This window comes from Barbus barbus (assembly GCF_936440315.1).
Source record: "Barbus barbus genome assembly, chromosome: 7".
NCBI classification, from domain to species: Eukaryota; Metazoa; Chordata; class Actinopteri; order Cypriniformes; family Cyprinidae; genus Barbus; species Barbus barbus.
The window spans coordinates 10,150,036-10,211,616 of record NC_136735.1 but is presented as its reverse complement, the minus strand read 5'-3'; the positions used below and the strand labels follow the sequence as shown (position 1 = coordinate 10,211,616).

General features: G+C 37.3%; 2 protein-coding genes across 6 annotated transcripts; both read left to right on the top strand.

The window, feature by feature from the left end:
- Positions 1-1,117: 1,117 nt before the first annotated feature.
- On the top strand, positions 1,118-19,010 carry LOC306872503 (eukaryotic translation initiation factor 5B-like). Its single transcript, XM_079421091.1, has 24 exons — positions 1,118-1,301; positions 6,744-6,857; positions 7,179-7,254; positions 7,392-8,040; positions 8,948-9,150; positions 9,232-9,382; positions 9,465-9,557; positions 9,649-9,735; positions 9,959-10,027; positions 10,137-10,426; positions 10,510-10,617; positions 10,710-10,820; positions 10,916-10,983; positions 11,301-11,442; positions 11,521-11,652; positions 11,734-11,916; positions 12,066-12,227; positions 12,333-12,464; positions 12,622-12,753; positions 16,296-16,372; positions 16,448-16,612; positions 17,242-17,380; positions 17,505-17,666; positions 17,812-19,010. The coding sequence occupies exons 1-24, from the start codon at positions 1,267-1,269 to the stop codon at positions 17,917-17,919; spliced, it is 3,588 nt and encodes a 1,195-aa protein (XP_079277217.1). The 5' UTR covers positions 1,118-1,266; the 3' UTR covers positions 17,920-19,010.
- A 588-nt stretch (positions 19,011-19,598) lies between these two features.
- Positions 19,599-46,490, top strand: LOC306873276 (rho guanine nucleotide exchange factor 7-like). Of its 5 annotated transcripts, XM_079422456.1 has the most exons (22): positions 19,619-19,983; positions 21,514-21,594; positions 27,068-27,152; positions 30,646-30,779; positions 31,022-31,223; positions 33,670-33,758; positions 37,197-37,291; positions 37,367-37,462; positions 37,670-37,792; positions 37,923-38,061; positions 38,622-38,681; positions 38,842-38,988; positions 39,268-39,354; positions 41,487-41,565; positions 41,670-41,803; positions 42,241-42,462; positions 42,640-42,733; positions 42,930-43,019; positions 44,085-44,255; positions 44,743-44,842; positions 45,108-45,162; positions 45,273-46,490. In XM_079422456.1, exons 1-22 carry the CDS (start codon positions 19,819-19,821, stop codon positions 45,393-45,395), a joined length of 2,571 nt encoding a protein of 856 aa, XP_079278582.1. In that variant the 5' UTR covers positions 19,619-19,818; the 3' UTR covers positions 45,396-46,490. The 5 variants fall into 5 exon arrangements, 4 of the variants coding, with proteins under 4 accessions (XP_079278579.1, XP_079278582.1, XP_079278581.1 ...); XM_079422453.1 differs by lacking the exon at positions 44,085-44,255 and having other exon boundaries at positions 19,599-19,983; XR_013784482.1 differs by lacking the exon at positions 44,085-44,255 and having other exon boundaries at positions 44,969-45,162; positions 45,273-46,429.
- Positions 46,491-61,581: the final 15,091 nt, after the last annotated feature.

Here is a 61,581-nt window from a genome sequence, read left to right as displayed (position 1 = left end):
TCTCTTTATATGTAACTGTATAGACTAACGTTATCCATGATGAATGGGAAGAAAGTGAGAAAGGATACATTGCAAGTCAATACATAAAAAGCTAATTTTACAGTTAGATATTTATACAGATGGAGCCAAAGATGAAGAAAATAGGTAGGTATAGGACTATCTATACCAACATTGAATGTAAGTATTGGGAAAAGATTACCTGATCAGTTATCAGTTTATACGGCAGAGATGATGGTGATTATTATAGTGTTGCAGTGGGTGGAGGAAGTAAAACCAGAGTGGCATGTTGTGTTGACTCTGTAGCAGCCCTATACAGTATGAAATCCAATAGAGAAGATTTAATGCTAGAAATCCATCAAAATTTATTTAGATGGCGAAGGCTTCAGATAGATGTGAGATTCTCCTGGGTACCTGCTCATGTAAATATAAAAGGGAATGAGAAAGCAGACAAAATAGCAAAGAAATCAACTAGGGTGAGTGAAATAATAAATATTCCCTTTGGTAAAGGAGAAGCTAAGGCAATAATTTAAAAAAATGATGAAGAAATGGCAGGACAGGTGGGACATGGATAATAGTGGAAGAAAATATTATAGTATGCAGAAATGTATTAATACACAGGGTGTGAATGGAAAGAATAGAAAGGAGGAGACAGTTTTAACCAGGCTGAGGTTTCACCATACAGGGCTAAATAAAACATGGTGTTTGTTAGGTAAAAGTAAATCAGATGAATGTATGGAATGTAAAATCACACAAAATGTAGAACATATACTGCTGCATTGTAGGAAGTATAGAGAAGAGAGGATTAGATTAAAGCAAAAGATAAACCAGACAGGAAGAAAATGGAACCTTGAGGGTGTTTTGGGAACAACAGGAGAAGGGGTAAAAGATGCACAGGATGCTGTTGTGGAATATCTGAAGGATCCAGGGGTATGTTATAGGATTTAGATAACATTGAAAATATTATTTAAAAAAAATATATATATATATTTATATTTGAGTGGAATCATTGAGATATAGGCTAATCCATGCTGCATACTCCGGTACAGTAGGTGGCGGTATGCACCTGATAAATCATGATTGCAATCCGCCATAAAACCAATAATAATAAGAAGAAGAAGAAGAACGTTATCCATGTGCGCTAAAGATCTGCGCTGAGGCCGCGGTGCGCTATTATTCATTGTCAAGTGCGCATGCGCAATGCGAGCACGACTAACTTGAAGTGCTAACACTGCACCACAACGAGGAGGTTACAGCCATACAGACATAATGGGAAAGAAACAGAAAAATAAGGGAGAAGACGGGTAAGTTAGGACACTGGCGAATGCGTAACACGGACTCTGTTAACAGCAGAAAGACCGTGCTGTTTATAATCTTGACAGGTTAATGTGAGAAGAGACACACTGTTAGCCACCTGGCTAGCTTCTGATGGACATGAGTTCATGTGCCGCCTTGCTTAGGCCTGTCTTACTCATTACGATACTGAGCAATATCATCAGCTGATCACTGACATTTACGTCTAGACTGGGTAATTTATTGTGAGCATTGCGTATTTTTCACGTTGGTGGCTTTAAAATGAGAAACGAGCAGATCTTGCTAGCCCCCTTGAGTCTAGATCCAGCAGCTGTTAGTGTTAGATTAGATCTGCTGTCCGAGCGCAGAAGACCCTAGTTTTTAAGGGCAGTGTCTTCTGTGTATTGCACACAGTGTTTGATTTCTCGCCTGGCAGTGCAACCTCATCCGTTTCTATTGTGCTGCTCGGCGCTTTGTCTTCAGGAAAACGCTCTTCTGTGGGATGCCGTCGACCTTTGGTCATGTAGAAACAGTGAGAGGCAGAAATCTCGGCTTGTGAAAATGTTCAAATTCTTCCAGGACTGTGGCAGTCTGGCACCAGCTGAGTTGGGCAGGATGAACTGTCCCACTGAGATCAAGGGGATGTAATTGTTAAATGTTAAATTGCACCTGTCAAACTGACAATATTGAGGATTTCTGATTATTGATAATTCAATCCAGGTTGTATTTATAATTTTCAGCTGTAGTGTGAGTGTGTGTATTCTGTCAGGGTTGCTGGAATTGCTAAAATGTACTTGTCTGTGAGATACTACATGTATTTTGTAAATTGATATAGTATATTTGGCTGGAATTAGGGAAGTTATTAACGTTTCATTGATGACACAGGCTAACAAATGGGTCTCTCTCTTTGTATGTATGAAGAGTTCAGATGCAAAAGCCTTTGTGCCATCTGAAATTCAGTTATTTCACTTTAATGACAATGAACAGAACTTATTAATTGATAAAACACAAGTTAAATAACTGAACCCACACACGAGAGCCTGAGAAAATGCTCATTTTGGAAGAAAATTTCAGATGGCACTAGGGCTGTCGCATTTCGTCGACTAGTCAATTTTTAAAAATCGTCGACTGACCGGCAAAATACCGGAAGTGGCGCATTTCACGGACGAGAATCCATAAAACACATTTTTAGACTATTTTCCTAGCCTGCATGATATATTAAACCCATTTAAAAATCACATTTAATTTATTTAAGATTTAATTAAATAATTATATGCGATGCAGTTCTCACAGTATATGCTCTTTAATTATTTACATGCGTCTCACAGCGGATCTGTTCACAGAAACTGTTATCATTTACATGTGGAGCATCTCAAACTCATCTCTGCATGTTGTTGTGAGTTTGTGTTTATTATAAGTTCATCTGGGAACGCAACGTGCGCCATTTCATCAGATTTGTAAGGTAATTTATTTCAAAATAAAAGCTCAATCCCTCACTCTGAGTTTACACGGTTTAATGTCCACATATTCATTTAATTACAGCGGCTGTAGCATTTCTGTCCTAAAGAAATGGACAAATATTAAAGATTAAGTGTACGTTTGAATTAAATGGTGCTTGGTCAATATTAAACAGTAATGTGTAAAAATAATCATCCGGCCGTCGGCTTATGCATAATCTACATTAGCTCTGTTGTTTAATAATTATGTATTTTAACAGTTTTGCTCAATAAAACCATATGATTTCTTGCTTTTACTATATTTGAACTAATTATTATTGCATCATTGCTATTATATGTATTTTAAGTCATTTTAAAAGCTATTGTTCACTTAAATAATTTTTTATTACCACAAAAAATATTATAGTAATAATAATAATTATAGGGCCCTATGAAATCCGTTTTATTTCCAAATTCAGTTTTTTAAATTTTATTAACCAAAAGGCCTGTCTAATTGAGTTTTACAGTTTTATCTGTACCAAATTCTGTTTTCCATTATTTTCTGGATTCCATTTTAATTGTTCCATTAAATTTTAATAATAAAAAGCATCTCCAATTAATTGATTTTATATTTTAAAAAGTATTTTTCAGAAATACTGCACATTTACATTTTCACCTAAATAAATTCTGGTAAATTGTTTTCAAAAAAGTGTTTTTTGATTATAATTGTATTATTATTAGACTAGAACACGTGGATATGTTGTCATTCTCACACTATAATACTGAACTGGGATTTCAGTGATTTGGACTATGAGATGGACACTTGCTTCTTGCACTCTGTTGCACTTCACTTTTGCTTTAAAAAAGGATTTCTTAGACATTTGGATTTTATTTGGTTTAATAAAATATTTAGTAAAACTGTTAATTTTTTTTTCTTGCGGGAAATTAATCGTTTAGATTAAACGATTAATCTAAAAATTTGTCAATAGATTAATCAAAATAGTCATTAGTGGCAGCCCTAGATGGCTTTTGCATCTGAACTCTTATACAGGTGCTGGTCATAAAATTAGAATATCATGAAAAAGTTGATTTATTTCAGTAATACCATTCAAAAAGTGAAACTTGTATATTAGATTCATTCATTACACACAGACTGATATATTTCAAATGTTTATTTCCTTTCATTTTGATGATTATAACTGACAACTAATGAAAGTCCCAAATTCAGTATCTCAGAAAATTTGAATATCAATTAAGATTTTTAGAAATGTTGGCCAACTGAAAAGTATGAACATGAAAAGTATGAGCATGTACAGCACTCAATATTTAGTTGGGGCTCCTTTGGCCTGGATTACTGCAGCAATGCGGCGTGGCATGGAGTCGATCAGTCTGTGGCACTGCTCAGGTGTTATGAGAGCCCATGTTGCTCTGATAGTGGCCTTCAGCTCTTCTGAATTGTTGGGTCTGGCGTATTGCATCTTCCTCTTCACAATACCCCATAGGTTTTCTATGGGGTTAAGGTCAGGCGAGTTTGCTGGCCAATCAAGAACAGGGATACCATGGTCCATAAACCAGGTACTGGTAGCTTTGGCAGTGTGTGCAGGTGCCAAGTCCTGTTGGAAAATGAAATCTGCATCTCCATAAAGTTGGTCAGCAGCAGGAAGCATGAAGTGCTCTAAAACGTCCTGGTAGATGGCTGCGTTGACCTTGGACCTCAGAAAACACAATGAACCAACACCAGCAGATGACATGGCACCCCAAACCATCAATGACTGTGGAAACTTTACACTGGACCTCAAGCAACATGGATTATGTGCCTCTCCTCCCTTCCTCCAGACTCTGGGACCTTGATTTCCAAAGGAAATGCAAAATTTACTTTCATCAGAGAACATAACTTTGGACCACTCAGCAGCAATCCAGTCCTTTTTGTCTTTAGCCCAGTCAAGACGCTTCTGACGCTGTCTCTTGTTCAAGAGTGGCTTGACACAAGGAATGCGACAGCTGAAACCCATGTCTTGCATACGTCTGTTCGTGGTGGTTCTTGAAGCACTGACTCCAGCTGCAGTCCACTCTTTGTGAATCTCCCCCACATTTTTGAATGGGTTTTGTTTCACAATCCTCTCCAGGGTGCGGTTATCCCTATTGCTTTTACACTTTTTTCTACCACATCTTGTCCTTCCCTTCGCCTCTCTATTAATATGCTTGGACACAGAGCTCTGTGAACAGCCAGCCTCTTTAGCAATGACCTTTTGTGTCTTGCCCTCCTTGCGCAAGGTGTCAATGGTAGTCTTTTGGACAACTGTCAAGTCAGCAGTCTTCCCAATGATTGTGTAGCCTACAGAACTAGACTGAGAGACCATTTAAAGGCTTTTGCAGGTGTTTTGAGTTAATTAGCTGATTAGAGTGTGGCACCAGGGGTCTTCAATATTGAACATTTTCACAATATTCTAATTTTCTGAGATACTGAATTTGGGACTTTCATTAGTTGTCAGTTATAATCATCAAAATGAAAGGAAATAAACATTTGAAATATATCAGTCTGTGTGTAATGAATTAATCTAATATGCAAGTTTCACTTTTTGAATGGTATTACTGAAATAAATCAACTTTTTCATGATATTCTAATTTTATGACCAGCACCTGTATATACATTCTCTCACACACACACACACACACATTTTATATATATATTGTATGTGTGACTGTGTACATATGTATAATATCCATGTATAAATACTTTTTTGGCAGGAGTACTTGGCATAATGATTTTGCCGAATTTTACCGAAAAACAATTTACCTTGTTTTTTATCTGGTTCAGATTGGATTAAGTTATTCAGTACCTAATTGTAATGATTATATAAAAATCTGTACATTGAAAGTGATTGATTGTCTGCTTTTATGTTCCACTTGTTTAAAGAAATTTTCTTTTTGCTTTGTTTTTAATGTATTAGGTTGAATTTAATATGTAGATTTTAGGTTTTGCTCTAATACTGGCCAATGTGGGACAGCAGTTTCACCTGGTTTGACCTGAATTTTCTTTTCGCTCTCTGAACTCAGTTGCTTGAATGGCTAAATTTGTCTGGGTCTGATGCTGAGCAGATTCTTGGTTTTTTGGCCTTGTGGGAGGTGGTTAAGTTGATTATCGCCCTAATGAGGGTGTTAACCTATGCTAACCCTTAAGTGCTGGTTGCCATGTCATTTCCTTTTCCAGTAATCTCAAAAGATGTCATGCAATCCAGCCATGAATTATCGAGAGTAGCATCAAAACAAGATTACCTGTTACTTAAAGACCATTGCTGCCCTTTGGTAAAAAGGCTTTGCATTGCGTCAAAGAACTGTGGTCTGCTAAAACATATTTGAACTTTTATTAAGCATTCCTCCATCTCTTCTCCATTCATTCAAGTCATTTGTCCATCTTTGGACTAACTGTTGTTTCATTACCTGCTCTGTGTTTGCTGAGGGCAGCAGGTTTATGTGTGTGAGGGATTTGCCCCGTGATGACTGTAATTTTCCCTTTCTGATGCAACAAGCATGCAAGGAGGGCTTTAGGCTCCACTATATAAGCAGCACAAGTTCACTTCCTCATCATTGCTGTGTTTGACTTGATTGGTAAGGTATTTGAGTTTAGGTGTTTAATATTATCAGTTTTTGTGTATATATATTGCTTTGTGCTTTCATTGGTTATCTAGAGTGGTGTTTAGGGATGTAATATGCATCTGTGCTGCTGGTGTAATGCGTTTTTTGATTCAAGAAAAATTGGTGATGCAAGATGTGTCCTCATTGCTATAGTGTATAGGCAAACTGTAATTTTGATGTTTGTAATTCAAATTTAGTCAACTTTTGGAAGTACACTAACATGTAGATGACCTCAAATCTAAAAGGCATGGAAAAAAGGATTTTAAGTTTCTCATTCATGTGCTGTAAAAAAACTAACTAATAGCCCAGTTTATGAGTATAGCTCAATATAGTGGTTGTAATATGGCAAAAATGTAAAATATTATTTTCTGCTTTTCATAGTGCCAAAGACGACGTTGACATCGACGCGCTTGCAGCTGAAATTGAAGGTGCGGGAGCAGGCAAGGAGCAGAACAAAAAGAGCAAGAAAAAGAAAATCAAGAAAGATGACTTTGAGTAGGTCTTCACTCCTTTCCTCCAACACTAACACAGTTCCAAAAGCCTTTTTATAGAATTTTTATAACATTATAAATGTATTCACTGTCACTTCTAAATAGTTTAATTAGTGCTGTCAAACGATTAATCAAGTTTTTGTTTGCATAGTATATGTGTGTACTGTGTATATTTATGTGTATATAAACAAAGACTTTTAGCACGGAGTTCACTACATCCTTGTGGGATAAAACTATTAATTAATTGAATTAATCTTATGCACCCTAAACTTTTGAACATGAATGTAAGTGTTTGGGAATTAATGATGGTCTCTTTTACTTGCAGTGAGGATGAGATCCAGAAAGAACTGGAGGCACTGTCAATAGAAAACCAAGGAGTAAAGTCTAAAGAAGCAGAAAAGGTATTCTTCATTAACATAAACTGATAATCACGTTCAGCATGCATTGTCTTTGTTTTGCTCTCTCTTCTGATAGTGCCAATTTTACAAGCTGAGTCATGTGCCATCGACAGCAATTTCTCCTTGCTTTTCTGTCTTAGAAATCTGATTCAGTAGTGGACGCTGAACCCGAGGCCGCTCTGAGTAAAGCGGACAAGAAGAAGGCCAAGAAGGGTAAAAAGGCAAATCTAGAGGATGAGGAAGGAGATGAAGATCAGGGTCAGAACGACATGGAAAACGAGCACAGGGCGAAAGACACCGAGACGGTGGCGGCTCCCGCTCCTGCTGGTGCTGCTTCAGACTCTGAGGACGAGGGTTCACGGTCATGGCCGAAACCTAAGCTTAATAAGAAAGGTGGACAAAAGGGTGCATCTGACTCAGAGGACGATGAAGATGGAGGTGCGAAGAAGGGTGAAAGAGCGGGTGACAATGATGAATCAGACGATGATTCTCAAGCCGCACGCAAGAAGAAAATTAAAGTCAAAACTAAACCAGACAGTGAGGAAGACGAAGGAGAAGAATCGGCCTTCAAGGTGAAGACAGCTGCGCAGAAGAAAGCAGAGAAAAAAGAGAGGGAGAGGAAGAAGAAAGAGGAGGAGAAAGCCAAGCAGAGAGCTAAGAAAGAGAAAGAAGAGGAGACCTTTAAGAAGGAGACCGGGAAACCTGCTACCACACCTTCCACAGAAGAGAGCAAGAAAATTGAGGCTGAGGCTTCAGTGGAGCAGGATGGAGCTGATGTCCAGGGAGAAGGTCAGATTGTCCTCTCAAGAGTGTTTATGTATGTGTATATGAACACTACCATTTAAAGGGCAGTGGCAGTTTGGGATTTTTTTATTATTATTACTATTCTGCAAGAATGCATTAAAATGATCAAAACAGACAGCAATGGCTATCTCTATAAGATTTCTATTGCAAATAAATGCTGTTTGTCTGAATTTTTCTATTCATTGAAGAATCCTGAAAAAATGAATCACTGTTTTCACTACAATATGATCAGTACAACTGTTTTCAACATTTTTTATAATAAGCAATGTTTCTTGAGCAGTAAATCAGTATATTAGAATGATTTCTGAAGGATCATGTGACACTGAAGACTGGAGTAATGATGCTGAAAATTCAGCTTTGCATCATAGGAATAAGTTGCATTTTAAAATATATTGCAGTAGAAAATAGATATTTCAAGTAGTTACAATTTTTTTTATAATATTATTATTACTTTTTTTTATCAAATAAATGCAGCCTGAGCACAAGAAACTGGTTTAAAAACATTAAAGATCCCTACTGACCCCAAACGTTTGAATGCTAGTGTGTGTGTCTTTTGATATTTATGTATTCATGTATTTTCTAAAATGAAGGAAAAGATTTATTCAAACCCACAGACACTATTTTGTGTATATTTATTCCTCTTTCTTTTTAGCACTTGGAAAAAATAATTTGGCATGGTTGTTTGAATCACAGAATTTTGAATGAGCTGTTTCATGGAAATTATTCAAACTTGCCAGTTGTAATGCCATTTATGTTACTGAAGTCTTAAAGCTCTAAAACGTGCAAGTCATGAGGCAAGGGGTGATAAAAACAAAAACAAAGTCAAACACAGTATAAGAAACTAAGTTGATTAAAGCAGCATGATTGTGAATATTGCTCTGTTTTTGCACAGAGGAGGCTGAGGGGGACAAAAAGAAAAAGGACAAGAAGAAGAAAGGTATGAAGGAGGAGAAAAAAAAGGGTCCCAGCAAAGCAACAGTCAAAGCAATGCAAGAGGCCCTAGCCAAAATGAAGGAGGAGGAGGAACGAGCCAAAAGAGAAGAGGAGGAGAGACAGCGACAGCTGGAGGAGCTGGAGGCTCAGAGACAGGAGCAGGTCAGTGGAAAGACTCAGTCATTCAAGCTCATGCTGTCAAAATCGTTATCGTTCCTTCATCTCTGAAACCTTCATCCACAGGAGCGTCTAGAGGCCGAGAGGAAAGAGAAGAAGAAACAAAAGGACAAGGAGAGAAAAGAAAGGCTAAAGAAGGAGGGAAAGCTCCTTACCAAGGCCCAGAAAGAGGCTCGAGCCAGAGCAGAAGCCACGCTGCGAGCGCTGCAGGCTCAGGGTGAGAACATGACTGACAGCAGCTTTCATGAAAGAAATGGTAAATATTTTTGGAGCTAATGGTGTCATTGGCTTCCTCTCAGGTGTTGAAGTGCCATCCAAAGATGCAATGCCAAAGAAGAAGCCTGTTTACTCTGATAAGAGAAAAAAGAAGCCAACAGCACAAACTCATGAAGGTTAGATCTCGACCTGTTTCTTTCTGTGTATTTACCTGTAGTAGTCAAGAATGGTTAAAGACATCCTAACATTTTTCATTGCTTATATTAGAAACTTCAGAAGTGGTATCACCCACATCAGAGACTCCTCAGCCAATCACAACAGAGATGGCAGTGGACAAACCTGAAGCAGAGCAAGGTAATTACTTTAATTTCTCAAATTTAGGTCCCTTTGAAATGTTTTATTACATGGTAACATTGTAATTACAATTGAGCCATTAAGAAATTTTTGCCATTATATTGTCATTTACAATGCTGCACAACAAAACTTGACTTTATAAAAACTCGAGTGTAAAATGTGTATATTACAAAATGTCTAAAATATCGCTTATTTGTATTGCTATTATGATTACTATTAACAGTTAAGGAGCCAAAAGTGGAGGGTGCTGATCTGGACGATTGGGAGGCCATGGTCAGCGATGAGGAGAAAGGTGGGTGTAAAGCATGCTTTGCCGCGGATACATGTCTTTTAAAACCATAAAGTAATTTGGTGGTGGTTTGTTGTGAGTGCTGATTAATTTGACATTTGTGCGTTCACAGAGATGAAGAAGGTTCACATCGAGGTGAAGGAAACACAGAAACCTGCTGAAGACCAAGAGAACGCTAGTGAGGAAGAGGACGATGAAGAGGAGGATGAAGAAGAGGAAGAAGAGGAGGATGAAGGAGAGGAGGAGAGCGAGGATGAGGTGGACAACAAAGACAGCAGCAACAAGATGACCACAAATAAAGCAAGAAAAGAGCAGAGCTCCGAGTCGAGCAGTGAGAGCGATTCGGACGATGACCGAAGCAAAGAAGAGAAACTTTATGACAAGGCCAAGAGACGCATAGAAGTACGCATACTGTCTTTTGCACATATATACACACACATTTTAGTAAACGAGGTGGAATCAACCGTGTTTTTTTTTGTGTTCAGAAACGAAGGCAGGAAAACCTGAAGAACATTAATTTGGACAAGCTCCGAGCTCCTGTGGTTTGTGTGCTGGGTCATGTAGACACGGGGAAGACCAAAATCCTGGATAAGGTGCGTTTCAAAGTGCCTGATGTGGACTTCAGCACCTGTGTTTTAAAAAAAAAAAAAATTTAAATAGTGTTTTCTTCTTCTCTGTTTGTCAGCTGAGACACACACATGTTCAGGATGGTGAGGCTGGTGGGATCACACAGCAAATCGGAGCCACTAATGTGCCCCTGGAAACCATATTAGAACAAATCAAGATGGTGAAAAATGTATGTGTCTTTCTGTAATACATATTTTCTCATTCTGTTTTTTCCCATGGGATTCTTCAAGGTTATTAAGGCATGTGTTTGTGAATTTGTATTAGTTTGACAAGGAGAACGTGAAGATTCCTGGCATGCTCATTATTGACACACCTGGACACGAGTCCTTCAGGTACACACCGTGCTATTTATTTTATTTTTATTTTTGCTATTTATTTAAAAAATATTACTGTTTTACTGTATTTTTGATCAAGTAAATGCAGCCTTGTTAAGCTTAAGAGACTTCTTGAACAAATCTTACCAATTCCAAAAATTGTTATTAATGGTTATTTATGTTTTTATATGAAAATTTGTATTAAATGTTAACTTGCCTGTTATAAAGTTTATAAAATATGTAGATACTGTAGAAAACCCATATCAGTCACCATGGGTTTTTAAACAATTTTTATAGTGTTTGTATGTTTAATGGCACTCTTCTCCACCCTTCAGTAATCTGAGGAACAGGGGTAGTTCTCTGTGTGACATTGCCATCCTGGTGGTGGATATCATGCACGGTTTAGAGCCACAGACAATCGAATCCATCAACCTGCTGAAGGAGAAGAAATGCCCCTTCATAGTAGCACTTAACAAGGTACCAGATACTGACTACCGAACACTGATACTGATGATTGCAGCAAGTATTTAAATACTAATGTGTTTTTTTTCTCAGATTGACCGTCTGTACGACTGGAAGAAGAGTCCAGACACAGACGTGGTGGCCACACTGAAGAAGCAGAAGAAAAACACCAAGGATGAGTTTGATGAGAGGGCTAAAGCTGTCATCGTGGAGTTTGCGCAGCAGGTCTGTTGTCATAGTCTTGTACAGTACAGTCACATTTACTGTTGAGTTTTATATACAAGTGCTGTCTCGTTCAACCTTCAGGGACTTAATGCTGCCCTGTTCTACGAGAACAAAGACCCTCGTACATTTGTGTCCCTGGTTCCCACCTCAGCCCACTCGGGTGATGGGATGGGGAACCTCATTGGCCTCCTGGTTGAGCTCACTCAGACCATGCTGGCTCGCCGACTGGCTCATTGTGATGAACTTCGGGCGCAGGTCATGGAGGTAAGAGAACAAGCTTAAATGAGTTCCTGCTAACAAGTCGTGACAGTCTGGTTTGGTATGTTTAATCACAATAGGTTTTTTTTTTTTTTTTTCCTTCCCATGGAGCCCAGCTATAATATAACCTCTGCTGTCCATCTTCTATATCTTAGGTAAAAGCTCTACCTGGAATGGGTACGACGGTAGACGTCATCCTGATCAATGGTTGTCTACGGGAAGGCGAGACTATTATCGTCCCCGGTGTGGACGGACCAATCGTCACTCAGATCAGAGGGTTGCTCCTCCCACCACCCCTGAAAGAGCTCCGAGTGAAGGTCTTATGCACAGTTATATGTTTAGTTTGCTGTATCCGCTATGTTGCGATTTAAAACTCTGAGCTTGTTTGTAACTCGTTATGTTTTTCTGCTCTCTGGGTACAGAATCAGTATGAGAAGCATAAAGAAGTATCTACGGCTCAGGGAGTCAAGATCCTGGGAAAAGATCTGGAGAAGACGCTGGCAGGTCTGCCCCTCCTCGTCGCTCATAAAGAGGATGAAATTCCAGTGCTGAAGGTAACTGTGTTACTTTACAAACCAATCAGTCATGTCCCTCTCTCTTTAAGAACATTCTGCTTTTCTTTGTCTTTAATCAGTCAAAAGTCAGAATTAACAGTTAATCTTATTGCTACATTGGTGACCATTCCTGCATGCTGATGTTGGTTGTTTATAGGACGAGTTGATCCGGGAGCTGAAACAGACTCTGAATGCCATAAAGCTAGAGGAGAAGGGTGTGTATGTGCAGGCCTCCACACTTGGCTCTCTGGAAGCTCTGCTGGAGTTCTTGCGTACATCCAAAGTGCCTGTAAGCTTTCAAACACTCACACATACTCTCATAAAACCCCTTTTATAATCTTTTATTGACGTATAGATATATCAGCCACTATTTTTAAGTTTATAAGCAATGTTTCCTCTAATCTGCGCGCACGCACATGCAAAAATGAGTTGGGAAAGCCATTTCATTGTATTCTAGTAAAAACTAAAGAATTGCAATGCTCGGGTAAACCGTTACAGAGTTAGAACCGGTGAATGCGGTAAAGGTTTCGTAGAAAGAGAATGATGTGTGCCGAATGAGTCGCTATAGAAACCGAATACTTCAATGGTTGCGGAAGAAATGGCTCAAATCGAGAGCCAACACAATGGCGTGACATAAAACGTCCTCATGTATTAAAGAAGAGTGGCTTGATTAAGTGCTGGAAATAGCAGATGATGGGCACAAAACTGAGACATTTACATTAACACACAGGTGTATTGTGCAAACTGTATTTCATAGGGATGTTTAGACAGCTATATAAGAATTCACGTTTTTTGAAAATATTTAAATTGCAGATCTCAGTTTAAATGCTTCAGTTTGTTTTGATGTTATATTATATAATGTTAGGCCTATATTATAAACCTAATAAATAATTGACCTTGTTTTAATGGGAGTCTCATATGCTCATTAACGCTGTATTTATTCAATCAAAAATACAGAAAAACAAACCAATAATATTGTGAAATATTATTGCTATTTCTAATATTGGTTTCCTATTTTAATATGCTTTAAATATAATTTATTCCTGTGAAGCAAAGCTAAATTTTCAGCATTACTACTCCTGTCTTCAGTGTCACATGATCCTTCAGAAATCATTCTAGTATGTTGATTTATTATGAGTGTTGAAACTGTTTGTGCTGCTTCATATTATTTTTGGAACATGTGATACTTTTTTCTTTGATTAATGCAAAGTTGAAAAGAGCAACATTAATTCAAAATATAAATATTTTCTAACAATTTATGTCTTTACACTCACTTTTTATCCATTTAACACATCCTTGCTGAATAAAAGTATTAATTTCTTAAAAAAAAAAAAATGTACGGACCCCAAACTTATGAATAGTAGTGTGTATTGTAACACAAAATTTCAGTTTTAATAAACAGTTATTTTTAACTTTTTAATTATCAAAGAATCCTGAAAAAATATGACAGGTCCCAAAAAATATTAAGCAGCACAAATGTTTCCAATATTGATTATAAATCAGCATATTAGAATGATTTCTGAAGGATCATGTGACACTGAAGACAGGAGTAATGATGCTGAAAATTCAGCTTTGCTTCACAGGAATAAATTATATTTTAAAGTATATTAAAATGGAAAATCAAATAGATCAGGGGTGGGGAACATGGATCCTGGAGTGCTGAAGTCCTGCAGAGTTAGCCTCCAACCCTGAAAAAAAATACCTAACTGCGGCTGTGTCCAAATTCAGGGTCTGCATCCTTCGGAGTACTCATTTGAAGGATGTTACGTCACAGCGCCGCGACGAAGGCTGTCCAAATTCGTAGGATCCTTCAAATGCGGCCCACAAATACGTCCTCCTTTTCCCCGAATTGGAAGGATGGGTGTGGTGGATCCTTTCCCGTCCTACCTATCCCATAATTCTTTTCGGCAGAGCGTAATGGCGGACGAAGCGAGCGGTAGCGGAGTGGTAGAGGAGTTTCTCTGACAAAACAAGCTAAAGTTTATGCTTCGGCTCAATGAATTTGTAGGAGAAATTAGTAGAATACTTAAAAACAAATAAAAATAGGCTATAATGGCTTACCTGGATGTGACTGTCTTGTAGTCTGATATAAAAAACTCTCCGACAACGAGCAAAGAAAGTATTTAATTTATTTAATTGCTTTATTTCTTCCAAAATAATTAAAATGAGGAGAATAACTCTTTGTTTGTCCATTTTCCCACTTCTTGCTTGGCGCTGTCACAGTTGCTAGGCGACAGGATATGAGCAACGGGTAAGGGAGGGAACTGAAAGAAGGGTAGGCTGTCCAAATTCACAAACACCGACTTCCGGGTTTTGCGGACGTCGGAGGATCCCTCCTCCTTCAACCGGGTAGGAAGGATCCTAAGGAGGATGCAGACCCTGAATTTGGACACAGCCTGCATCTTGAAGACCTTGATTAGCTGGTTCAGGTGTGTTTGATTAGGGTTGGAGCTAATGCTGCCTTCACATGCTATCGGAAACTTCCTATTTCCCACTTATGAAGTTGTGATTACGAGCTTATCGTATTCAAGTGACAATCATATAAACATTCACCGCACTATACATGCAGTTTACTGACAATTCTGGAATTTCGTTGAAATACATGTTTATTTCACTTCTTATAAAACACACAATATGCTTCGAATGATCGTTCATATCTAGCCTATAAATACACTAGTGACAAGACAAAGGGATGTAGTTGTTGTGAGAACAGCATTGACAGCAGCAATGGTTGTCCCCTCCACCATGTTAAAGTTTATGACTCGGAAACTTGGGTATCAAAATTATTTCCCAGTAGTAAATACGACTTGAGAGGCCGCTCACGTCTAATTTCTGATCAGGAAACGTGTATTTACGATAATTCCGATAGCACGTGAAGGCAGCATAAACTCTGCAGGGACACCGGGCCCTCCAGGATCAACGTTAGATACAGCCTTGATGAGCATAAGAAACTTCTTCCAAAAACTTTACTTATCCCAAACCTTTGAAGGGCAGTGTATTATAGTTAAAAAATGTTTCCTTGGGTAACCTAAAATGTACATCATTTAGTTACATCAAGGGTCAAATCAAATATAAATAGCACATTTTTTTGTGCGTGCGCTGTACAGGTCTGGTATAAAGAATGTTTTTGCTCAGGTGGCCGAAATGTCCGCCCAATAGAGAAAAGTTTTGCTCGGCAAGAAAATAATTAGAGGGAACATTGTTTATGAGCACTGGTTAATTGAGTTTTTCTGTTTGGCTGATGTGTTAGAAGTGGGACTTTTATTTTGACAGCACTGAAAAAGCCAGTGTCTGAGCGCAGGACCTCCCATTCTCCATTAGTTTACTCATTAGTCTTAGTTTAACAGTTCTGTTTAATAAAATATTACAGTGCTTATACCATTTGTATGAATTTTATTTTATTTTTTTCAGAAAAATACTATAATAGGAAGTTGCCATTTAAAGTTTACTTATTTTTTTTTATCCAGTTCAGATTATTTTTTTAATAATTCTACTGTTATGTCTCAGTCATTAAAAAATCTATATCGGTCAACTGCAACTCAAGAAATTACATTTGAGCTACTCTAAAAGAGACACCATAAATTGACGGCATCTCTGTACGAAGCACAAATAGCTCTCCTCACATGTAGCACAGATTCACTATTGATTCCAGTCAAGTTTAATGGTAGCATTTTGCATAAAAATACATAGTCCACAAATATTGGTCAGTTTTTAATTAGATTGTATTTTGAAGAATAAAATGAAATGCAAATATATTTATAATCAGCATTTCATTAATCAGCTGTTCAGGTGTTTGTATCCCCACTTAAATTCTCTGTCTGTCTCTCTAAGTATGCTGGCATCAACATTGGTCCTGTCCACAAGAAAGACGTCATGAAAGCTTCCGCTATGTTGGAGCATGATCCACAGTATGTAGTCTGATTGATACATAATATATCTCTTGTGAGATTGTTATCCTAATCTTTCGCTCTCTCATTCTATAGGTATGCAGTGATCCTGGCTTTTGATGTGAAAATAGAGCGAGATTCTCAGGAGCTGGCCGACAGCCTCGGTGTGCGCATTTTCAGTGCTGAGATCATCTACCATCTGTTTGACGCCTTCACCAAATACAGAGAAGACTACAAGAAACAGAAACAGGATGAGTTCAAGTGCGTTATCTACTGCCCTCATCCACCTCTTCTTTTTTCATCATTGACATACACTACCATTCAAAAATTGAAACTTTTTAGTTAAGACTAAAAATGAATGTTTATTCAACACAGAACTATTCAAAAGTGACCAGTAAAGACATTTAAATGTTATGTTTTCAGAATCCGGAAAAATGTCAGTTTCGATCAAAAATATTAAGCAGCAATTGTTTTTAACATTGATAATCTTGAGCAGAAAATAAGGATCATGTGACACTGGAGTAATGGCACTGCATATTCAGCTCTGCATCACAGGAATAAATTTCATTTTAAAACATATTCAAATAGAAAACAAGTTGTAATGTTTTACAATATTGTTTTGGTACATTTTGGATCAAATAAATGCAGCCTTGGTGAGCATTAGAGAATTCTTTCAAAAACATAAAAAAAAATCTAAGAAACCAACCCCAAACTTTTGAATGGTAGTGTACAATTCATCATTAACTCAACATTTTTGGCAATTGAATCATTTTACGTCACAAACAAGACTAAATTCTTTAAGGCTTTGGTTACAGTGGTTTGTTTGAGGAACGGGTAATTTCTCCTGAACGTTTGCAGTCTGAATATCTGAAAGTTTCCCTCTTTTTCAGACACATAGCTGTGTTCCCCTGTAAGCTGCGTATATTGCCCCAGTTCATCTTCAACTCCAGAGATCCCATAGTCATGGGTGTCACTGTGGAGGCTGGAGTACTGAGGACGGGCACTCCTCTGTGTGTGCCCAGCAAAGGGGTGAGACATGTAGAGAGTGTACACTTTAAGCTCAACAATGAAAGAAGCAGAACAACTCAGGTTTTGGGAAAAACCTTTATATTGTTTGCATTAATTTGTTCCACCTTTTCTCTCCTTCTCTTAGTTTGTAGATATTGGCATTGTGACCAGTATTGAAATGAATCACAAGTCTGTAGATAGCGCTAAGAAAGGACAGGAGATCTGTGTGAAAATAGAGCCAATTCCTGGAGAATCACCCAAGATGTACGGCCGACACTTTGAATCTGTAGACTTCCTTGTTAGCAAGGTATACTCTCTCCCTGCATACTGAAATAAAGCCACTGGAGCTCACAGGATGCCTAGTTTTTTGTTTTTGTTGAAATTTGTTGGAGAAAAACCTAATACACATGTCATTTAAATGAGACTCAAATGCCTTCCTTTATCTCTTCTAGATCACCCGTCAGTCAATTGATGCTCTGAAGAACTGGTTCAGAGACGAGATGCAGAAATCAGACTGGCAATTAATCATGGAACTGAAGAAAACCTTTGAAATCATCTGAACACACCAGTGATTGTGACTGACTGACGTAGATCTCAAACGCCCCCCGTGCACACATACAAACGCTATACGTTGTACACTCCTAAAGGTCACGTGTGATTCTGGAGTCATCAGTGTTGCTCATACATTTAAGGACATTTGTACCCCGACACAGACTTGCACAGTCCTGTGTCGAGGACTAGTTTCTCCTGTGCATGGGCGAAAACTCACAACACTCCTCTTTTCCTCTCCAACTCTTTTTTTGGGTGGTGGGGAGTGTTGGTGACAAAATAAAAAGCAAGGAAAAAAGTTTTTCTGTGAGAAACTGAAACTATTACCACTGTTTTAAACAGTGAGAAATGTTAGACAACCTTTACAGTTATTCCAGACGTGCCTGTTCTCTCCTGATCAATCCGGTTTTCTCCACAAAGTTCACTGTATGGCTGGATTAAATTTGAGCTGCTTATTTAGGCCTGAGGTCTGACCTTAGATTTACATCAAAAGTGAAGTCAGTGTGGCTTTCGTGAATGACCGCTGGAGATTTCACCAGGATTTTAGATATCAAAAAACATTTACCTTATCAGTATTTTCATTTGCCCTGCTTTTTTCCTTCCTTTCTGGAGTGCAGTTCTTAAATTGTCCTTTTTAAAACCATCATCCCAGCCAGAAACAGACTCTCTCTCCCTCTCTCGGGTTTCCTCACACCTTCACCCGGAGTGTGTGAACTTGGATGAAAGGCCCTTCCCTTCCTGATTTTGAATATGAAATATCAAAGAAATTGACATGTGAAAATCAACAATAAAAAGATGGCCTATTTATAGATGTTGTTCTTTCTCAAGGTTTGGTTTTGGTGATAAATACACAGGTTCATATTACAAAAGAAGAAATAGACATTATATTTTGTGTAAAGAAAAGGAGACCGTTTTTGAGCACCACAAAGATTTGTGACATTATTTTTGCTCAAATGTCAAGAGTCCGTTATAATGTGGGAAAACTCATCCCTATTATTGTGATGTGGAATTTATTTATTTTTTTTACTAAAATTAAGTATAAAACATAGTTGTAGGCGATTAAATTTATGCTGGTTTTAATCATTAAAAATTGTATTGACAGAATGGTTTTCAGTACTTCATTGCCGCACATAGAATGTATATTAATATTATATTGATTCGTTTATTTATTGCTATATTACATTAGAATTTCAGAGAAAATCTACTTGATTATGAAAATGTTTGAAAATCCTAAAGATCCTTAAATGTTTTTCCTTTATGTGAAATGCAATGAATTCTAGTCAGTGACCAAACGTTGTCCTGCGGGGGAAAAAAAAGTGTATTTATTTATCAAAGAGTTTAATTTACTTCTTAATTCATCTGTGGGGTTTTATGAGCGGCAGGTGGCGCTAGGGGTACATATGGATTTCACTGGAATAGTATTTGGCATTTTTTAGTTTGTTTTTAAATAAATTGAGATGCATTGCTCACTCTTATAACAAAGTGTAGACCTTCATGGATGCGTGTAGTCTGTAGATCATACAAGCGGACTTTTACTCCTGTGGACGTGATGTTAAATATATTAGATTCACTAATTACATTCGACCTAATATTGTCTTTCATATCCACTCCACATGTTTGTTCTGACCCGAGCTTCATGAATTGGGTGTCATGTAGCGGAAAACAATTGCAGGCTGTTGATTTTGGTTTAACACTAGCTGACATCCTGCCAGATGAAAGAAGAGGAGAGAGAAACCGGACCTGCCGGATAACCCTAAACAAATCGTCATCCCTAACATCCAGGGAAAAGGAGGGATCAGAGCCCTCGCTCCAAACATCCTCTGCTGCTGTGCACTGCATAGGATATCTGTCACAAAACCCTGCATATTCATTTGTTTATGGATTATTGAGCTTTAGACGCATATGAGGACATGAATTCGGCTGAACAGACCATCACATGGTTAATAACGCTGGGTGTCCTGGAATCACCCAAAAAGACGCTATCGGACCCTGAAGGCTTTTTACAGGCATCTCTCAGAGATGGAGTGGTTTTGTGTAAATTGCTGGAGCGGCTGCGACCCGGTTCGGTTCACACGGTAAGCTGCTGGTCAATAAGCTCATGCAGTTATATAATAGAGCACATAAATGACACAAAAGCACTGGACCTTTGTGTTTGTCTCCGCGCGCGCGCTACGATTAACAGTGCACGTTTGTACATTAACATACTGTTTTTCTTTAACTCTAGTTTTAGTTTAATTTCATTTAACCGTGAATGAAAGGAAAGTAAGCAGAAACGTGTAGAGGAAATCTCGTATGATCTGTGGTGATGGGGTAAGAGTGGTATTTTAATCATAATGGAAAAATTATCAGAATGTGGGAGAATAAATAAATATATTAACGGAAATTAACCGTGGAAAATTAATTCGATTACGTGAGTCGACCGCCATTGACTGGTAGATAGAGAGAGGAAACGACGATGTCCGGTTTGTGAACGAATTGTTTTTGAGTTGGATCTTTTTAGTGAATCAGTTGAGCACCTGTCTGAATGATTCATTCGCGAATCGGACTCTTTGAACCGAATTGTGTCATTCGGACGCGTCCGAGTTAACGAGCCAAAAACTGATGAATGAACAAATACTACCAATTCTTCTTAAATTCCGTTTTATGAGGCGAATCGTAGCTGCACTGATTGAATTGGGACACTTTAAATTCCAGTAAATAATCAAATAAATATCCCTCATCATGTGACGTCATGGTCCGTTTTATTTAACCGGTTCATTTGAACGAACTGTTCGAAATAACCAATTCGCGGAAATGAATCGAACCTCTCATCACTAGAAATATGTCTACTAACAGTGTTACTCGTGACATTACTTTTTATAATTAATTAGTACTATTTAATAATTATAATTAAAAATGAGCTTTTTAATTATAAATAGAAATCTGCTAATAAAGTAGAATGATTGAATTTGAGCTCATTTCAACACAACATTGAATTGTTTATTTATTTAGTCTTTGCAGGTAGGGTGTTTATTTGAAACTGTATAGAATGTAGTATTATTTTTGTTAAATTTATTATAAACACATACACTTTGATATAAACGATAATATGGGTTTTTAATTAATAATTCATAAACATTTGATCAACCACAGTCTCGACAGACAGTGTCATATTACTCATATATGAGTGTATTCTAATATATAGACCAGTCATTCTAATTTAGAAGCAATGCAATATAGTCTGAAATCATCGATGCTGATTTGATGGCAGTAATCGTTTGATTTCATAACATGTCTGATGCTAAACAGACTGTGATCCAGTGCACCGTTTCATTGACAGCTTCTACTGTATAAACAGCATTTCGTGAAGATGTTAGACTTTGCTCTGGCAGGTCAGGTAGTGTTTGCATGCGCCAGCATGCCTCTCTCTCTGAACCCAACCGCAGGCTATTAGCTCACGTCATTTCCGCTATTCCTCCGCCAACTTCCCTATGAAGAATAAGTGGCTTTTTGCAGGAACGGGGCGATGAGCCGTGACATAAACAAATGGCACGTTCGCATAAGTTTTTGTTTATTCTTTGACCGACCTGCTCAGATGTGGATTTATCTGTTCGCTTTATTTTCAGATCCACCAGGACCCGAGGAAAGACGAGTGTCTGAGTAATATCAGAGAGTTTGTGAAAGGCTGTGCATTATATCACATAGAGGTGAGTGCTGCATGAGCGTCTGTTTTAGTCGTTCATTTCATTTGCATGCTCGTTCATATTTCTGATCACTGATTCAGTGGCTTGTTTGTGTGGTTTGAAGGCAAACCAGGTCTCAGCTGGAGTTGGGAACAGACTAATCCTGTGTGCTTTGGTTTTGGAGTTATTATTATATTGGTAACAGTGGCATTTAGTGTTATTGCGGCATTTTGACTTGTTTTACCATGACCATTTCTTAAATGATTCATGCAACATTGCTTTAATGTTCTCTCTGCAGTGCCTCATTTGTAGATGTCCAGGTAGCTTGCTGTATTTTGTTTACAGACAGTGAAAAGTCAAGCTGTGGAAGACTTAAAAATATTTAAAGGCATGATATCACCATCAGTAATCAATTTATATGAGCCCTGTGGACTGTATTTAGCAATTAATCACCAAGGATGAGAATTAACTGAAACGGGACTGTCCAAAATTACTCACAAATGCCAAGAAAATATATATAGGCTACATATTTTAGTTTATTCAGAATATTATTCCAATATCTGTAAAGAATCTTTCTCTTTGGAGTGTTACAAGCTGTTTGTGCATAGATAAGATCCCTAAAGTTGCAAAGACTAAAGTCTCAAAACCAAAGAGATATTCTTTATAAAAGTTAAGACTCGCCCTCCTGAAGCGGCTCATTTAAACACTCCCCCACATGTCTACGTCACAGTGTGGAAAGATTAGCATTTTACGGAGGACTATTTCCTGAACCTGGGAGTAACTGTGCACAAAGGCTGTTTCTATAAAGTGGGACAATTCCAACTTTGCAAGGAGAGTCTGACGCTTCTGACTCACAGCCTGTAAGTAAGTTTTCTTATTTAAAGTATTTGCCACTTACTATTCAAATGCGAATTTTGAGCAGAGTAGTGCTCGTTTGTCGTTTCTCCGATCACAAATGCAGACATGGTAATGTTTACTTTTACTTTACTTTTAGTCATTTAGCAGACGCTTTTATCCAAAGCGACTTACAAATAAGAAAAAGTAACTAAAACTAAAAGTTAACACTCTGTAAATACTCTATACACACCCATTTAAGAAAATACAGAAATTAAATAAAATTGACAAATGCATACAACAACATTTCAATAGTAAACATAGAAAGGAAAAAAATAAATAAAATAAAAATAAAAAGCGATACTTATATGCTTTGCCGGTGTCCTAGCCCGGTAGAGTCGATGGTCTTTACACTCTTTGGTCTTCACACTAAGAGCGCTTCACACGAGGGCTGCCGCGGTATAATAACCTTTTTTATACCAATCTAACAAATCACTGCTAGATTTCAGCTGAACCCACTTTCCTATTAATCACTAAAAATGGCCAAACAAGTGCACACACTGACAAGATACGCGATACAGATGTTTAAGTGACGCGATGCAAAGCGACGCATAAAAAGACAGTATAAGTCATTATAATCAGTAATTATGTCCCCACTGGATGCAACAAATGCCTTGTTTATAATGGGTTTTATTGTTTTAGTCATTATTTCCGACTCATGCTTGATTTATTCGGCCAATCACAACGCACTGGATAGCTGGCCAATCAGAGCACGCCTCGCTTCTCAGAATGATGAGCTTTGTAAAAATCGACGCGTTTCAGAAGAGGAGCAACAATAATGTACAGTATGTGGAAAATAATGTGTTGTTTAAACTTTAATTAGAGGAGAACAACATCATTTTTTGAACCTTAAACCACATACACACATTACACCAAATACACAAAATAATGTTCTTTTTAGCAACGTCATATGACCCCTTTAAACTGAAAATGACGTGCATGTAAGTCATACATTTTATTTTTATACTGCTTTCTCACAATACACATTGTTTCAAAGCAGCTTCACAGAAAAGCATCATGCTTATAATATCTTAATGCCTTATAATCACATTTATCAAATTAGAGCTGGTTGATAATACAGGTTACATTTCGCAACAATATAAACAATCAAGCAGTTGAGATTTGCTATTTAGTAGCCTATACAGTGGTTTACTTGAGACTACTGAATGTACGTGCCTCATGTCTAAAATTGGATTTACTTGTATATCAAACTTCTAAATAGAGCTGCTGTGCCATAAAATATATAGTTTACATGGCAAGGGAACCATGATCTTAGTGAAATTGTTGTAAACAGCGATTGCTGAATTACAAACATGTATGTCCGATATTTAGTGTAAGGTTTCATAATAAACACTTTCACTTCAGTAATTTACAGGGTGTAGCCAATTGTTAACGGGCGTTGCACGTATCAATTCTCAATGCCAGGTAAGTCGTCCAGACTTGTTTATCAAGAGAAGTTCTTTGCTGAAAACAGCAGTGCATTGTAACAGTTTTTTTACACTGTTGATATGCTATTAACAGTTCATATGTTTGTAAACATGGTGTTCTGGCATGTCCATTTCCACGCAAGTCCAATAGGTGTTTGTGTGAGATTGAATCAGATCCCTCACCCACACAGTGTTTTTATTGGCGTTAGAGCCAGTGTTATTGTTAAACCTCCTTTTACGGCTAGATTTTGTGTTCAGATCCAGCTTTGCCCATTTTTCCTGCAGATATCTACGGTATGTCTGTACAGGCAATTGCATGTTGTTTCTTGAAAAAAAGCATGCAATAGACAGCACAATATGCAGCCATAAATTATTCACATTATTGTGCAATGAATTGTCACATGACCTTTGATTTACTGCAATCTCTAAAGTCTAGTGCTGGCTGTGTAATGAACTGCATTCAGATCTAATGTGATAGAAGCATGTCATTTTGAAAGTGTCGCTTTTCTCAACAACTGCTGTTCTGTCAGTAAAAGCTGTTTTTAATTTTTGAATGTCACATTTTTTGTCACTTTTGACTGTTTTTGGGAAATCTGAGAGTGATTCTTCTTCACAAACACTTCTGTGCTTGTTAACGTTTGGCAGCGTGATGGTTTAACTGAGCTCTTTCTGCCCACTGGGGTGCTGTGTGCGTATGTTGCTCTGTGAGGCATTTGTTGCTCTATATGAGTTCTGTTGTGTAGGACGGTTACAGTTCTATGTGTGTGTGTGGGTTTCAGGAGTGTCAGTGTCTTCGGTTCTTCTGGCCAGCTGTGAGAGGTTCAGACAAGCCCTCTATTGTGGTGAATGGAGTTGTGTGTTTAATGAGCTGGCAGCTCTGCCCATTCAATGGTGCTGTGGGGTTTGTCACAGGCCAGAATGAAGAGAGGCACTCCACACTAAAACTGCTTTTTCAAATGGCATGTTTGGATGACTGGTTTAAAGAGAGAGAGCAGGAGGGAATTTAATTCCACTACAGTGATGGCAGATGATGTAACGTAGACTTAGATGTGTGTGATGATTGTTGATGGTGCTTGAGTGTTGGGGACTGGACTTTAGGCCTGTATCAAGTACTGAATATTAATGAAATGGCTTTGTGTCTCTTTTTTCAGAGGTACATTGGAGCAAATAAACAGAGTTCTTTTAATTCGCTGATAGGAGAAAGTTGCTTTCATCAGTTCCTGATCAATTCAAAATCATTGTTGACTTTTTGTTTAGATTGCTATGTTGCCATGGGGCCAAAATGTCAACACACGATTCATTCTAATACTAAATCATTCTAATATGCTAATTTGGTGCTCAAGAAGCTTTTCTTATGATTATAATGGAAAAAAATAGTTGTGCTTTGTAATATTTTTGTGTAAACCCTGATACATTTTTCAGGATTGATTATTTATTTAGGTGAATAGAACGTTCAAGAAGAACAGCATTTATCTGAAGATTATAAATGCCTTTACTCTCACTTGAGTCCTTGCTAAATAAAAGTATTTCTTTTTAAAAGGAAATATCTTACCAACCTTAAACTTTTGAACGGTAATTTGTAAGTGTATTTATTTGTAAAATGAAACAATTTCTCTATAATGTATGTATGCACGAGAAATAATAGTTGTGATCAAAGTTGCAGGTTACTTATAAGACGTTTACTTCCTAAATGCATGATAACATCAAGTGTTTCACTTGAAAATACTTCGTTTTGGCAAATGGGAAATGGCAAACACCATTCCAAAAATGATACATTTTTTAAATGTTAAAATAGCCTGTTTCCTAACTGTGCAGAGAAACAAGAAGTAAACCATTTATATGTTGATTTCCCCAAAATATATTGTTTCCTAAATTATAATCATCATGAATGCAAAAGAGCTGATCCACCAGGAGACATTTTGGTGTGTAGACAAACCCAGGACCACTTTACTTCTCCATCTCATTGCCTGTATCGTTTGAAGAGTTCAAATCAAGCTGGTGTCAGATCAGGCCAGTTTGGGTTTACTTGGGATGAGCTTATGTGTCCAGATGGCCCAGAGAGCAGCAGGTAGTCTGAGAGCCAGAAACCCACACACACAAACACAACATTGCCCAAGCTTAACAAAACTAGTGAAGCAGACTCATTTCATAGAGAATCTGGGATCATCATCAATTTCTGTAGGTTTTTGTGACTAGAAATTTGGTCTGTCACAAAGAAGTCAAATTCACCCTAGTGCAAGAGTTTCTCTAATGTTGCTTATTCTGCAGAATATGTCCATATTTTTATGAATGGTTGTTATTGTTCTGCTGTTTTGCATATAGCCTCTGGATTTGTATATTTAGCATTACATGACTTGAGTTACAACCCATCCTATGCTAAAACTATCCATCCAAGTTTAATATATAGACCTGAAGCTTTCACCATGTTTAATGCTTGGGTCAGCCTCAGCATCCCTCATATTTTGATCCCTTGACGCATTTCATTTCAATGCATATATTTAAATATGCTGATATGAAATATTTCCTCTTATTAATGTTGAAAACAGTTGTATTGCTTAATATATTTGTAGAAATCATGATACGTTTTTTTAAATTCTTTGAATAGAAAGTTTAAAAGAACAGCAGTTATTCGAAATACTAAGTGAAATCTTTTGTAACATTTTTAAGGGCCAGATTTACTAACAGTTTGCGCCAGCGCAAACCATCTTTTGCCGTTAAAATAGTACTGTCAGGATTTACTAAATTTACGAATTAGCGCTGAAAAGACATGGACAATTATTTTTGCTCCTGACCTTATTGAATATGCATTTGTAGGAGCTTCCCTTTCAGATGTAAAATTTATGGGAGGAGAGTATTAAAATGAATCACTCAACGTGATTTAGTAAAGTTTGTGCTCGTCAAATTACTGGTATTTTCGCCATTATTTAACGCCCCAAAAAAAGCATATCTTAAACTCTTTTGCGCCTGTGTCATAAGTAGATCACCCGAACCTGATTAGCATCGGCTCTGCTAATTTGCGCTGCGCTTGATATATTGCTTTGGTCGATATTTAATTTGCGCGATGTCAGTAAATCACCCGCAGAAATTTCCACATCCATCGGCGCTGTTTTGGTATTGCGCTCTCATACTAATTTATATTTGAGCTCATTCATGTCTCTGTTTTTTTCCCTCTGCAGGTATTTGAGGCCAATGACTTGCTTCAGGGCCAGAACTTCTCCAAGGTCTTGAATTGTTTGGTTGCACTCAACAAAGCAACTTCAGGTGAGCTACATCTGAAAAACCTGTATTATCAGTGCTGTCTGACAGGATGTTTATAAAATCATAAAGAGGCATTTAGTTTATTACCAGCATGGCCTAGCTGTATTTGTCTGAGTACAATATTTACTCGGAAGTGAGGTAAACCTGACATAATTGACCCTTCGTAAAACCCCAACCTCCTTAATTACTGTTGCTACATCCGACAAGCTACATGTCTCACACTACACATCATGTTCTCACTCAGTAAAAAATACATCGCAGAGTAAAGAGGAAATTGACAACGTTGACAAACAAGACAGAGCAGGTTACGAAACATACCTTTCAAATTTTGTAATTTTTAAGAAATTCAAACAATAAGTACCGCTTTGTGGCTCTTTAATGTGTCATGATAGATCACTGTAGCGCTTCATTTCAAGCGGCGCACGTGAACCGATCATCTTTTCATATTTACTTAAAGCACGAAATTAACATGAATGAACATCAGAAGATATTTTATTTCAACCATGGAAAGACATCAATACACACAATTTTTCAAGTTTAAGTCCAATCTACTCTCCTGTCTGATTTGTTTGTCGGACAAGATGGCGGATTCTGCGTTATGATTGGTCAGATCGCCTGTAAGTCAAGCTCTTTGCAAAGGGTCAATTGCCGAAAGCCTCCTTTTGGGGGATGTCATCATTTGTAAATACAGCATTGAAGTATTAAAATAAATGCATTTTTTTGTAAATATTTTTAAAAATGCAGAAAGTTTTCTGAAGTGATAGTTCACCCCAAAATGACAATTTTGTCATCACTTACTCGCTCTCCACTTGTTCCAAACCTGTATGAGTTTCTTTCTTCTGTTGACCACAAAAGAATGTTGGTAACTGAACAGTTTTCCTCAATTGTAAGTCACTTTGGAGAAAAGCGTCTGCCAAATGAATAAATGTAAATGTAATGTTAATTTTGCTGGTAGCCATTGACTTCCAAGTCCCCGATCCAAGATGGCGGCGTGGTCAGACGCAGCGGCTACTCCGGGTCCCAAAGACGTTGCTTTTATGTCTTTTAATGTCATCTGTTCGTCTCCAAATAGTGACAGTTTACCGCTAATTCATAAGGAAATCACTCCAAAACACATCTATGATCACCAAATTCGTTTGGATATCGGCAGCGCATACAAACACCAACCCTCGCCGGCGGCTACTGAGAAGCTACGAGGCCTTTGTTTACTGCTGAAGCCGGACCTCGAGACCGCGGCCTCGCTTACTGACGCTACCCGCACAAGGCAGCGTCGCAAGCGATGTGAGAGAGGACGGAAGCGCGGTAAGCGCGGAGATATTCGAGCTAGGCTAAGAGTTAACCCCACAAGACCGGTTCTTCCTACACTCATGCACTCAAACGTTCGCTCTGTGGAAAACAAACTGGACTTAATTCAACTCGGTCGGTCTACACAGCATGAGGCAAGGGATTGGTGTGTGTTTGTTTTCACCGAAACATGGCTAAACGACAACATCCTGGACTCCGCCATTCAGCAGCACGGGCTAACCAGCTACCGAGCGGATAGAGATTCATCAATATCTGGTAAGACACGCGGAGGTGGCTTGTGTGTGTATATCAACAAAGACTGGTGTAACAATGCTGCGATATTATCAAACACTGTTCATCGCTGGTGGAGCTTATGGTTGTGAAGTGTCGATCGTTCTACCTGCCGCGGGAGTTCACGGCCATTGTTATTGTCGCGGTTTACATTCCCCCATGTGCAAACGCTAAAGACGCGCTTCATGAACTGTATAGCGCCATCAGTGAACAACAAACAAATAACCCTGACTGCTTTTTCATCATAGCCGGTGACTTCAACCACGCAAACTTAAAGACAGTTTTGCCAAAGTTCTACCAACATGTGAACTTTGCAACAAGGGGAAACAACACACTTGACTTTGTTTATACAACAGAGAAAAACGCATACAAAGCTGAAACCGCCCCCACCTCGGGTACTTGGACCACATCTCTGTTATGCTAATACCAGCATACAGACCACTTCTCAAACTCGCCAAACCGGTTCAAAAGCAGATCACAGTATGGCCAGACAATGCCACCTCAGCACTGCAGGACTGCTTCCTGGACACAGACTGGAACATGTTTAAAGATGGGTTAAAGACCCGCCACAGGCCAGTGACGATGACACATCCTTACCAGATGCACTCAACCACTTCTACTCATGATTTGAGATACAGAACGACACGCCTGCACAGAAACTACTCTCATCTCCAAATGACCAGGTACTCTGTCTCTCTCCAGCCGACGTAAGGAAGACCTTGTCCCGGATTAACCCACGAAAGGCTGCGGGCCCTGACAACATATCTGGACGTGTACTGAGAGACTGTGCTGCACAGCTGACGGCTGTCCTAACAGACATCTTCAACACCTCGCTGAGCCAGGCAGTCGTCCCCACGTGTCTCAAATCCACCTCCATAATTCCAGTACCAAAGAAGTCACCCGTGTCCTGTCTGAATGACTATCGTCCCATGGCACTGACCCCAATCATGATGAAGTTTAGATCAGGTAGAAGGTACTGGAGTATCAAAGCTCGCTCTGTCAGATTGCTCAACAGCTTTTTTACCCAGGCTGTGAGAGCTCTTAACTCCAATCTCCCTGTCCCCCTCTGACCCCCACCCCCCAACCTCATTAATACTGTTGACAACTTTTCCAAAGTGCAACTCTTGAGTGTGCTACACACAGGCGAGTGGGCTATACAAACCACCTGTAGTAACACACTCATCCCACTATTTGCACACTAGACACTTTCTATAAACACTCCCTTCTACAAAGACTCAATAAGAAAATGTTTACTTGTTACATTGCACTACAAATCTTTTTGCACTATGCGCTGCTTCCCACAAAATCTCTCTTTAATCTGCACAACAATTTAATGTACAAAATATATATTTTTCTCACAATTTCATGTACAAATATCTCTTTTGCATAAATTCATGTACAGTATATATGTAAAGTTCTTGTATAGTCTCAGTTTGTGTATGTCTAGGCAACTAGGTATAGTAGTTATAGTATGTATAGTATATGTATAGTCAGATGGTCTATTTTTGTCTATAGTCAGAAGTTCTATTGTGTTTTTTTTTCTTATACTTGCATTGTTGTATGTTTAACTAGTATGTAGCACCGTGGTCCTGCGAGACACGACATTTTGTTCCACTATATGTCCACACATGTAGCAGAATGACAATAAAACTCAACTTGAACTTGAAGTATTTTTATACTGTGTAAGTCAATGGCTATCGGCAACTGTTTGTTTCCCAACATTCTTCAAAGTATCATCTTTTGTGTTTATCAAGTTTTTCATTTTTGGGTGACATCTATTTAAGATTAGGGTTAGGTTATAGTATCTATGTCTAGCTGTATATGAAGGCAATAGAATGGAATGTCCCAATTTAGATGGCTAAGTAAACGTGTGTACTTGGAGCGAATGTCTGTTTTGTTGATGTGTGTTTTCTGGTTATAGAGTCTGGTGGTCAGAGTAATTCTGTGTGTTCTCGTCACTCGTCTTCTCTGCGCATCAAGTCCTTTGACTCGAGCAACTGTTCGTCCACTCCCAGGAGATCATCCAGACTCAAGTACAACCAGTACCGCAGTCTGGTGAGCATCACAATCACTCCACACCCTGATGTAAAATAAAATGGCTTCTTTTAAACCACTGGAAAACAGACTGAAGTGATTTTAAGAATAATTGTCAAAGGTACTATTCAGTTCTTTGTGTGTAAAACCTTTTTGAGTTCAGAAACTACTTGGCACACCTGTAATTTGAGTCCTCAAACAAATATGAAAGAGAAGCTGGGACAAATTCTCTCTGTATTTTTTTTTTCTGTCTTTCTCTGTAGGACATGTCTGAAAACAGTGCCCCTCAGGTGCTGGTGAAAGCGCGCTTTAACTTCCAGCAGACCAATGAGGATGAGCTGTCCTTCAATAAGGGAGACATCATCCAAGTGACACGGCAGGAAGAGGGCGGCTGGTGGGAGGGGTCTCTCAACAGCAAAACCGGCTGGTTTCCTAGCAACTATGTCAAAGAGATCAAAGGCTCTGGTTGGTATTTGCCACTTTAAACCTTGAAAAATGTAGCTGCTGAAGTTAAACCCTGACAGACTCTTGTAGGAAGAGAACTGATCTAAAATCCTGCAAGACTAGACAAGCAAAGTGAACTAGAGGGTTTGTTCTTACTCATGCTCCTCTCACAGACTGCCAAGAAAAGCAGAAGAGATGAAGTTTTGTAGACCCTGTTTACCTGCTGACTTTCTTCTGTGCCCTAGTATTACCATAATATTTTCATAAAGGACCTGCTGAGTATGTGTATAGATCAGAAAATCGCTGCAGGCAGCTGCATGTTAGGCTGCCAACACTTTAGACAGCTTAAAATATTTTTATTTTAAATTCTATTTGTACTTGAACCTACGAGGCACTGTGGCACTATGAGAATGTAAAATCTGCCCAGGTCCATTTAAAAAGGCGATTAAAAGAGGACTTACAGGCTTAATGAAAATGTGCCAAAAGAGAACTGAATGGCAGCTCTCTGGATTATATGTCCATTACAGGCTTACAGTGTAAAAATGTGCACTCGTTCAACCCAGCTTGAGTACAGGACCAGGAGCTGCATACAAGGTAGCAAACTAAGAATTAAAAGAGTAAATGGTAGGACACTTCATCTGAAGACACTGTTTGTAATGACAAAACCTTATGTTCGTTTAGTTATTTAATGCAATCTGCTGATCTAGTACTTAATTTGAACTTTCCCTTTAAACATTTTCATCCCACCAAGAAAATAAATAAATAAGGCTTTAAAAATGCTTTTGAAAGAAGCCTCTTATGCTCACCAAGGCATTCATTTGACCCAAAATACAGTGCAAACAGTAATATTGGCAATATTATTAAAATGTAAAATGAGTTGTACTGTATTCTATTTGAATATATTTTAAGGTATAATTTATTCCTGTGATGCAAAGCTGAATTTTCAGCATCATTACTCCAGTTTTCAGTGTCACGTGATCCTAATATGCTGATTTGGTGCTCAAGAAACATTTATTATTATTATCAATGTTGAAAACAGTTGTGATGCTTAATATTTTTGTGTAAACCATAATGCAATTTGTAGGATTCTTTGATAAATAGAAAGTATGAAGAACAGCATTTATTTGAAATTTAAATCTTTTTGTAACAATCTGCCTGTCAGTTTTGACCAATTGAATGTGTCCTTACTGAATAAAAGTATTATTATTTTTATTTTTAAATCTTACTGAACCTAAACTTTTAAACGGTAGTGTATATTTTAAATAACCAGCTTTTTGTAGCCTTATCTCACTGTATACAGGTTGTAGTATAAACACAACCCCTGACCCTTGTTCTGCAGTCCAAACATAAATAGCATGTACACCCCATGATGCCAAACAGATGCTTCCCTCTCGTGTATGGTGAAACGACTCTGTGTATTCGACCCAGCTTTGAATGGAAATCATTTAGGATGACATCAGTGCTTGAACATCTAGGGCTTAACAGGAAGGAAACACCATCCTACAACAAAGACAGGAAGTGCAGCAGCCAGAATACAGCGCTTCCCCTTTCCTTTGAATATGGCTCCATACTCAAGTTTATTCCACTCTCTGAGCACTTAGCGATCCAGACTCTTTTATAGGATTTACTTGTGTTAAATGCATGCCCAATGTTACTTGTAGTAGACATTAATAGTATATTGATTTCATGCGTCATCGCAAAAATGGCTGCAGTTAGGAAGAGGCGAAGAGTGTAGGGTTTGTGATGCATGCATTGTTTCTTTTTGAGCTTAGATCACATGATTAAAGGGGTAATTCATCTAAAAATTTAAATACTGCCATTTACTTACCCTCATGTCATTTTCAAAGCTGTGTGACTTACTTCAGTTGTAAAAAAAGTTATGGAACAACATGAGAATATATGATATCTCAAATAAATATATAATGACACAACTGTCATTTTTGGGTGAATTATTCCTTTTAAAACTAGATTTTTTTTTTTTCAAATCTCTAATCCTAAGTATGTGCAATAGTAAATATGATGCTCAGTAAGCAGTGCTAATGAATGGTTTGGTTTGTGGAAATGGTGAGCTCTTTTGTTGAGAACTTAGGGAAGGGAAGGAAAACAAAAAAATCACACATTAGCCAAGTGGAGAGTAATGGTTTTAATCAATGAACTGAATGTTTTCTTGTGGAAAAGCATGATGAGAAATGTTCCATTTTCATGAATCCAGAATGCTCACACATTAAGTTGCTGATATTAGTGTAAAAGTGAAATGTTCAAACCGTCTTCTTGCTGAAGAAGAAGTATAATGTTTTCCTGTAAACTCAGATCTCCCCCTCTAGGTATCTAAATCTAATATTGCTGTCCTGACTGCTCACTGCAGGAGAGATGTACTTCAATATTCAATAACAGAAACAGAATGTTTCCAGATGTTGGTCTAAGGTGACCTCCTTACCTTTTGTTCTGTTTTTGCGCTCTCCTGCAGACAAACCTGTGTCACCTAAGTCTGGAACGCTGAAGAGTCCACCCAAAGGCTTTGAGACCACCAACTACTGCAAGACGTACTATAATGTGGTAAGAGATGTGCTGGAGTGTTGCGTTAGTGGCATGTAACACCTCCCACATGGAGCGCGCTGATTATTTATGATGTGCGTGGGGTGGAAGTGGTGCCTCTGGGGAGTTTGTATTGCACAGATATTTCCCTAACCAAATAAGCAAGCACACACCACCAACCCTGCCTATACTTGACAGATAAGGTTTAAAATATTAGGAGTGATTGTGATAGCAGCATTATGAATCATTTTAGAGGGTTGTGAAACACTGCGACAGATTTTTGTGATTTTTAACATGCTATTTTAGACTTAACTATGAGGAGCACATTCAATTTGCGTGAATACAGAATGCAAATGCTTCTCTTTATGTCCTAATTGAAATAAGAATCAATATGCCTATTACAAAGTCACTATATACACTACCATTCAGAAGTGTAGGGCTATAAGGTTTTTAAAAGAAAATAAATTAATACTCTTATTCAGGAAGGATGCACTAATTTAATCAAAAGTGACAGTAAAAACATTTGCAATATTATTTTGAACTTTATAATCATCAAAGGATCATGACAAAATGTATCATGGTTTCCACAAAAATATTAAAAAGCACAAATGTTTTAAACATTATTACTGTTGTTTTTTTCTTTCTGTATTTGATCAATTAACTTTCAAATGCATTAAAAAAAACATCTTACAAACTCTAAAATTGTGAACGGTAGTGTATATGGACCAGACACAATCAATAAACCAGCTCTCATAGCTAAAGATCGTGACGTGACGTACGTATTGTCAAGTATGGTGACCCATACTCGAAATTGGTGCTCTGCGTTTAACCCATCCAAGTGCACACACACAGCAGTGAGTAGTGAACAAATCCACACACACACACACACACCGTGAACACACACCCGGAGCAGTGGGCAGCCATGCTGCAGCGCCCGGGGAGCAGTTGGGGGTTTGGTGCCTTGCTCAAGGGCACCTCAGTCGTGGTATTGAGGGTGGAGAGAGCGCTGGACATTCCCTCCCCCCACCTACAATTCCTGCCGGCCGGGGGCTCGAACTCGCAACCTTTCGATTACGAGTCCGACTCTCTAACCATTAGGCCACGACTTCCCACACCTTGATAATGCAATGCCACTCGTTCTCTTTTTTGAGGAACATCGAGGTTAAAACTGTGCATTGTAAGGACATTCGATTTGTGTAAGTGTTTATATGACACAGCGCTGTGTCCAGTTTTCTCAGACTTAGCCTTGGACTAATCCTTGAATTTACAGTCATAAGGCTTTAATCTGGGGTTAAAAGCCTCGCCAAACTAGATTTACTTAAGAGTTAATAATCCAAGTTTAAACACCCACCAGCAGATGCTGCTCCAGGTTTAGGTTTGATTTAATGTCAGTAATTAAGAGACGCACATGTTCAACATCCTGAAAATAACAATTTTGTTAATAAAAGTAATTTCCAGATCATTTGTATATCTCTGTGAATGCGAATTTCCTTTATTGTGCTTCATTTCCTCATGTGACGTGTCCTAGAAGCCTCCCTCTGAGCCTCTGCAAACCCAATGAGCTGTTGCGTAGATCGGGTTTTGCCTACATTGTTGGATCAAATGTCTTCACAAGGATATTAAAATTGAAGTCACCTACATTGTGCGTAAGGAAAATGGCTTGGTAAACAAACAATCTTAATGAAAATGCAGAAAGGTCTGTGACGGATGGAAATCATTATATCATTAGCTCAGTATAAAAACAGTAGAAGACAATAAAGTCCCCACCATGATAGAAAAAAAACCTTTTGTATGTGTGAATATGTTTCTATGTGTATTTTTAGAGTTGTTTGACACAATGCGTATGTCTGGGCCTGTGTTTGTATATTTTTATGTAAATGCGTTGTTATGAATGTCTGTATTTGGTTATCAGTTCTCACTGGTGTGCGTGTGTTTGTCTCTCAGCCGTGCCATAATATAGGTCATCTTTTCCATCTCATTGACTCGGGGGACAGCTGTGCCTGGGGCCCTGCGCTGTCTGTGCGTCTGTGTTGGTAATGTGTCATGTTTGATGAGAGTGTGCAGTAATTGACCCTATACTACTCTGAAGACCGGCTGAAAGTGAAGTGTGTTTCTGTGTTTTAGGGAGGATGCTAGTTTGAGGTCAGGCAGGGTTCAGTCTTTTACAGCAGCTTTAGGGGAGGAGACCCATTCAAGTTAAGGACACAGTTTGAAATAGCTGTAACTGTCAGGCTGTCCAGACGTCCAGGGTTATTGTTCATGTCAGGGGTGCTTGCATACGTGTGTTCATACAACTTTGTTCTTGGTCCTGGCTAATTCTGGAGGGGCATTTTCAAGTATAGACTGTTAAAATGTGACCTATCCTCTTTCCATAAAAATGTATTTCTTGTATTTTTAGTTATTGATCTGTCTTCAAACCCACATGAAATATGTGGAAGCAGATCTCTTCAGAAAGCTCTGCAGAATTTTATAATTCTTGGGGGAATATTAGTATTGATTTATTTTGTTTTCTAAAATTAATATTTATGTAAAAAATAAATTTCTACAAATAAAATTAAAAATTAATTGTATTTATTTAACTGACCAGAACAGCAGGATTAAAAAAATACTTATTTTGAGCTTTGTAAATAATTATTTATTTAATGGACTTAGACAGCAGGGGAAAAAATCCTTAGTTTTGAGCATTATATTTCTAAACTTCCAGCAGCACCCCCAACCCCATTGTTTTTTTAATACAAATTTTTGATAAGATCCACAGATTAACTACCTGAAATTTAGGTAGGAATTTGAAAGAAGAAAAGTCCTTGATTGATGCTGTTATGCTTTTCCAGTTAATGGCTGCATCTCAAGGTTCATCTGTTGTCTGTTTGAGGACAGATTGAAGATTTATTGTTGCATTTTGAGGTTTTAGCTGCTAAGATGTATTCAGAGAGGTCAGCTAGCCTTGTTCAAACAGGGATATCTTTAAATCTTAAGTCAGACTGAAATCAGAGTTTATCATGGCATGCAAGGACTGGCCCAGTTCTGTCATCTCTCGCATTTTTTCTGTTTGCCTGCAGTGTTTTGTTCTCAAGGATAATGAACATATTAAAATGGACCCTAGATTCTAGTGGAAAACTAACAGGTCAAAAGCAATGTGCTTCTCCTATTTGCATCATATTCAATCTGTATTCTCCCACCTTGAACTGTCTGATTGTTAAATGTTGAGTATATGTGATAATAAGAGACCAATCATGAGTACTTGCCCCTTTTTTCCTTGCATACTGATGAATTTAACTTTTGGTACTTTAGGCATTTCAGACTGTTCTATGTCATTTATGCCAACTATGATTCATGCAGGACATTTAAACCACTCCGAGTCTGGTGTGTTCAGTTATATCATTACACTGTTGCAAACTAATACTAATAATAGTTATTTTAGGTTGTCATACATGCATAACTGTTATTCATTTTTGACAGGTGGTGCAGAATATTGTACAAACCGAGACTGAGTACTGTAAAGAGCTGCAGACTCTCCTCTCAACGTATCTGAGAGCATTACAGCCCACTGACAGGTAAGAACACAAGCCCACAGTCCAAAAGATCATAGAGATAATAGTAGTTCAGTACCCATCCCTCTCTCTTTCTAGGCTCAGCATTTCAGATATCAGTCACATCATGGGAAATCTAGAGGAGATCAGCTCATTTCAGCAGACACTGGTGCATTCACTGGAGGAAAGCGTCAAGTAAGAGTCCCCATCCTGTTCTTTCGCTCACATTTTGACATCTAGTGGCAGCTAGCAGTAATGCACTGTAGTTCTTATCTGGATTTACACTTTAGACGTTTAAGATGTGTGCGATGTTTAGCTCTGTTCTACTTTAACATTTATTTATTTGTCTATTTTTAGTAAACATTTACTATTTCTAAATGAACTGGTGTGTGTTGTGTGCAGAGTTCCAGAGAGTCAGCAGAGAATAGGAGGCTTCTTCCTGTCCCTCGTTCCTCAGATGAGGAGTCTGTATGTGACCTACTGCTCCAACCATCCATGTGCGGTGAACGTTCTCACACAACACGGGTGCGTAACAACACAATAAACACCGTTTATAGACAGTTGATATTGGGCAGATGCTTTTTCAATCATTCTTAACCATTAAGTTTCGTAAACACCTTCTATCAGCGTCTGTTTGTTTGTGTGTATGTTTCAGTGAGGAATTAGGAGAGTTTATGGAAAGTAAAGGTGCAAACAGCCCAGGGATCCTCACACTCACCACAGGCCTGAGCAAACCTTTCCTGAGATTGGAGAAATACCCCACACTACTGAAAGAGATGGAGCGCCACATGGAGGTACTCAACCGCTCTCTTTCTGAAAATATACACTACCATTCAAAAACTTGGGGTCGGTTTTTCCGATTTTTTTTAATGCTTTTTAAAGAAGTCTCTAATGCTCACCAAGGCTATTCTATTTTAATACATTTTAAAATGTAAATTATTCATGTGATGACAAACTGCTCCAGTTTTCAGTGTCACGTGATCCTTCAGAAATCGTTCTAATATGGTGATTTGGTTTTCAAGAAACACTTCTTATTATTATCAATGTTCCAAACAGTTGTGCTGCTTAATAGTTTTGTTGAAACCATGAATTTCAGGATTCTTTGATGAATAGAAAGTTCAAAAGAACAGTAGAAATAGAAATGTTTTGTTATAATTACATTGTAAATGTCACTTTTAAGCAATTTAATCCTCCTTTATGAATTAAATAATTAATTTCCTTAAAAAAAATCTTACTGACATCAAATTTTTAATGGTAGTGTAAGTATTCTGGTCATGAAATAAAACAAATATCAGTGTGTGTTTATAAAGTATACCAGGTTAACTCACTCGTATTCTTCCTTTGTTCTGCTCAGGCGCTTCATCCAGATTATCCAGACATTCAGAAGAGCATGACAGTATTTAAAAATCTCTCCGTGAGTATTATAGATCAACATCATTGATTTTCTTTGTTTTCACGTGACTGGTATTTAAGGATGAACAATGTGTGAAATGATGATGAGCTGTTTGATTGCGTTACGTTATGTTTCAGAATGGGATGCTGGGCTTATTTGTGCGTGTTTGTTGTGTCTTCAGGCCCAGTGTCAGGAAGTGAGGAAGAGGAAGGAACTTGAGCTGCAGATTCTGATGGAGTCTATTCGGGGCTGGGAAGGGGAGGGCATTAAGACCCTGGGCTCTGTCCTGTACATGTCTCAAGTCCTCATCCAGAACCATGGCGCTGAGGTGAATGTTACCAAATAGTCTAGTGATTTTCAGCACTTAACCAACCATCAGGGACTTCCAGTATTTAAAAATAAAAGCTAAATTTATAGTTATAAATGTGACATTTCAAGAATCAAACCGTTTAGTATGTTCTACATGAACCCATGGTTAAAAAACTTGGTTTAAGAGCAATCTTTTGTTATTTTTATTGTACATTTTATTGTTTTATTGTTGTTTCTTGAATTCACTGTACTTAAAATGTTCAATTTAAATCTTTATTGTAATATTCTGCTTCATCAGGAGAAGAACGAGCGATACCTTTTGCTGTTTCCTCATGTACTTCTCATGTTGTCTGCTAGTCCTCGAATGAGTGGTTTCATCTACCAGGTAAATCTTCACTGCAGTATAAATACATTCTCCAGTCCCTTCAGTGTTTCACTGCACTACTTTTTCAGTTTTTTTGTATCAAAAATGACTTTGTTGCTGTATTTCCCAATATTGTAGTAATATTTTTGGTTACATTATTTATGTTTGTGTGTTGCAGTGAAAATCCACCAACAATCATTATGTATATATGTAACTAGTATGTAGGTATTAAGTATACGATTACCTTCAGTTTGTAGTTTTTGTAAAATTACTGAAATCTAGATGGTATGTAAATATATTAGGGATGCACAATATTTATCGGACAGATAAATTATCGACTGATATGAGAGAAAATTACGTCATTTTTATTGCTCCGATAAATAAATTAAATCCGATAACTAGATCCGATAAAGTATGCTTGCTGGTAAATCAATCAATCAGTCTGATTTATCTGAGATTCATCTTCTTTCCGAGTGCAAGTGATTGCAGCTTTAAACTGCAGTGACTCTCAGCATGTTGTGCTCATTACGTCATCATTTGCGAACATGTTTTTCTCTGTGGCAGAGGAGGACAATGCCATTGCTATTTCCAACGCATGTTCAGCAAGGGTTCCGAAAGGAGGAAAAAAGGCATCAAGTAGGGTTGTGACAGTGAGGAAATTTTCCCACTGGTTAATCGACGTGTGTCGACACCTTACCGGTATCACCTCGGTGGATGGAGGGTGGACGTCATTTGAGTCTTCTCTCTTTTCCTCGCTTTCCTTTGGTTTTAAATAGCTTGTAAGCTCTGTACGCGTTTTATTTTCAAATTAGTGGGAATTCGGCGTCAAGCAGTTGTTTGTTTTTAGTTCGCTTGAGTTTTCTCACTTTCCTTTGCTTAAATAGCTTGTAAAAGCACCATGCGTATTTTATTTTCACTTTTAAATTAACGGCAATTCGGCATCAATTGCTTGAATTCAATTCAAGCAACAACAAAATACAACATAGAACATATAGCTAACTTTTATTAACAAAACGAATAAAAATACACCATGCTATATGCCTAATATAAAATAACAGATAACTTACAAATTTTAAATATGCATGGTAGGCCTATACAAAATTGAAAAAAGACTGAGGTACAAATAATTATAAATCGTAGAACGTGTATTAGTGAGATGGAAAGTTTTGAGGCACGGACTGCATACACCTTGATGTAAAATAATGGGAAAAATATCACAGTTTAAATAAAATAAAAATCAGCAAATACTGTGGAACCAAATAGGCTAAATGAGAAAGGAATGTTTAAAAAATAAATAACTTTATTTTTGTTGAGCATGCACTTTTGTTTTTCATTTTTTTCGAGGCTGACAAATGTCCATGCATTTTTTTTTATAATGTATTTGAAAACACGTGACTTAAAGACTATATAACTTTCTCATCCTCGTGCACTAAAAACGTTGAATAGATGTATTTCTTTATGCATGAAATATTTGAATATAAATTTGTTGTTAATGAGTTGTTAATTGCAGATAAACCATAGTTCTGTCATAATTCTGTTAAACCATTTCTGTTACAAAGTATTGTGGTGCCTTACACAAAAAATAAAAAACATTTGAAGAGTCAGGACTGATGTTTGCTATAGTTAGGCCAGAGCTACTAAAATATCAGTTTAATCAGTGAATCTTAGATTTTGTATTCTCCTGGGTGCACAAACTGCTGATTATATGAAAATTATAATATAAAAATATGAATTTATCGGTATCGACATCGGCCATGAGAAGGGCTTAATTATCGGTTATCGGTATCGGTTAAACTTTTTCATATCGTGCGTCCCTAAAATATATGGTATATAAGCCGAAAAAGCACAATTGAGTTAAACGTAGATGCTGCTTGCACACTGTCACTGATTACATACTGTAGATTTTACATGTTATATATTATTATTTCATGTTTTGAAAATTGAGTAGTAAAATCCTTAAAGGGGCTGAATTTCACACTCATTATTCTATTGTTACACTGTTTCATATTATTCTATTATTACTTCATATTATTCTATTATTACACTACTCTGTTAGAATGACCTCAGAATGGATCTCAGCTGTTTGTTTGGTTGTTCTTGTATTAATAATGCTCTAAAATGCTCACAGCTGATTGGTTGATTGTCTTACATAGGGTAAGCTGCCTCTGACTGGAATGACTGTAAATAAAATTGAGGACAGTGACACCACAAAAAATGCTTTTGAAATATATGGTGAGTTTCCCACCCAGTTGCCTTCATGTCAAATGTTATTATTCCTAGATATTGAGAATACATATGCTTGAGCAGTAATGATGTGTGTGTGTGTGTGTGTGCAGGAAATGTGATCGAGCGGATCCAGGTGATCTGTAATAACCAGCAAGATCTTCAGGACTGGGTGGATCATCTACACCGGCAAAACAAACGCACTTCAACCAGCAGCTTGAAACCACAGAATGTTCCCTGCCATACGGTGAGAAACATACACTACCATTCAAGAGTTTGCGGTCAGAACAATTTGTAAGAAAATCCTTATGCTCAACAAGGCTGCATTTATTTGATCAAAAATTCTGTAAAAACAATTTTAAGCATCATTACTCCAGTCTTCAGTGTCACATGATCCTTCAGAAATCATTCTAATATGCTGATTTGGTGATTTAAAAAACATTTCTTATTATTATCAATGTTGAAAACAGATGTGCTGTGGAAACCATGAGAAAAGCATTTATTTGAAATCAAAATCTTTTGTAACATGATCAATATCTACACTGTCACTTAAAATCAATTTAATGTGTCCTTGGTGAATAAAGTATTAACATCTTTCAAAAAATCATCAGACTCTGTGACATATCTATATTAAAAATGACTGATATTCAGTGTCACTCACCGGCTTGTCTCCTTCCCGTTCAGCTGCCGTCTCACCCTCTCACCCCGTCCAGACACTCAGAGAGTCGAGGTGTGAGCGGATCTCCAGTCTACCACACTCTTCCTCACCTCTCTTCACTTGGAACCCCTCACAGCGGTATGATGTGGGGGTCCCTCGAACCCCCAAAAACCCAGAAGCCCTGGAGTCTCAGCTGTCTCCGACCTGCACCACCACTAAAACCCTCAGCTGCCTTGTGTTACAAAGAGGTATCATGTTACACTTTAACTGTATGTTGTTGACACATTAATATAACATCTCAAGAAGAAGAATCACTGTAAACCAATGGTTAAAACGTATTATTTATTAACTAACATCTATTTATTAAATAAACTTACCTATGAGACTCATTTTGGTTATGTGTCTAATTTTCTTACGTCCTTCAGGATCTCAGTAAAAGTCCCAAAAGTATGAAGAAGCTTCTGCCCAAACGAAAACCTGAGAGGAAGCCATCTGATGAGGAATTTGCTGTGAGAAAAAGTATGACACTAATAATTCATTGAAGTTTATTAAAGTTCTGTTACTTTCTACATATGCATGTGATGTATTTGTTAAGAACTCATCACATATATTGTTTTTGTGTTTACTGTTTGTAATAAAACATAGTGACTTTATTATATTCTTACAATGTTTCCTCAACCCCGGCATCTTATGTGCTCTTCTTGTTTTCCATCAGGTACTGTAGCTCTGGAGGAGGATGCTCAGATCCTGAAAGTGATTGAAGCATACTGCACAAGCGCTAAAACACGGCAAACACTAAACTCAAGTATGTACTCTCTACATCTTTATGTATTTTCTAGTGATTTTCATTTGCTTTGCTATTTTCAAATCTCGCTTCAGTCCCAGACTCTGTGATGGGATTTGTCCATATAAATGAGTGAGGACAATATAACTGTGTATCTCACATAATACTGGCAGTTTTGACACATTTTAAATGTATTTTTTTATATACACTGCATTGTTTGAAAGCTTCGGGTCTGTATGATTTCTTTGAAAGAAAATGCAAAGGGTTTTACATTGTCACAAATATTTTTTTTTTCTTTTCTATTAATCCGTGAATCCTGAAAAATGTATCACTGTTTCCACAAAACTATTAAGCAGCACAACTGTTTTCAACATTGATGATAATAATAAGCAGTGTTTAATGAGCAGCAAATATGCATTTTAGAATGATTTCTGAAGGATCATGAGACACTTGAAGACTGGAGTAAAAATGAAAAATTCTGTATGCTAAAAATTCAGCTTTGCATCACAGGAATAAATGACATTTTAAAATATATTCAAATAGAAGAGTTATTTTAACTGTTTTTACTGTCTTTGATCAAATAAATGCAGCCTTGGTGAATGAAAGATACTTCTTCCAAAAACATAAAAAATCTTACTGACTCTAAACTTTAAAAGAGTAGTGTTTGGAATATGAGGCCTATATTTTGAGTCCTACAAAACGCCTTCATCTGTCCTGAAGTCTCTGCTAAACATTTTTACATATGTCTGTGAAGTACTGCAACATCTTTACTGCGTTTTATTGGCATTAGCTATATAAATTTACGTTGACTAAACTCTTTACCACTGCGTTGATCACTCTTTTAATATTTTCTGCTCTTTTTAACATTAATATTTGTCTCTTTTCCTCTTCCTTCTTTCCTTCCATTCATTTCTTTTTCACCCATTTCTCTCATGTTGTCCCATTATTGTTATAATTTTATTTCATTCTGTCATTTTTTTTCGGCATCTTGGGCTCTCCCTCACTTTACTCCTCTTGGTTTTGGTCCATCCTCTTAACCCACCTGTCCTCTCCAATATGATTGGTTTGATCCCCATCCCTAATTAGCATGGCAGGGCACTGATTTGATGCATAATCATGTGCTGGCTGATGTTGACCAATCGTGTGTGGATGCTGTGGGTTGCCGTAGCAGCGGATTTCCCTCCTCTGATCAATCTGAAGACTCGGACTATGACAGTATATGGATAACTCACACTAACAGAATGGGTTCTATGTCCCGTAAGAGCTGCTGCTCGTATATACATTTTGTTTGCATTGAAAGTGGCAAGCATATCATTTTTGAAGTTAACATGTATGGTTGTGAACATATTGAAGACATGGATGGACTTGAACGAGCAAGAAAGATGTTTTCAGTGCTTTTGCTCCATGGCTTTCATAGGACAGAAACACTCGTATTTAATAGTGCACCATCCTAAAATTCTGTTTCTGTACAATTCAGGATTGTTATAGTTAACTAAAACTGAAATAAAAATGCATTGACAAAACATACTAAAAATGTCAAAATACACAACAAAGTTACTAGCATTTGAAGCAAAGTTAACATGAAAATGAACAAAAAAGAATTAATTAAAAATATTAATAAAAACTATAATAGTATCTCAATTATACTGAAATAATACTGGTATGATTTATATAATCTGTCAGCGAGTTGTTTAACATGTTATTGTTCCATTTTTAATCCATTAACATTATTACTTTTTTTCAGGATCAAGGAAGGAGTCAGGGCCACATATGCTTTTTCCTGAAGAGGAGAAAATCATTGTGGAAGAGACAAAGAGCAATGGCCAAACTGTAATCGAAGAAAGGTTAGATCTCAGATTTCTGCATCTGATTCACCTATTTATTGACTTTTTTTATTAGGGCTGTCAGTTTATGCATTTGTTTATCATGATTAATCTTATAATGATATTGTGGGGAACATTTTTTTAAAGGGAGATCACCTTCAGTTGCTAGTCCCCATTGACTTCCATAGTATGGGAAAAAAACACTATGCAAGTCAACTCGGACCAGCTGAACCCTTTCACATCTTAGTAGTTGTTCATTATGATTTCATCTGGATGTCCGTTACAGGAGTCTGGTGGATACAGTTTATGCCTTAAGGGATGAGGTTCAAGAACTTAAGCAGGTTAGTCCACATGCCACATGAAAATGTTTGTTTATACTTAATGTGTTGCCATTTTGTTTAAATTCAAAATCTGGTGCCGTGACCCGGATTCTCTGATTTTGCATCACCAGGACAACAAGAGAATGAAGCGCACTCTTGAGGAAGAGCAAAAGGCACGGAAAGAGCTGGAGAAGATTGTCAGGAAAGTGTTAAAGAGTATGAACGACCCATCCTGGGATGAGACGAATTTGTGAGCCCATCTGTACATTTATGAAAACTGCATCTGATAATTGTGTGTTGAGTGTACTCTCAGTCTTAACTCCTGACCAAAAATACTTGTAAATATTGTGACAAAACTGGACTTGATCCCCACAGTCACAGTATTACGCCTTTTAAACCTGATCCTTTTTAAGCCTTTTTTGTTTGCCAGTGCCAAGTATCTAGATAAAGAAATGTATTGAACCTGGACATCATCTATCAGAAACGTCTCTACAGGATCAGGTGTGGTCTGGCAAAGCTGCCAAAATGACTAGTTTAATCATTTAGCTCACCGTCACAAATGTCATTGGTTCCTAGTCTAAAACTGGGAGTCTCAGGGATGATAGACACACTGTACCTACAAATGTTACCAGGCCTGCATCACTGCCTGCGTCCTTTGACATTTCCAATCATTAGCCAATATGTTCAATAAATGATGACATTCAACAGGATTTTTCCAATGGAAAACCTTGCAATACAATACTAGAGACATTTCTGAGGGAACTAGTCTTTTTTTTTTTTTTTTTTTTGGGGGGTGTCATTTCAAAGTTGTTTTTACAATAACCTCAGTTTTAATTTCGTCCGGTTGCTCTTTTGCACCTTGTATCTTTTTTTTTTTTTTACTTTTATTATGATCCTCTACACTAATTGTGCATTCACAGACCTTTTTTGTTTTGTACAGAAATAATCCTTTATTGTATTTAATGCTCAGAAATGTGCCTTTTTGGAAAAAAGGAGATTTCCAGAATTTTGTCAGCATTTCTAGCTCTGTCAGCATTTCAAAGAACCTTTGTAAGAAAAATGTATGCAAAAGAGTGGTTTTAAATTAACACTGAATCTGTGGTTCGAAACTGACCGATTAAGAGTCTATGTTGTCTAATTTATGTATTTAAATGAAATATTGTTTATTGCTAAATGACTGTGTATTGTGAAATTTCCAGATAACCTCATCTACTTTCTCTTTCCAAAGCACTCTCTATCTTTCTTGCTGATTGAATTGAATGAATACAAATTCGTACTGTGACTCCTCAAATGGGATTTGTGTTTGTCTCATTCCTCTGTTGCATCATTAAATTCATTCTTCTGTTGCCAGATCTGTCTTTGTATGATGACAATATAAACAAGACAGTCCAAAAATATAAAATAATTAAAAGCAGTATCATTGTAAAATGTTACTACAATTTAAAATTGTAGTAACATTTTAAATTGTAATTGAATGTAATTTATTACATTGCCTAATAGTTTTCTGGAAACTGATTCCATTTGATTATTTATTTGAAATAGAAATCATCAATGTCTTTACTGTCATTTTTGATCAAATTAATGCAACATTGCTAAATAAAAGCATGAATTTCTTATTGAACATGTTAATTAATTTACAATAAGACAAACAACCCTAAAAGTCTTTTAAAGTCTTATTCACTGGTGTAGTACAAAACGTACTAAAACAATATTTTGCTATTACACACTCAAAAATCAGTGAATTGTTCACTTATAGCAACATATTATCAGTGTGACACATTTCTGTCTTGCAGCTTGTGCTTGGCCTCAATAGTCATTGCTGTCTCATGAAATTCAATGTAAATCTTAATCAAAAGATTAAACATGCTGCTAGTCAATTGATATACCACTGGTATTTCACACTAAATAGCATGACAAACGTAAGCTGTTCATGTTTAAAATCTGGCCCAAGCCTCATATACACTGCCCCGTTCAGACATGACACAAGCCAAACTCTCTTCCTGTTAATTCCTCCATTGTTTCGTTCTCATTGTCTGTGTAATCCGGGACTGAGATGGCAACAGATGCAGATGGAAGCTGCCGAACAAACAGGCTGCAACTCAAGAGAAGTGGGTGGATTTTGGCCTGTTTTTGTGTTTAGTGTAAACTGGTGATGTGATGGGTGTTCAAATGTTTCTCCTTCTTTCCATATCAAGCAATGACACAAAATACTCTCTCTCCAACCAAAATCAATATTCATTGGCAATCTAAATTCCTGGCCTGATGCTGTTTCTTTTATTTCTTCGAGTTGTATGAAAGAATATCTGGATTATGATGAAAATGTCACTGGATTGCTCATTCGTTTAGCATTGTTTGTTTTGTTTGAGATGCTGGCACAGTAATATTTCAACCCACGGGGCTGCGTGCAGGTGTGGCAAACCTTCTTGTAGTGTGTCTCACATCTGTTTTCCAACATCGCTACCTCCACCTCAACCCTATTATGGCAAACAATGAGTCTCACCAAACGCTTCCAAAGACTCACAATCCTCAGGGACAGCAATGCATTGTGGGAGATTTAATCACTGGCTGAGGCTCATGCAGAAGGAGGCAGGTTGTTCTTTTGTGTAAGAACTGAGGCGACTGACATTTTGAGAAAGACTGACGTTTAGGACACATTTACATAAGGACAAAGCCTAGAGAATGGTACAGAGAGACAGAAAATGTTAAATGTCACTTAATTGAGCTGCTCAGTGCTGTCTCAAAAGTTTTAATAGTGTTAACAAAATCACATTTCCAGCTACACTGACTGTACATGGACTGTTAGACAGTGATGAAAGGACTTAATGGTGCTAAAGAAGATTTCCACATGGTATTTTTATACTTCACTTCAATTTCTATTCACACAAGTCTGTAATGTAAGAAATTATGCTTGTCACAAACTTAGTCAGGTTCAGCTTTTGGGTGTAATGCATTTTTAATAATGGATTACTGTAATTTGTTTTTCTTGAAAAAGAAAAGTAAGGGATTACACATTTTTTTCTGCCATTTAATTACAGATACTTAATCACATTAAATATTGTATAGACTATAGATCAGTTCTATATATATATATATAAATAAATTGTGGATTTAACATAAAAATGTAACATATAATGTTAAAATGTATGTTTTTAATGTGACCTTCTCCCTTGAAATACTTTTATCAGTTCAAGAATAGTTTATGCAAATTTATGAATTTAGAAAGTAATTAGTAATAAATAGATAAAAAATTTGTAATAATAATACTTAGTAAATATAATAATTTAGAGAGAGTAATTAAGTAATCTAATTGCACTGTTAAAGATGTAATTAGTAGCCAGTAATTAATGACCTTTTTAAAGTAACTCACCAAAAACTGGTCAGGATGTGATATTAGATATGTAATATTGTGTGAATGAAAACAAGGCTTTGCTGGGTGTGATATCGTTCAAAAGTTTAGGGTTGGTGAGATTTGTAATGCTTTTGAAAGAAGTCTCTTATGCTCAGCTGCATTTATTTGATCAAAAATAATTGATAACTGTTTTTTTTTTTAGTATGTTTTGTCACATGGTACTTCATATATTATTTTTATATGTGTTAGTTGCTTAATTTTTGTATTAAATGAATAAGAACAAACCCAAAATGTTTGATTTGTTCCCAGCCATGTTTAAATATATCAAGCGCAGGTTAAAAAGTTGATTATGTAGCATGGCCTACTTTATATTCTTGCTTGACTAAGAATACTGTTTAAGCAGTCTCGAAATCAGGTTTTAAACCCCATTTGACTGAACAACACTGGATGAAAGACAAAAGCTCTGTCTCCTTTCCATTTATACCGCATGAGGTTATATACTTTCGCCCTTATGAAAGTGACAGGCCAAATTTCATTCTTTTATGGGGACTGACTGCCCCTCATTGACTTACAATGGAAAGGATATAATTTTGCAGATGTTGGTGAAAAAGCTCAAATGTCAGCCTCTTTTCAAACTGCCAGACCTGCCTTAGCACAGGGATGAATAATGGATCAGTCACCTTTGTCTACTGCTGAATATTCTTACATAAATACAAAGACTCATAAAACACATAAAAGAGCATCTAATTCATCTTTTAACGCACAGATCAAACGGTGCGATAACTCGGCACACAGTCCGTTTTTCTTAACGACAGGCAGGTAAATGAAGAACACCTTTGTGCTCGCTCCTGTCTCTTGTGTCTGGAACAAACGTCGGATTTAGTCTTGACTGCTGTCTTAGTGTTTCGCCTGTTTTTCGTTAACACTTACACAGAGTCCAATGTACACACACACACGAGGTTTTGAGGAAAGACTGAGGTGATTTTTAAGGAAGTTTGTTGTTCCAAACTTATTTGATTTTCTGCCATGGATTACAAAATTCCTTAAGCGAAATTGCTATTTGCACAACTCTTTTCCATACAATGAAAGTGATTGGAGACAGATCATCAAAAGTAGTGTATTTGACTCAAGAGCTGTATTGTATGGAAAAGAGCAGCGTGAACATTCTTCAGAACATCTCCATTTGTGTTTCACGGAATAAAAAAATGATGCCGGTTTGGAATGACATGAGCGTAAATATAAAGACAGAACTGTGACAGATGGAGAAGAATTTCAGTGTTTTTTTCCCCACACTAAGCTGTACAAACACTGCATGTCATTTATTATTTAGGCCTACCTAATAAGATTCGCCGAATGATAGTGAGTTAGTGTGTACTGTGCATTCTTTAAAAAAAGTTTATTTATTGACATTTGTAGTAACATGAAAAATCAGTGGTAAGAATTTACAATAAGGTTTCATTTGTTAACACAAATTAACAATGAAAATACTTCTAAATCTTAATTAATGTTAATTTCAACGTATTATTTAATGGACAATGGGTTGCATTTTTTAACTAACGTTAACATATAAATATTGAAACAAATGTTTTGCTCATTATTAAAGCATATATGTAGTTTTGTGCATTTTCCGATTTTGAAGTCCCTACAGTTAAGTGTGTGGAATTCACTGTCGTAAATATGTCACTGTTTGGATTGCTGTTCATGTATATTTGTTGCCGCCGTAAAGCAAACCGCCATTTTCGCGGAATTTCGTACCCGCTCTTCTTCAAATTGACATATTCCCAGTCCAAGAAGGTATATTTATGGGGAGTGTGGTAAAGAAACGCAAGCCATTTGCCTTATTAGAAGTCAGTGTACTAACAGAATGATTTTAAAACTGATATTTCAAGGTAAAACATTTACAATTAAACAATATACATGTTAGGTAAAGGTTCTTTAGATGGTTAAAATGTTCTTGACAGTAGGAATTATTGGTATTTTAATTAAAATGTTCTTTGAAGGGGGAAAACTTATTTTTGGACCAAATATTTGTGTTCCAAAACACCAAGGACCTATTGTTAATTGTTTCCAAAACCTGCTGCCCTACGCCAAACTCCTGCGCCCTGCCCTGGACCATTCAATAGGTAGACTAGTGACCATTTCAAAATGACATGTTCTGTGGGACTGCAAGATGCCTTATCTGCTCTCTCTGAACAAACTGCCATTCATTCCCCATTCTTCTGCTTTAAAAATATCGAAATATGTAAAGAAGACCGAAAGAAAGAAGAGCAGCTAGGGCACATTGCATACACCGAGTGCTCTCTTTCATTTGGTTATTGTGCAAAATAGCTGTGCAATATTTTTTTTGTCAATGGTTTACTCTAAAAGCTTTTCCCTCTGTCAGTATGAAAGGAAAGCAATAAAGGTCTTTCAATGGGCATGAATAAAACCAGGGAGAACAGAGGGGAGCCGCTGGGGGTTTGGCCGAAGGGCTTCTATTCTTTAGCTGGTAATCAAATTGAAGCTGAAATGAAATGGAGGTTTCTTATGAAAATAGCCTTTGTTGACTGGAAGGCTGGTAATTCATAAACAATACGTAAGGCTTTTGTGAGCATAATAACATATTCATGCTCTCAGAGAAAAGGAAGGAACAGGAGAGAGAGAGAAAGAGAGGCAGTGTGGCAGCGAATAAAGGGCTACAGAGGTTTGGCTTATATGCGTCTCAACTACTGCCAGAACAATAACTGATGTTACTCTGTGTCACCTCCTCTCTCGTTCTGTCTCACACGGTCATTTTCTCTCTTTCTTTCTCTCTCTCTCTCTCTCTCTCTCTCCATAACTTCCTTGTCACTGGCTTTTGGTATGTGACTGGAATACCAGAGACTGGAGGTAGTTGGTCTTCAAAAGGATTGAGCTGAACAGGCAGATGAACTCTGGATTGGAGGCAGCGTGGAGCATCAGCAGGTTCAAATGAAAGTGGTCTTCATAAAAACATGTGAACGTGGACATTGGATGTATTTGCTGGAATGAAGGTGAATCTCTGTGGGATGATGTTCCAGACAGGACACTCTCCTTTTCAGATCACCTGGGAAGGGAAGATGAGAAAGTTTCTTCATCTCTGTGGAGACCAGCGGTGAGTAAAAACTGATTTTGACAGCTGTTTACGTGTCTCTGAAGTTCATGAGCATTTCTGACAACGCAAGCAGAATCCTGGGCTGCAATTATAAAACCAGTAACTTCAGAAAAGACTGATCTTTCTCTGTGCTGCTGTGATATAATATGTCAAACTGCTTTGGCTTGTCCTTGGCTTAACTCTGTTCCTCTACAAAAAATGTTTGGTGCTTGAAAAAGTCATGCTGAGGAAGTTCAGGTGGCCGGTCTGATTCACTTGCTGCACTGTTCAGTCTGACATGCATGCATGGAAAGCTCTGTGATCTTTATTTTAGACTAAATGCATTCATATGCAATCTATTTGCAGTGCATTTTAAGTAGGACATATACAGTGTCAGTTTTGCATGCATCTTTCATTTGTATTGAATAACATTCTTTATTCTAATTACACGCCCTAGTGATATTGATTGTCGGATTAGATTAGACTAGAATTGCCATTGCTGTATTAGTGAACCACTTTCATAACTCATATAACAACAAGCATTTACACATTTCCCACTATATTTTTTCTGTTTCTGGTTCCCTTTATTTAATTTTCCCAGATGTTCTTTTCATTTAATTAAAAAAAAACAAAAATATTAATGTTGAGGCACAAATCAGATGTCTAATTTTTTAAATAATAATAAAATGAGAAACTTCAAAATACATTTTTCAGTTAGGGAAATGATTAGTGCAACAAATAATCCTTAAAATGTTCTGATGTTTTGAGTTCTCTTGCAGACTTTGCTTTTGATATATACCTCCAAAAATGTGATATGCAGTATGTAGGGTTTTCTCCATCAATTAAACATCACACCTGAATGTTGGACCAAATTTTGCTCTTGCAATCTCTAAAATTAGCTTTACAAATAGACCTCTGTTTCGTACAACAGTCGTCATTGAGCAAAAATTGTCACATAGGTTTATTTTGAGGTAATTGGCCTATTCACAGGATGACAATCATTAGCTTTCTTTTTTTTTTGACACTGAATAATGTGAAACGTAGAAGAGACATGTCAGTGATGCACAACAACTCAAAGTCAGAATCAGTTTGAGAGAAACCCAGCCCTGCAAACAGGTGTGACATCTGATGGGAATGCTTCATTCTGTTTTACTTTAACAGCTGCGTTCCATCATAGCTTTGGTTCTGAAGTCTCTAAGACAGGCCTTTTAGGAGAAAAAAAGTGTTGGTTTTCTAGACAGGACTGTCTGATCATTTGTTTCCTTTTTATACTAGGATCAGTGTTTGTCAGGACTCATGAAGTTGAAAGGATGAGAAGAACAGAATTAGACAGAGGAAGAGAGACAGAAAAGGCCAGGGAGTGGGGAATGAAAGAGAAGAAAAAGGAACAATATACTCAGATGAGACTGTGTAAAGCGGATTAGAGAGGTAATCTTTTCACTTGTCCCAGAGAGAATGGAGAAAATGCATGTGTGAAGCAGTGGACGTGAGAGAGAGGGTGATTGTGAGAAGAAAATGTACATTTGTGGGCATCACATAGTTCAGTGAATCTTCTACAGCATGTTGGTTTGATCTGGTGCAACTGTAGCTCATCTATCTATCTATCTATCTATCTATCTATCTATCTATCTATCTATCTATCTATCTATCTATCTATCTATCTATCTATCTATCTATCTATCTATCTATCTATCTATCTATCTATCTATCTATCTATCTATCTATCTATCTATCTATCTATCTATCTATCTATTAATTTAAATTGAATATGCCAAGATTTAAAAAGTCAACTCTACAAGAGGTTTAACAAAAAAACATTACATAAACATTTTAATAATACTTAAACTCCTTTTTAAGTGAGATTTGTTTTAATAAAAACGTTTTCCCCAAATCTATTCCATTTAAAGATGTGATTTAAATGTTTCAAAGCCTCATGAACTGTAAATGTAAAGCACTGCTGCATTTCACTTAAGCGAATAACCAGAAGATGGCAGTATCCTCCATGACATGCATGTTGTGTGCCTGGAATCATCGGTTTAATACTCAGTATCAGGACAGAATTAGGAGAAAACATTGAATCTCTTGAGGCCTTCTTTTTGTAATTTAATGCTAAATATGATATATTTGCAGTTATTAAATCAAACCACATTTTTTTCATCCTTTTTGGTTCTGTAAATAGGCAAATATTATATATACACTTATATTATTGTGTTGTGATTCTGTTTTCAGTGAGCTTAAGTAAGCAAACCTATATAGATCAGTAGTTCAAAAGGTCAATTTAATAACAACATTAAAAATATAAGAATTGCATTTTAGATTAAGACTGTTTTAGTATGTTGCCAAAACCAACTTTTATGCTCTGAAAGTTCAATGGCTGATCTCACAAAGCACTATCACACACTAGGGGTAAGTTTTTGCCTTGTTCATAACAGTTTTATATGATTTCTGGGATCCATTTCTCAATACATAGGTCACTTTTTCAAAACTTTTCACACAGTGAGCACAACAGAGGTCTGTGTGGGCTAAACTGTGGATCATTTTCCTTTGCTTTCATGAATTCAGTGCATTCAATGAATTCTTCTCTCACTTTTCTTGCACTCTGCATGATTACATGCTCTTTACAAAACCTAAGTTCAAAACCTAATATAATAAAAATAAAAAAAACTGAAAACTGAAGACACCAATTTCTATACAGTAATAGGCCTATAATACAGGCCTATTACAATATATCCAAAAAATGAAATACTATCAAAACAATTATATCACGGGTGTTAGTCTTTCAATTTCATTACCATTTACATGAAAGGGGACAATTAATTAATAATTTTGTATTGTAATATAAACGTGGACTGTGTAGCATGTGAATTCTAAACAGTAGAGAGCTTCTTGTATTGTAAAGAAATTTTATAAAAGAAACCATAGTACTATTGGGTGTTAGTGTTTTAGTCAATATTTTATGTGTGACAGACTGTGATGACAAGGTATGTTTGTCTTTAATCACAACCTGTAAAAACCGGCATGTCTTCTAACCAGAAGAGGGCACCTTTGCTCTGTCAAGTTTTCCTTCAGTTGAGAGTCGACAGCAGAACTGGTGCTGAACTGGTGTTTATTTCGCTTGGACACATTTCTCAATACTTACAGGTCTCAACTCTCAACACAGCTCCCCTTAGTAGCTTTCAGCCTGGCAAAGAAGTCAATTTCATGTCCAAGATGCTTTAAAACTATCAAACACTTAATTAATTTATCACTCATAAAACAATTACCTGAAAACAGTAACAACAGGTAGCATTACACAGTGTTTAAATTTTTTTTAAATAACTGTAGTATATGGTCCATATTAACATTACAGTACAAAACAATTATTAATAATTTGTCCCCATTTGTAAAGATCATAATAAAATTGAAAGACTACATCAAATTGTTTTTAGATTTGCAACATATTTCAAGATGGTATTACTGTAGAAATGTAGAAAGTTGGTGTCTTATTGTATTTTGTTAGTTTTGGAACTTAGTAAACATGCATATTAGCCATTTAGTTACATAGAGTTTTGGTCTTTGTGTCTGACTGAGAAACGAATTCCTGTCATTTGAAAGATGTAGTCTTTTGTTTAATCATGTCAAGTCATCTTTATTTTTTATAGTGCATTATGTCAAAGCAGCTTTGTAGAAATAAACAGGAAATAGCAGAACAATTATGGAAACTCGATAGTTTAGCTCAAGATGGTTCAGATCAATAATAGTGTGAAGTTAATTGATCAGGCAAATATAGGCAGTTCTACAATAGGCAGCAATGTTGTTATTCAGCTTGAGTCAGTTCAGTGTTGATTCAATTCAGTTCAGTACCAGTGTCGATGTTGCATGATGTGTTTCACTTGTAAAGCAGCTTTACAGAAGGCGATAGTGCCATCATCCGGCTTAATTCAGTTAAGCCAATGCAATCAAAATTACTGAAAGTTAAGTGTTCCAGACCACCACTCAGCCAGCCAGAAGGAGACCATTGCAAGGAACGCAAAAAGCCTGTGTTTATCCCACATAGACTGCTGTTTTGAAAAAGTAACGTGTGTAGAGAAATGGGTTAAAATAATTGATAATGTTGTTCTTTAGAGATAAATTTTTAGCTTAGAACTTTTGGTCTACATTGTAAATGTTGGTACCCAGTATAATTGTCAAATTTGTTGCACTTGCCAAGTACCCATAGAGAATCAAGCATGAGTTCCCTCTCAAACATCCTGTGGAGGTTTATAGTGAGTACAACAACATTTGTATGTTTAACATTACTTGAAGAGACTGCCATGCTTTGTTCAACCTAATCTACATTTTTAAATAGGGACTATCACATGAATGAGTTTACATGTGTGAACAAAACTGTCTCTTATACACACCTTTATTTAAATATCAAAAATACCATTTTAAAAATTCCAGAGGGATCCCATAGAAAATTGGCCTTCTGGGTTGGCTTGCAAACTGACATCATGATTCTATTCGCTCTATTAGAAATTGGCTTCATTAAAATTTTGTCAGAATGTTCCTCAGGAATTGTCACTTCTGCAAAATTTCTTCTTGGTGACATTGGCTGTTTAAAGCAGACCATGTATGTAGGCCATCAATAATTCAATATTTGGTAGCATGGGCCCATGCAGACAGAAAGTCAAATAAATAAACAGAACCTCACTGCGCAGATTTCAAATGCATTGCTAATAATACCATGACTTACTGCAGCACGCGCTACATGGCGTCTATTGTGACATGCAGCACGAAAAGTACAGGCACGGGAAGCGCGTGCAGCGCTCCATTGAACGGCGTGGTATTGGCTGCCATCAGATGTCCTACTATTTTATACACTGTGCGCTAATGCAAGAGCTGTAAACAGATTACTGTAAACAAGTCTCCAACTGGTCCGATGCCACTGCCGCCATCCGGTGCTGTCTAGCAGAGTCAGACGTTTTATTACTGTGGGTGAAACCCTGACACAATACGACCTGAGCGCATTTGTTTTCGACAGACGCTCTGGCTTGAATTGCATGTGCAAAAAGATGCTTTCATAGTGGACCACAGCGGGAGCAAACAGCACAGTACTTTTAGTACAATTATACCCACGGACAGCCGCCTGGCTGATCTATAGATCTAGCACAATTAGCTGATCCGTGTGGGTTTTCCACATCCACCCCATGGGTTTACTGGAAGGGTTAAAAACAGGAAGGAATGGACGGGCCTGCTAAAGTTTAAGTGCCGTCTGTGAACTGCCTGTGAATTCCTGCACCATCTCGGCTATTTTCCCTGTTTGGTTTTTGATTGCCTGACAACACGTGGCAGTTAGAAAGGGACAATGGAGAGGAGAACGAAAGAAACTCCTAAAACTGAGATGTGACCAACCACTGAGCCTCTTAAACCGTGTCGGAGAAATGGCCGTGACACAGCATGCCCCAAACTCCACCATCGGTTGCCATGACAGCCACTGGTGCCCACTCTGCCTTTTCACCCCCCCCCCACTTCCTGCTTAAAAATACAGCCCCACCCCCAATTTTGTGAATGCAAGAGGGACGGGTATCTAAATGGCAAACGAATAGTCACTAGTTTTGTCTTGTACTGTATATAATAATTATTTATATATTTTTTGAAAACTTATGTGTGTGTGATTTGGTTTGGTCTGCTACATATTATTTTTGTTTATTTATTAGACAAAATATGTTAACACAACCTAATGTTTCTTGTAATTTTTGCTTGAAAGTTAGTCACTATTAATCAAACCCAAAATGCATTTTTGTTTTCGCTTGTTTAGTTAGGTCTCCAAAATTCACTCACTGAAAAAAAAATCCTTTTCACACAGAAACTGCTAGTAAATTCTACAGATAATTACAAAATATTGGCAAGTGTCATATTATATTAAATGTGAGCTTTTGAAGTAGAAAGAATATTTACTTTTAAAATATGCTCCAATAATCTTTTTTTTATTTACAACTTTACATGTTTTACAATTATTTACAATTTTAAATGTTATTATATTATATGTTTGGAAAACATGTGTAAATGATTCTTTTTTGAAAGCTAATATTATTCTTGACATTAAACTAAAATGCACATCTTAAAGTAAAGCATATAAAGAAAACCGTGTTCATACTGTATTGTAAAGCTTTGCTCCCTCTGGATCTGTCTCACTGAAGCAGGTGCCATTTCTCTGGGTTAATTTCCTCCGCTGTGTTATTTAGCTGTCATCTTTTAGCGGGATGGACTGTTAGATCCGCTACTGCAGTCGCCAAGAACAATTCTTACTCTTGAGATGTGGTAGAGGAAATGAAAAACAGATTAAGTGGCTGATAGTCTTTGTTTAAAAGGGTTAGATTTAATATGCACTAACTGTTAGATGTGGCTCTAAAGCCAATCAGTGGTAAGAATCATTGAAAAGCAATGATAAAAATACAAAACCACAATTATTCCCTTGCTCGCCTCAGAATAGAAGCTCAAATGATAAAGTTAAAGGTTGCATTGCTGGTTTAATTGAAATAATTAAGCTTGGCATCTAATGCACATTACCTGTCCTTTTAAGTGTGTGTGTGTGTGTGTGTGTGTGTGTGTGCGCGCAACATAGGAAAGAGAGACATGCATTTCAAAGGCCCAGTATTAAACATCTCTCTTTGAGGAATGTGAGGGGGCTATAAATTCATTGTCTCCTCTGAAAGCCTTGATAACCTATTCACAAACAAGCACTAAAGATTTTGATAGGCTAATGGAAAATAGGTGGTTGCACACTCCTTTGTAATTGGGCATCATAAATCTGAAGAGGCCTTGGCAGCGATACAAAGCACTGTTATTTCTGTCTTTCTTTGACCCAACCCCTAGCCATATATCTCACCGTTTCCTCAATGGCTGATCTGAAGGGCATGATATACATGTTACAAACAAGATACATGACCAGGGCTCTGTGACATTGATTGCCTTCCACAATACCCTGTCCATGACTAGGAAATGGGCAGCCTTGGGGCAATAATACTAGCCTCTTTCTTATCAAGATCGCTGGTGTACATGCCTCTGTCAGAGGACATTAACCTTGCCTCTTTCATCCTGACAGTGGTGATTAGCGTGGCGGTCTGATCCTGCCATTGATGTGGCCGCACCAGGGCAGTAGGGTCTGAAGAGCAGAGATGGAATAGACCGAGCTGATTATTGGTGGGTCGGCAGACAGTCTGCTGACTGCTAAAAGATGCTATGTGATAGTGTTTCAGAGCTGGCTGTAATTGTACGAATAAAACATTTTTCGCACGAAAGCTGTCAATAAGATTGCTCTGAGGCCACGTTCACACAGCAGCAGAATACAGGTGTCTGTTGTGTATCATAGGGTTACAATCACACAGTACGGTTACAAGTGAGAGTGACAATCGCTTTTTATGAAAGAACTGCTTCGTTGGTAAACCTGTGCGGTGTAAACTGAACTGTATTGAGTTGTGTGTAATGTCATGCAATTTTCAGTCACAAAATTCTAGTATAATGCCAAAATTATGGCTGTCATGTTTCCTGGATTCAATTCGAGTACTCGATTTAAAAAAAAATATTCTTGATTACATTTTGCCTGTGTTGATAACTGGCATAATACCGGAAGTAGCAAAAAAAAAAAAAAAATACTGGAAGTGGCGCATGAAACGCATTATTAGACTGTTTTCCAAGACTGCAAGATATATTAAACCCATTTAAAAATCATAAAGCATAATGCTATTTGGAATTCACAAAGGCTATGATTCAATTAAGTAAATATATGTGATGCAGGCTAAATATATGCGCTTTAATTTGTTTTTTTACATGCGTGGCGGTTACGTATGTGCGTGTCAGAGCGGCTCCATTCACAGTAAATGCTGCTCCACACAAACTGTTATCATTTATAACATTCATCTGGGAATACAATGTGCGTCATTTCATCAGATTTATAAGGAAAATCCTTTATAAAGCTACGCAAACACAGGAGAATACTAGGGGTGTAAGAAAATATCGATACACGTGAGTATCGCGATATTTTGTTTGGCGATACTGTATCGATTCTCAAAAACGGAATATTGATATAAAAATAAATATATTTACGTTTTTTATTTCCATTTCTTTCCTTTCCTTCCCTTTTTTTTGTAATATATATTGTGGCGGGAGGAGCAAACGACGGACACAGTGGGCGTTTTCGTTTTATTAAACAAAAATATAAAAATAAGTGTCCAAGGGGAAAAAGTGTCCAAAATTAGAAATGCCCAAAGGTAATGTACCAGTACATTAAAGATATACAAAGTGGTCCCTAACTATTTTGAATGGAATATTTTCCAAAAAACCCGGTCTGTAAGCATCAGAGAGTGGCATAAAGCTACTTTTCGACAGGTTGATTGTATACCCAGATAATCTCCCAAAAGAAGTAATTAACTCTAAAAGAACAGGAACAGAACTTCCAGAGTTCTTCAAATACAATTTTACATCGTCTGCATATTGACTAATAAGGGCTTCACTCCCCCCAACTTCAAGACCCATGATATCGTTATGACGTCTTATACATATGGCAAGGGGCTCTATTGCAATTGCAAAAAGGGCAGGCGAAAGGGGACAGCCCTGTTGTACCGTGCAAAGGGAACTTAGATGACCTATCTGTGTTCGTTAAAATTGAACATACTGGCCTAGCATATCTTAATATAACCCATGATATAAATGTCTCACCAAACCCAAACTTCTGTAACAATCCAAACATGTAAGGCCACTCAACCCGATCAAAAGCCTTCTGTGCATCCAAGGACAGAATCCGTGTGATTAGCGTATATTGTATTGAGGAGTCAACGTACATTAAAAAAAGAGAATCTGCCAGGGTTGAATCCGGTCTGGCCAGGGTGGATGATGGAGGATAGATGTTTGTTAAGCCGAATAGCCAAAGTTTTAGTGACAACTTTCCTATCAAAATTCTGAAGCGCAATTGGCCTATAACTAGCCGGGTCAGTTTCTTCTTTATTTTTCTTTAAGATGAGAGATATATTGGCTTCATACAATGTATTGGGCAGAACATTATCTTTTTTGGAATTGATTATCATTCTAAGAAGAAGCGGGGCCAGAATGTCACAGAACTTTTGAACTGAATTCTGAACTGAATCCATCTGGCCCCACCGCCTTTCCAGTTGGAAATTACTTGATAGCGGAGACTGTCTCCTCCAGATCTCTGTCTTATTCTCAGAAATAGATTTTTTATTTAACCACCAAGGATACAGTTATACTCATATTTAAGTTTCACTATCTTGTTGTAATCTTCAGATGATTTTGATACCTGGTATGCCAATTCAAGAATAGGAAGAGCACTTCGTATCTCTGACAATCGTTTCTCTCTTTCCTTCTTGGCATTAGATTCGTAGGAGATAATGTGCCCACGCATGACCACCTTTAAAGTTTCCCAAAGTATAGAATCTGACACCTCCCCATTATCGTTAAACTCTAAAAATTATTTTAACTTGGTGGCAATATAGTCTACAAATTTACTGTCAGCAAGCAGAGATGGATTGAAACACCAGGAATAAGACTGGTTAGGAAGAGAAAGATCAATGGACATGGTAAGGGGACTGTGATCTGAGATCAATATACTGTGATAGTTGGTTTCAGTAACACGGGAAATTAACTGAAAATCAACTAAAAAGTAATCAATTCTACTGTATGATTTATGAACAATCTTCAGCAGGGTGTTGAATTCTCCAAATATCCACCAGATTTCTGCACTGGAGCAAATTGTTTAAAACCTATACTGATGCAATTCCTGGTGGGGGATGTGTGGATAGTCTAAATAAGGGTCTAAATAACAATTCAAGTCACCCCCGATTACTATATTAGAATTATTCCCATAGGGGAGTAAATCAAAAACCTTCTTATAAAAGTTAGGGTCATCAGTATTTGACATTCAGGAAGGTCAATGGCAAAGAGTTTATGGATCCAGAACGAGGAAAACTGAAATGGAATATTTTTCCGAAAGAGGATGGCCACCCCTCGAGCACGAGAAGTGAAT

Excerpts from the sequence above, each read along its gene's own strand:
- LOC306873276 (XM_079422456.1), top strand. The coding sequence starts at position 19,819 with ATGAATTCGGCTGAACAGACCATCACATGGTTAATAACGCTGGGTGTC. Across the intron at positions 44,843-45,107 it reads CAAACTGTAATCGAAGAAAG|GAGTCTGGTGGATACAGTTT; the intron begins GTTAGATCTCAG and ends TGTCCGTTACAG. Across the intron at positions 45,163-45,272 it reads AGGTTCAAGAACTTAAGCAG|GACAACAAGAGAATGAAGCG; the intron begins GTTAGTCCACAT and ends TTGCATCACCAG.
- LOC306872503 (XM_079421091.1), top strand. The coding sequence starts at position 1,267 with ATGGGAAAGAAACAGAAAAATAAGGGAGAAGACGG. Across the intron at positions 7,255-7,391 it reads AGTCTAAAGAAGCAGAAAAG|AAATCTGATTCAGTAGTGGA; the intron begins GTATTCTTCATT and ends TTTCTGTCTTAG. Across the intron at positions 10,427-10,509 it reads AGGCCAAGAGACGCATAGAA|AAACGAAGGCAGGAAAACCT; the intron begins GTACGCATACTG and ends TTTTGTGTTCAG.